At 44.5% G+C, this 60,948-nt stretch overlaps 2 protein-coding genes across 4 annotated transcripts; both read left to right on the top strand.

The window, feature by feature from the left end:
• The first annotated feature begins 347 nt into the window (after positions 1-347).
• On the top strand, positions 348-6,081 carry LOC110485279 (BTB/POZ domain-containing protein 17-like). Of its 2 annotated transcripts, none has more exons than XM_036939231.2 (3): positions 348-678; positions 3,351-3,636; positions 3,808-6,081. In XM_036939231.2, the coding sequence occupies exons 1-3, from the start codon at positions 591-593 to the stop codon at positions 4,874-4,876; spliced, it is 1,443 nt and encodes a 480-aa protein (XP_036795126.2). In that variant the 5' UTR covers positions 348-590; the 3' UTR covers positions 4,877-6,081. The 2 variants fall into 2 exon arrangements, with proteins under 2 accessions (XP_036795126.2, XP_036795125.2); XM_036939230.2 differs by having other exon boundaries at positions 423-678; positions 3,306-3,636.
• Positions 6,082-7,399: 1,318 nt separating this feature from the next.
• On the top strand, positions 7,400-35,301 carry LOC110487439 (dual specificity mitogen-activated protein kinase kinase 6). Of its 2 annotated transcripts, none has more exons than XM_090197431.1 (12): positions 7,400-7,512; positions 17,320-17,389; positions 18,631-18,679; positions 19,459-19,572; positions 20,705-20,824; positions 22,771-22,887; positions 23,361-23,412; positions 23,670-23,797; positions 27,897-27,974; positions 28,263-28,402; positions 30,740-30,785; positions 31,123-35,301. In XM_090197431.1, exons 1-12 carry the CDS (start codon positions 7,494-7,496, stop codon positions 31,198-31,200), a joined length of 1,011 nt encoding a protein of 336 aa, XP_090053557.1. In that variant the 5' UTR covers positions 7,400-7,493; the 3' UTR covers positions 31,201-35,301. The 2 variants fall into 2 exon arrangements, with proteins under 2 accessions (XP_090053557.1, XP_090053558.1); XM_090197432.1 differs by having other exon boundaries at positions 7,400-7,495; positions 17,295-17,389; positions 31,123-33,530.
• The last annotated feature ends 25,647 nt before the right edge of the window (positions 35,302-60,948 follow it).

Below are 60,948 nucleotides of genomic sequence, written 5' to 3'. Positions count from 1 at the left end.
CTATAGGACAGTAGCTCTCCAGGAAGATATCACCTCACTAATTAACTCTGTGGTTAATTACTTAATCGTGCCATTGTTACACATTTCATATATTGGTCTCATTACTTCTAATTAACATAAATAAAACCCTCACATACAATACCCTAATTATATTATAACAGTGTACTTTATCATAAAATAGTTTATTCATATTGACTCCATAATATAGTGTTTAATAACCCTTTCTCATCCACCTACACTCAGAAAATGAAGAGAGAGTCCCTATTGGGCCACAGATCGATGCCATGTTAACATGGAAAAGGGAGAAATTCAAAATCAAAGCCGTCGTCATGGCAACGGCCCCTGCCAGATTCCACCAATCAATGGAGTCCGCAAGGCGATGTGAGAGGCGCCAGGCGGGGAAAAAAGGCCAGGCGTCCTACATAAAGAGTCCGGGACGGGGAGTCAGGGCGCCACAACTGGGCAACCCACCTCTTGCACACACTCACACAAAGACATTAAGCACTAAGGGGAAGACGGAAAGAGTGAAACGAAGAAAAAGAAGGAACAGAGAAGAGAGAGAGAGAGAGAGGGAATATATATGACTAGATATGGCACACACCTATGAAGGAGGAATCCGGGTCTATCTGGGAACCCTGTTCGTGGCTCTTTGCTTCCACCCCATCTCCGTTGGAGGAGGTAAGGTGACTGTGTGACAGACTGCTCTGCATAGTGATCAACTGTTTAGCTTGTCTATTTGAGTCACTCTTTCCTCTCTCACTACAGTACATCAACAACATCCGTTTGATTTCCTATTCTATTTACATTTCTTATCCTACAGAAGGGTAGGAAAGAGATACAACTCTGTTTTAGAGGAATATCATGTCCAAACCATCTATTGAGCTACACAATCAATGTTAAATATTTTAGGATGATTTGGACTTGAAGCGTTGTCCCCAACACTCAGTGGGTTGAGGAAACGCTGGTGGGACACGTTGCATGTGGGTTGCTCTCTTTAAGCCCAGAGGCACTAGGTTGAGTATTGGAATAGCAGCATTGTCCCCCCCCCCAGTTCACTTTCCCACATCCTATCTCTGTTTGTCTGTGATGTTTTGCAGGGAGAGCCTGAGATGTTTGTTTTTGTGTGGCCTTTGTGAGTCACAATCGATGAGGATGCTATTTTAGAGACTGAAGAAAATGCTCTTTCCTATATTGAAGGACTTGACCGGGGAAGCATCAATTGAATTACACTTTATTTCAGGCTATAACACCTTCCTCTTGCATGGCAGTTTTTTCCTCATGCGTTTTGTGTGCTCTTCTTGTGTACTCATACACATGCATTTCTATGTTTAATTTAGGGGATTCAACCCACCAGCTTCTAAAAATCACTGTGCTTGACTAGAGGAGAAAATCCGTAATCTTTTATTAATAACATCCTCCTCAGCTGTATCAATTCCCCTGAAGTTCTCACTTCAATCTATTGCAATGAATTCACCCCGGCATTTTAAAGGAAACAAATGGAATGCTTGATTGCAGCACATTTAAACTAGGAAGTAATTAGCCGGAACAAATCAATCACAATTCACGTCACAATTAAATGGCATGTTTACCTATCACAATTAATATGCTTGCAAAAGACAAATTGAACTTCAGAAGTCCAATTTTGTTTGAGCTGGGTGAATGACACAAATTACACAAATGCAAAATGCGAATGTCAAAGTTATTTGTCAATGGCCCACAAGCATCAGCTGCCGTCAGGGAGATGTAGGGTATAGGCTAGTTGTGTCTAATGAACTGAACAAAGGTTGCTTTGAAGTGGAGGTGCATGATTAGCCGACAGTGGTGACATGAAGACTGGGGGGTGAGGCAGCTAAGGGAGTGGAGGGGGGGCATGAGTCTTTCTCCCCCTGTGTCTCATTAAACCTACAGTAACAGGAGGAAGCAGCTGGTGTCAATGGAGGCAGAGGAAGGAGAGCGTTAAAGAGAGTGAGCGTGCAGCTTGTCGTGCTGAGACCTTCTTTCATGTGACTCTACAGTGTGCATGTGCCACTTGTGTTCATCCTCAAGAAGACCCTGTAGTGAAGAAGGAGACATCTTGTGTTCAACCTCACAGGGACCCTGTAGTGAAGAAGGAGAGATCTTGTGCTCAACCTCACAGGGACCCTGTAGTGAAGAAGGAGACATCTTGTGTTCAACCTCACAGGGACCCTGTAGTGAAGAAGGAGACATCTTGTGCTCAACCTCACAGGGACCCTGTAGTGAAGAAGGAGACATCTTGTGTTCAACCTCACAGGAACCCTGTAGCGTTAGTAATACATCTAATTAATACTACTTTTACCAGCAGTGTAGGTGTGTGCAGTAGTTAACCATTTAACCATTTACGTCCTGAATGGCTGGGTGCTCACCCCCAGTGATGCACTGGGCCGTCCGTACCACCCTCTGTAGGGCCTTCCGGATGAGGGGGTTGCAGTTGCCATACCAGACGGTGATACAACCAGTCAGGATGCTCTCGATGATGCAGCTGTAAAAGTTCCTAAGGATCTGAGGCGCCATGCCAAATCGTATCAGCCTCCTGAGGGAGAAGAGGCACGACTGTGCTGGTGTGAGAGGATCATGTTAAGTCCTCAGTGATGTAGACACCGAGCAATTTAATTCAGTCTATTCATGTAATAATCTGCAAATATGGATTTAAAAACTTTAAAAAGTAGTTTAGTCAGGGGATAAAAAAATGTTTTCGACATGTCTGGTGCTTATACAGCATAGCCTAGGCATAATTATACTTAAAGACAAGTAGCCCATTGGTTTCATAGCCTACACTATTACCATCCATTATTATCTGTCTATTAACAATGTGTTTTACACTCCAAGATGCTGACCCTAAACCCAAACCACGGGTAGGATTTCCCCATTAGCGACTAGGTCAGTCACTTTTCTACTGCAGACGAACTCAGCAACTCTTCAAGTTAAGGGCTGTTTATCTCATCACTGCACTGTTAATTAAGCTTTTGAAGGAGAGAGTGTAGAGTGTTAAGGCTGGTAGACAGCTTGTCATAATTAATGATTGGTTAGCGGTTGTAATTCAACCGGTGTTGATTGGCAGAAGGCTCAACTGTCAACTCAACATTCAGTGTCGAAGTGAGTGATGACTGGAGAAGAAGGGCTCTATCTCAATTTGTCTTTCCGCAATTCCTCACATCCTTCACAACAGTAATGGAGGAGAAGGTCCAAGGGGAGGATACCATATAGAATAGAGAGAACGGTGAATAGAATGAGGTTGTGAGGAATCGAGGACAGATGAATTGAGAAAGAGGTGTTTTCACTTGCAGTTGACCCGGTGTTGAATGGGATCCCTTCATCTTCTCTTCCTGCAGCCGCGCTGAAGCAGGAGGTGGCGCTGGAGAATGGCGCCACAACGCTGAATCACTCCATGGCAATGGTGCAGCGCATGGAAGGTCTTCTGGCCCAAGGCAACGGCAGTGATGTGGCCCTCCGCGTGCAGACGGTCAACACGGATGAGGTGAAGGTGATCCAGGCGCACACGCTGGTGCTCTCGCTGCAGAGCGAGGTGTTTGAGGAGCTGCTGCTCAGCCACAACACCAGCACCTTGGTCCTGAGAGAGCCTGCCGACTGTGCTGCTGTCTTTGACAAGTTCATCAGGTGAGGGGACTGGGGGGGGTAGAATCAGTGTACACCTCAAGAGGATAGGGGAGGAACAGAAATGGGCTAGTGGTGTTTCATGTTTTTATTTTAAAAAGTGACCTCCTTTCAAGTTCAGTAATGACTGCCAATGTTTCTGCAGAACGATCTAGCCTTGTTTTATCTCTGCAGGTACCTCTACTGCGGTGACATCTCTGTGCGCTTGGACCAGGCAATCCCTCTGCACAAGCTGGCTAGCAAGTACCGTGTGTGGAGCCTCCAGCAGGGCCTGAGCCAGTACATGACAGGGCACCTGTCCAGCGACTCCCCGACCGGCCACGTGGTTGGCTGGTACCAGTATGCCATGCAGATCGGCGACGCCAACCTGAGGGACAGCTGCCTCCAGTACCTCTCCTGGAACCTGTCGTCGGTGTTGCAGAGCGGCGAGTGGGGCTCCATCAGCGACGACCTGCTGCTGTCCCTGATGCAGCGCTCCGACCTCATCCTGCAGAGCGAGCTGGAGCTCTACGAGGCCCTGGAAGCCTGGATCGGCCAGAACCAGCCGGCAGGCCTAACGGTGGAGAATGCCCTGAGGCAGGTGCGCTACGGCATGATCCCCCCACAGCACCTGTTCCGTCTGCAGAAGCAGTCACCAGTCATGCTGAAATACTACGAGTCCATCCGTGACCTGCTCTTCCTGGCCTTCCAGTTCCACTCGGCCTCGCCTGTCCAGCTGGCCAAATACTTTGACGTCAACTGCAGCATATTCACGCCACGCAACTACCTGTCACCGTCCTGGGGCTCTCCGTGGGTCATCAATAACCCCACGCGCGACGACCGCAGCTTCAGCTTCCAGACCCAGCTGGGCCCCAGCGGCAGCGACGCCAGCAAGCGGGTGACCTGGAACGGCCTGTTCTCTCCGCGCTGGCTCCCGCTCAGCGTGCGCTCCGCCTATACAAACGAGATGCAGGCCACACGCACTGACGCCGGTCGTCCTCGCATCATCGTCACCCCAGCCACTTCCAGCCCCGACTTCGCGGGTGTGAGCTTCCAGAAGACGGTGATCGTGACGGCGAGGCAGGGGGGTAAAATGGTGGTTCGTCACGTCTACAACTTCCACCAGAGCACTGAGGAGGCCGGGGATTTCCTGGTGGAAGCCGACCTTCACCGCCGGGCGTCTGAATACCTCATCGACAGCTCCCTCTACCTGCACGTCGTGGTAAAGCCCCTTTACCACAGCCTCATCGTTGCCAGGAAATAGGCCAAGAGGTTGTTGTTGCCTTAGTAACCAACGGTTCCCATTAGATGGTCAAGTTGCAGAAGTAAAAATTGGCTATATCATAAAAAAATGATGAAAACAAAACATTTGCTTTTTGGTCTTAATTTAAGGTACACGGCATAAGGTTTGCAGTGTGGTTGAGGTTATATTTCAAGAACAGAAATTGTAGAAATAGTCTGGGTGTATGACTTTGGAACTTGCCCAGACAGTGATGACCGTAGCCAACCGCCCTCCCTGCAGAGTCCCCCCCCTAGCCTGCAGACAAAGTCACACATGCACACACTCATATCACAACTCCTGTTTATTGGCCTGGTACTGGGCACCTCTGTTCTACATAAGGTAATGGTACTTTTTACAGTAGTGGTTAAGTTTGTCTCCAAACTGTTTTAGCTCTGAAAAGAGGTGTATGGAGCCAACTGTAACTGTACTGCATCTATTAAAGAAGTCAATGAAAGAGTTACAGATAATAACAGTTCCTCCACATTGTCCCTCCCCACAAATCGTACACACATGGTAGGGGCAAACACGACTGCACTGTATTTGTTTGAGATATGATTATGTCAATAGTTGGATATTTCCTTGATTGCCCCTGATTAGAGGAAAGGCACATTCTTTATGACATATTTAACTGTATGATGTTAACTGCATCGCTATAGGATACTACTAGTAAATCAAAGTGTCAGTTATTGGTATTGTTTCCATGAGCTGAACTCTCACTTTGTTGGTGCTAACCAAACCTCACAGGATCAAGTGAAGCTTCTTTCGTCGCTTTGCACACTGCCAACACCATAAGTACAGGCCATTTTAAAAGCATGCATTCATACCACCATTAGTCACAATCACACACATACGTTTACAGGCCTAAATGTTATAGCCATGCTGATACTCAGTGACTGGACAATTCCTATACCAGAGTTTCTCTAGAAGCCATTTTGCTGTTGCCCTACTCTTTTGCAATTGAGGAGCATTTCTATTGAATCTTTAAGCCAACCTGCAGTATTAGTGCTATTAGAAGGATTGTGTAGTTGTGAGTAGTACTTATATAATGAATTATGCACAGACCTATGGACGACATTGTTGGTCTAAATTATACTTCCGGGTCTTTAGAATGTTACTGGTTCATGTAGCTACCATATCTCTCTATGTCCTCTTCCTATATCCTGAATAAAATGTTATTTTACCCCGTCTGTAATTGGTCTGTTTACTTGATTCACCCTAATATGCAGAACACAATGTGATACAGAGCACAATTGTGACTTAAGCCTAATTTCTATCGTACATATGCAACAAAGTAATGCAAACACAAAATGGCAACCCTGCAAACTGGCATCACATTTATAATCGTGGGGCTGCAGACGTGTGTGTGTTTTTGCTACTCAACAAAACAGCATTTCAATTTTTCATAGCTATTTGTAGCTCTTGTATTTTATAGTACTGTAGGTATGGTATAAATTAAACTTTAATCAAAAACAAACAAGGTAGGCCTATCAAAATGAATTTCACATGCCTTGTATTTATTTTATTTATTTCACCTTTATTTAACCAGGTAGGCAAGTTGAGAACAAGTTCTCATTTACAATTGCGACCTGGCCAAGACAAAGCAAAGCAGTTCGACACATACAACGACACAGAGTTACACATGGAGTAAAACAAACATACAGTCAATAATACAGTAGAAACAAGTCTATATACGAGGCAAAAAAAGGCCATGGTGGCAAAGTAAATACAATATAGCAAGTCAAACACTGGAATGGTAGATTTGCAGTGGAAGAATGTGCAAAGTAGAAATAATGGGGTGCAAAGGAGCAAAATAAATAAATAAATAAAATAAATACAGTAGGGAAAGAGGTAGTTGTTTGGGCAAAATTATAGGTGGGCTATGTACAGGTGCAGTAATCTGTGAGCTGCTCTGACAGCTGGTGCTTCAAGCTAGTGAGGGAGATAAGTGTTTCCAGTTTCAGAGATGTGTGTATGGGGATATCTCCCTGAAATCAAAATGCTTTGAAGCCATTGAAAACCACAAATTGTACAATGGCATTCTTAGAATTTATATATATATTTTTCAATTATGATTGTTGTGACCATGGACGGGTCTTGGACATGTCCACGCTTGTTGGCAATGACTACATATCCCACAACTATGTACAACACAGGGAGGAAAAACGTCATAACGCATTTGACGCTCGAGCTTTCAGATGTCAGATTGATCGAGTTCGTTTTGCATAGCCCGGTGCCCCGGATAAACAGGGTTGACTCATTTTAGACCATTCCATTGGTCCTGAATAAAAATCTCCACACATCCGGAGCACCGGGCTATGAAAAACTAATCCGACCACTTCTTCGCTGTCTAAAAAGTGTACAGTTTGGTAATGTAACGTTATCGAGTTAAATTCATATGTGCTTTCGGTTTATAACTTCTTTTTTTTAACTAGAAGCCCTGCGACACGGAGACAAACTAACGCAACATGCATGAAGATTGAAACAGACTTGCATCGTAGTTGCAGGACAAGCCGCAGCTTCTGAGCGGGGTAGATGCAGGGAGGGAGGGAGTAAAAAAGTCTTTGTGCTTCCCCTCCCCCTCATCAAAGCAAAGGGGGAAATGTCTCTTTCGAAAGGAGGTAAGAATTTTAACAATAATGTTAATCGTGCAACAAGACTGAATTTCCGATAAAGATGCATTGCTGGAAGTCAGGGTTATGTATTGCGTCATTGCATTAGACGTGTTTTAAAATATCAGTTCGTTTCCGGCTTAACGTTAGGGTCTGTCCTTGTACAAAGTTGCTAGCTAACTCCAGCTAGCTACGGTACAAGTTGTAATGTGGTGCCTAATTGCATTTCTCTGTAACCTGGCTAGAAACCATAAAATGTATGCGGATTCCCCGTGGTTGGTTGTTTCCTGTCAATTCCTGGAAATTTAAACAATTTGTGAACACGCGATAACGTTACTAACGTTAGTTAGGCTACTTGGGGCTGTAAGTTGCAACTGTTGCTTGTTCGTTAGCTACCTTCCTACCGAGCTAACGTTACCTATAGCATTGTCTATTCGACCAAACGAAAAGTGCGTAGCTTGCCACACCGGTATCGATGTAACGTTAACTATATCGCGTGCGTTATTTTATTGGGAGCACGCATGCCATGCCTCGCGACTTGTCGTTTTGATGGGAAACCATGAGTCATGTATTTTTCCGACAGCGTTACTTGGTCTAATATTACCGTGTGCGTCGTCTCTCACGCATTCTTGCAATAGTTGTTCACTTATATTTGTCTCGCACATTTTCTACAAATGCCTGATCTATCATACAGTTGGTCTCCCTCTGACACTAAGTGATGTGTAGTTAGCTAGCAACAAGCAATGCTGAATAAAAACACCTGATGGAAAATAAATCAAGGCCCACCTACGTCACACATGGGGACATTATGTTGTTGATGATGTGATATTATGCTACACCATCGTTTCCAAAACTCTTGTCCTGGGGATCCCAAGGGGTACACATTTTGGTTTTTGCCTTAACACTAACCGTTACACAGCTGATTCAAAATATCAACTGATTATCAAGCATTCATTATTTGAATCAGCTGTGTAGTGCTAGGGCAAACAACAAAACATGCACCCCTTGAAGTCCCCAGCACCAATTTGGGAAGTGCTGATCTACACAATCCTACTGGCATTACCACCAGGATTGTGAGAGGCCTGCTCACTGACTATTATGCTATCACAGGCAGCCCCTCTATAGCCTAGCTACCTGAATGCATGTGTTGACTTGTACTTCAGGCGACTTCTGCAACCTGTGGTTGTACAGCTGCTTCACTGTTGTGCTATGCTGACGTTATTGGTGCTCACCTTTCTTTCGGGAGCAGCAACAGCCTGTTTGCTTATAGTAAAAGTGTAGGATGAGCCCTGGGTTTTCCGTTGTGTCTGGACTTTTCTTGACCGCTGTAGCCAGTTTCACTTTGTTTAAGGTATTGGGTGGAGTTGGCTTAAGTGCTTTGCAATGCTTGTTTGTTCATTTCAAGTTGCTGTTGCTTAAGGAGGTTTTACAACAAATAATGCACTCTTCTACAATGGTGTTTGCCCTGCCCATACAAGAAATGTCAGCTGCAATGTGACACATTTTCAAGCACCCCGTTTTTGTTTTGTTTTACATTGACCTTTTAGTAATTTAGCAGACGCTCTTATCCAGACTGATTTACAGACAGTGCTAGGCTTTTAGCACAGTGGGTTAACACGGTCTGACCGGTGTGCATTCTGACAGGCAGCCAGTCCCATCCTGGGATGGTTTATCTCCATGGAAAGTGCGTTGTAGTCCAGGACTAGGTTTAGAGGTAAACTCATTTGTATTTTATTCGTATCCCCCATTAGCTGTTGCTAAAGCAGCAGCTACTCTTCCTGGGGATCCACAAAAAATACCATGACATAATCCCAGAACGTCAATAGACAAGAACAGCTCAACGACTGAACTACACATCTTAAATAACAATTAGAACCCTAAAAAGGTCCTACTGACAGTTACACACATTACTGAGTTACCCACACATCAGTACATGTACTTATGCCCCAGAGTTATTTGGGTCAGACAGGGGACAGGCATTGTGATGTGTTGTTTTATTCATGTTTTTTCTCTTTTTAAGATAACTTTGCTGTTTGCTTGAGTCATTTGAGATGGAAATGAGTTTCATGCAGCAATATCGGGCCGATTTCGACAACAACTAAGAACGGTGAAGCACAAGGCTAAACGTCTCTGCTGTTTTGGTCCCGTACCTACCACGTTCTAGGAGTGTGACGTGAACCCGTGCACATGCACAGAAACTCTTGACAGTGATTGAGCACTGCTGCTTGTCCAGGGTGAAAAAATAACCTGTTACTTGGTAGCTTCATCGTTGCCGGTTTAAGCGGGTTGATGGTGGCTCGTGACCCAGCTATTCACGCCGTCATCCAATGGGCTGCCCAAGAATTCTGAGTATTCATCTTTACACAGAAGACATAGCATACCTTGTGCAGGAGTCTTCAAACCAGTGCACCTGTCTGTGACTAAAGCCTGGGTGGGGTTATTTTCCTCTAGAAGGTAGTGAATCACCTGTAACATGAGACACACACCACAGCTACGGCTGTAGCTAGATTAGTCAGCATCAATTATTTCAGTTTACCGCCTATAGGCTGTTGTTGTGCATGGTTCAGGCCGTTGAGGGGAGGCTTCCTTGGAAATCTGCTCTATTGCTCGACTTGTGTCATGTCTGATGGCGGCGTCCAAACTCAAGAATCGATGGCTGACGCGCACATTCATTCCATCTTGTGAATTGAATGGAAAAATGAAGTTGATTTTGGATGGAAAAATCAAGTTGATTTTGGTTACATATGGCCTTGACTATACACACACCACTGGTTATTTTACAACGCTTTACAAAACTATCTGTGTAGCAGGTAGAATGTCACATTGACACGATGCTGATGGCAAAGCAACTCGTATAGTGGAGTGTAAGCCCACTGTCTATAACCAAAGGGTTGTCGTGCAGTAAGCTTATTTGGCTGGGTTTAGGGTTTAGGTGGATGTACCAGGGGTTCAGAAAGCTGGAGGAGAGCTATGCCCAATGACATCATGCTTCCCGAAGGATCACGTGACAGCTATTCAGAAAGGATGTCTTGTTTGGTTGGGAGTCATCCTCTCTTGCCTGGATACAGGCACTAGAGGGGAGTGCACACCTGCCCGCCCCCCCCCACCCCGAGGAAGTTAACACAGTAAGCATCGTCCATATGGGCTACCATTTGTAACATGAGAACTTCCAACTTGGTTTCGTCGACGTCAGACATTCCCACAAAGAAAGTGTTGGATACTGCATAGTCCCATGCCTGAAATGCTTAGAGTTGTAGGATTTTTAATAGCTCCTTCATTGAAATGAGGCCTGATGTGGGCCTAGCTGTCTACTAGTCAAATATGTGACCTCAGACACTCAAGGTATACTGTATGTCAGGGAGTTCAGCTGAAATAGAGTGCCACGTAAGATCCGTTTCTGCCATGCATTTTAGCTATGCATTACGAGCTAAGGGCAGTATTTAGCCAAACGAAATAGTTTCTTGCCATGCTTAAAACAATGTTGCGCTGTGGATCAGCTTTAATATTGCAGATTGTGGCTTCTAACAATGTAATTGTTAGAAATTGCATCATTTCCAATCCCCCATATATATTTTTTTTATAAAAAACAATATATATTAACAACAATTTCATTGAGTTTACTAAATTACAGTGAGGAAATCAGTCAATTGAATTGCATTTGGATTTCACATGACTGGGAATACAGATAAGCATCTGTTGGTTACAGATACATTTTAAAAATGGGCCTCACAATGGGACTCAGGATCTCACCACGGTATTGTACATTCAAATTGCCATCGATAAAATGCAATTGTGTGTCGTTGACTGTAGCTTATGCCTGCCCATACCATAACCCCACCGGCTTCATGGGGCACTCTGTTCACACCCTTGACATCAGCAAACCACTATCACAGTGCCATCCGTTTTGTCACCAACGCCCCATATATACCCACCACTGGGACCTGTATACTCTCGTTGGCTGGCCCTCATTTCATATACGTCGCCAAACCCACTGGCTCCAGGTAATTTATAAGTTGTTGCTAGGTAAAGATCCGCCTTATCTCGGCTCACTGGTCACCACCCACCCGCAGCACGCGCTCCAACAGGTATATTTCACTGGTCACCCCCAAAGCCAATTCATCCTTTGGCCGTCTTTCTTTCCAGTTCTCTGCTGCACCCCAGTACCGCTACTTGCACACACATCTTCTGCACATCTATCACCCCAGTGTTTAATTTGCCATACTGGAATAATATCGCCACTATGGCCTATTTATTGCGTCACCCCCCTTATCCTACCTCATTTTCACACACTGCATTTAGACTTTCTCTATTGTATTATTGACTGTATGTTTGTTTTTTCCATGTGTAACTCTGTGTTGTTGTTTGTGTCGAACTGCTTTGCTTTATCTTGGCCAGGTCGCAGTTGTAAATGAGAACGTGTTCTCAACTAGCCTACCTGGTTAAATAAAGGTGAAATAAAAATAAATACAAAAACAGCCTGGAGGTGTGTTGGGTCATTGTCCTGTTGTGGTAGCCATGCTGGTTAAGTGTGCCTTGAATTCTAAATAAATCACAGACAGTGCTTTGCTGGTGACACTATCATACCTCCTCCATGCTTCACGGTGGGAACCACACATGCGGAGATCATCTCACAAGGACATGGCGGTTGGAACCAAATTTGAGATTTTTGGTTTCCACCGGTCTAATGTCCATTGCTCGTGTTTCTTGGCCCAAGCAAGTCTCTTCTTGTTGGTGTCCTTTAGTAGTGGTTTCTTTGCAGCAATTCGACCATGAAGGCCTGATTCATGCAGTCTCTGAACAGTTGATGTTGAGATGTGTCTGTTACTTGATCTCTGTGAAGCATTTATTTGGGCTACAATCTGAGGTACAGTTTAACTCTAAGGAACTTATCCTCTGCAGCAGAGGTAACGCTGGGTCTGTCTTTCCTGTCCTCATGAGAGCCAGCTTCATCATAGCGCTTGGTTTTTGCGACTGCACTTGAAGAAACTTTAGAAGTTCTTGAAATGTTCTGGATTGACTGACCTTCATGTCTTAAAGTAATGATCGACTGTTGTTTCTCTGTGCTTATTTGACCTGTTCTTGTCATAGTATGGACTTAGCCCTAGTTGGTAAAATACCATCTTCTGTGTACCACCCCTACCTTGTCGCAGCACATCTGATTGGCTTAAACGCATAAAGAAGGAAAGCAATTCCACATTCACTTTTATCAAGGCACACCTGTGTGTTGAAATTAATTCCAGGTGACTACCTCATGAAGCTGGTTGACAGAATGCCAAGTGTGCGCAAAGGGTGACTACTTTGAAGAATCTCAAACAAATCAAAATATATTTGATATTTAACACATTTTTTGTTGTTACTATATGATTCCATGTGTGTTATTTCATAGTTTTGATGTTTTCATTATTATTCTACAATGTAGAAAATAGTACAAATAAAGTGTGGAATGTGTAGGTGTCAACTTTTGACTGGTTGTGTGTGTGTGTGTGTGTGTGTGTGTGTGTGTGTATATGTGTATGTGTGTATATATATATATATATATATATATATAACATTTGAATTGTAAAATCTCAGTTTTGAATCCGGCGTGGTTTTGTGAATCCTTACCTCCTCCCGTTTCCACTTGCCGCCTCCATTTTTGCAGTGATGCTGCAGTCAGTTGGTTGTAATTTTGAATACAGCAGACATTTCCATATTTTTGTTAACAATTCCACCCGTCCTATTTATATCATTTACAAATATTAAACCATTTTTAAACATATTTTTCAAAAACGTTATTTTTTGTTATTGTTGAGTTTAACAATATTTGTTTAATCCACCAGAAAAGACTGAACACATATTAAACCAAATTTGCAACCAGCTTTCTATGGCTGGTTTTAAAAATAGCGATATTTTGGAGAAAGTGAATGAAGGCGAAAAAGGCCATGCTACTTCAGTTGGGACAAAGGCTGTTTTTATACTGTTGTTCTAGGTCATTTTAAGAAGGTTTTGAATGCTCTTTTTTTAGCTCGACGGAGGAAATGAACATCTATTTTTACTCTGCTGGGTGCATGTGAGCATAGCACAAGTCAATGAATCTCCCCTCACTGTGTTTCACTGGGAAGTCAATGAATCTCCCCTCACTGTGTTTCACTGGGAAGTCAATGAATCTCCCCTCACTGTATTTCACTGGGAAGTCAATGAATCTCGTCTTATTGGGAAGCTGGATGTCTGCAGTGGCTCATCTGAGGAGAGCACGAGATGCTACCAGTCCAGTCTATACGAACTTGCTTTCCTCCAGATATGTAGGTTATTTGCTAACATTTAGCCTCCTGTGTATGTACTGTGTATGTACTGCATGTACTGTGTATGTACTGCATGTACTGTGTATGTACTGCATGTACTGTGTATGTACTGTGTATGTACTGTGTATGTACTGTGTATGTACTGCATGTACTGTGTATGTACTGCAGAGAATCCACCCACGATTAGGCTGCACTGTATTACCCAGCCAACACAGCACACCCAACCTAAATGCTTCACTTGAAACATTGCATAACGCTGCACTGCCTTGCGTTTATGAAGGGTGTCTCTGATGCTCTCTGCAGCCCTTTTTCCAGTTGTTAGTGGTACAGGGAGCCATTGGAAGCTTTAAACAGCAAGTGGTGTTTAAGTGTCTGGTTACTTCTGAGCCAATGTACACTATATACGAAGGTATGTGGAAACACTTCAAATGAGTGGATCTGTCTCTTTCAGCCACACCCCATGCTGACAGGTGTATAAGATCGAGCACACAGCCATGCAATCTCCATAGACAAACGTTGGCAGTAAAATGGCCTTACACGGAACCCAAACCGGCTGCGCGCCTGCTATCGTGCATACATTTATTTTGTCCCCCTACACCAAACGCCATCACAACACACAGATTAAAATATTAAAACAAACTCTGAACCAATGACATTAATTTGGGGACAGGTCAAAAAGCTAGCTAATTTGTCCTATTTAGCTAGCTTGCTGTTGCTAGATAATTTGGCCAGGGATATAAACATTGAGTTGTTATTTTACCTGAAATGCACAAGGTCCTCTACATAAAACGGCCATCCGAATCGTTTCTAGTCATCTCTCCTCCTTCCAGGCTTTTTCATCTTTGAATTTATATGGTGATTGGCATATACACTTTCATAGTATTACCACGACAACCGGCAAAACATTTAGTCTTTCAATCACCCACAATGAGGAGATGGCACGTGGGTACCTGCTTCTATAAACCAATGGGAGAGGCAGGACTTGCAGTGCAATCTGCGTCAGAAATAGGAATTACTTCTGTTTTAGCCCTTGGCAATGCAGACGCTCCTTGGCGCAATAATTGAATAACATGGATTTCTAAATGTATTTTGCGACACTCGCGCACGCGACATCTGATGTGGTCAGCAAGTTGCCACTGTCATAGGATGCCAGTCAGTTTGTCAGATTTCTGCCCTGTTAGAGCTGCCTCGGTCAACTGTAAGTACTGTTATTGTGAAGTGGAAAATGTCCAACCTCACTAATGAACTTTTGGCTGAATGGAGGCAAGTCCCTGCAACAATGTTCCAACATCTCTATATAACCTTTATTTAACTAGGCAAGTCGGTTAAGAACAAATTCTTATTTTCAATGACGGCCTAGGAACAGTGGGTTAACGGCCTGTTCAGGCAACCTTCCGGTTACTAGTCCAACGCTCTAACCACTAGGCTACCCTGCCGCCCCACATTTAATTAGGTAGGCTAGTTGAGAACAAGTTCTCATTTACAACTGTGTGACCTGGCCAAGATAAAGCAAAGCAGTGCGACACAAACAACAGAGTTACACATGGAATAAACAAGCATACAGTCAAATAACTCAAGAGAGTCTATATACAGTGTGCAAAGGAATTACAATTTAGCAAATGTAACACTGGAGTGATAGATGAGCAGATGGTGATGTGCAAGTAGAAATACTGATGTGCAAAAGAGCAGAAAAGTGAATAAAAACAGTATGTGGATGAGGGAGGTAGATTAGGGTGGGCTATTTACAGATGGACTATGTACGGCTGCAGCGATCGGTTAGCTGCTCAGATAGCTGATGTTTAACGTTAGTGAGGGAAATATGTCTCCCGCTTCAGATATTTTTGTTTTATTTTTTTGCAATTAGTTCCAGTCATTGGCAGCAGAGAACTGGAAGGAAAGGCGGCCAAAGTAGGTGTTGGCTTTGGGGATGACCAGTGAGATGTACTTGCTGGAGTGCGTGCTACGGGTGGATGTTGTTATCGCGACCAGTGAGCTGAGATAAGGCGGAGCTTTACCTAGCATCGACTTATAGATGACCTGGAGCCAGTGGGTCTGGCGACGAATATGTAGCGAGGGCCAGCCGACTAGAGCATACAGGACGCAGTGGTGGGTGGTATAAGGGGCTTTGGAAACAATATAAAGCTGCATTTTCAAAACGCAGACTATCAAATCTGGCTTTTTTAAACCATTTCACCTGCATTTTATTTTGAAAGTCATATATATATTATTATTTTGCTTCAGTAGTGATCAGGGGCATAAAATATAGTTTACCTTCACAGAAAATACATTAGTGCAACACATTCGGCAGAAAACAGCTTCATTCATCAGATGACAATAGAAGTGCAACTCTATTTGGCAATCAGCCACACAAGTAAATGAGCTTACAATGAAAAAGCTAGCTATATATATTTTTGTGTTATTATAATTTTTTTAGCAAAAACGATACATGGCCATCAAATTTCTAGTGTTTATCATAGAAAGAATGTCGCTAGCTACATTTCCGGATGTTTTGCTGGAAGCTAATCGTGCATTTTACCAGAGAAAAGTAAAACAGAGAGTCAGTTCAGAGTGCTGTCTGCTGATAGAATGCCTGTTTCATGTATTCATCTGCGTGAAGTGCAACTGAAGCACAAAATTAGTCTAGGCACCAAAAAAAAGCATTTAAACCAGCATTTTACAAAACGTAGCAAGATTTTTCTTTTGCGTTTTCCTTTTTTGTCTGTGTGAAAACACAGAATTCTGCATTTAACAGGACCTCTGCAAATGTACCTGCCAATAGCTGGCAGAAATCAACCTGCCTCAGGCCCCGGATGAGAGCAGATCCTAAATATCTTTCTGCTGCATCACTCCCACTCATCCAATGTCGTGCCCATCAGGAGAGGAGGAAAGGGTCCATGTTTAGACTATAGAGGCACAGTCCTCGTCTGAATCCCACGTTCCTTCAGTTGGGGTTGTTGTTTTACACCAGCATGGCCCCATTGCCCTAGCCTGGATGAGAAGTCCCCACTTGTTGCTTGTGAACAGTGTTTATGAATGCACTGTAGTGTGCATTTCACACAGGGAGAGGTCTCTGGTCTCCATTGTGTAGGCAGAAGCAGCCCTACTGCAGGAGCTAACATGAGTCACTGTTCAGTGAGTATTCCTCTGATTATGGTTGAGACTTTGGTTGGGACAAACCAAGGTGGTTAAATTGCTGCTTGTATGACAGTAGGTTTAGACAAAACTGAGGGTAAATGAGTGAGGTAATCTGTTTCTGCTTTCTCGCTCTCTGTGTCATCGTTCCGTTTTATGAGCGAGTTCACCTGTTTTCTATTGTTGAGTAATCTCTGGGTAGATAACAAATGGAGCTGTACAGTCACTAACACCTTACGGTACAAGTCGGAAGTCCACACCAAAAACAGAACCAAGCATTCTCACAACACATGGTTCAATTAGGGGTTTCTCTGATCTGCTTTATTGAAAGTAAGAATTGACAGGTCATTGTATAGATAAGTTTTCTTAAAGAACTAGGCTGATCTTTCCTCTCCTCTCATAGGAAAGAAGAAGAACCCAGGCCTCAAGCTCTCCAAAGAGGTCTTTGATCAGCCCCCACCTGCAGCCGCAGCGTAAGGCTTCTTCTCTGTCAATGGTTGGCCGGATTCCAGGGTGTCTTTTTCGTGGTCGCGCTGTGCATCTCAGAAGATCGCTACATCATATTAACGTGGTTTCTGAGATGGTGGGCTAAACACTTCTCCGGATATTGTGAGAGCTCATCATCTGTGCAGCACGACTCCAAAAAAGATGCCCTGGAAATTAGCCCCTGCTGTGTGTTTGTCACAAACGTGATGAGGACCTCAGTGCAGATGATGTGTTTGTTTTAATTTCTTAATAATGGTGAAGAGGACCTCAGTGCAGGTGATGTGTGTTTTAATTTCTTAATAATGGTGACGAGGACCTCAGTGCAGATGATGTGTTTGTTTTAATTTCTTAATAATGGTGACAAGGACCTCAGTGCAGGTGATGTGTGTTTTAATTTCTTAATAATGGTGACGAGGACCTCAGTGCAGATGATGTGTTTGTTTTAATTTCTTAATAATGGTGACGAGGACCTCAGTGCAGATGATGTGTGTTTTAATTTCTTAATAATGGTGACGAGGACCTCAGTGCAGGTGATGTGTGTGTTTTAATTTCTTAATAATGGTGACGAGGACCTCAGTGCAGGTGATGTGTTTGTTTTAATTTCTTAATAATGGTGAAGAGGACCTCAGTGCAGGTGATGTGTGTTTTAATTTCTTAATAATGGTGACGAGGACCTCAGTGCAGATGATGTGTGTTTTAATTTCTTAATAATGGTGACGAGGACCTCAGTGCAGGTGATGTGTGTTTTAATTTCTTAATAATGGTGACGAGGACCTCAGTGCAGATGATGTGTGTTTTAATTTCTTAATAATGGTGACGAGGACCTCAGTGCAGGTGATGTGTGTGTTTTAATTTCTTAATAATGGTGACGAGGACCTCAGTGCAGATGATGTGTGTGTTTTAATTTCTTAATAATGGTGACGAGGAAAACCCCTGATGCCAGAGAGAAGCTAACAAAAGAAACAAGGAGAGTGCGCTGAAGAGGTAGCTGTACAGTAATAGATGATGAGGTTATGGTTTCATATGCAGATGTCATTACCTGAACCTCCTCTTTCACACCCTAAATTCTACCAGCCAGGTTTCACATAGCATCTTGCCAAAGTACAGTCATACAGTGGGATGTTCAATAAGAAAGAGCATTAGTTGTTTTGTGTTAAGTTTGATATCGATGTCACATCTTTAAACGAATGCATGGTATTAATCCCACTAACCTATCCTCTCTCCTCAGCCCCCCTCGAGATCTGGATTCCAAAGCCTGTGTTACCATTGGAGAAAAGGTAGGGAAGGGAGGGACGTTGTGCTCAGACTGTAGTACTTCACTTTCTATCACCTTTTGTGGTTTTACTTGGGTCATGTTCATTAGACACCAAACGGACGAAAACGGACTGAAACAGGGAGGGGCTGCTTGGGGTGTATTCATTACGCCGATTCTGTGGGAAAACGTTTCTTAACCGGAATGGGGCCGGACCTGAATTTGTCCAATAGAAACTCCATGTTTTGTAACTTTGGACTAATGTTTACACCTCTGGACTGGTCCTATAAGAAGCACTTACTTTTGTTTTTCGTTGCTCAGCTTTTTGAAAATGTCTTCTGTTGCATGTCCTAATGAACACGACCGTAGCGTCTTCTCTAATGCCTTTACTGGTTGACTTTGATGTGACTGATAGACTTTTCTCACGCTGTGCATCTCAGACAAACGTGACGATCACCTCTGTGCAGATGATGTATTTTGTTTTAATTTCTGAATAATCCTGATGAAAGAAACCACTGATGCCAGAGAGAAACTAAACAGAAAGACAGGGAGAGTGTTGAAGAGAGTTGTACTGTAGTCAACGATAAGTATAGGGTTTTGGTGTCAAAATGGTGATGTCATTACCTGACTCAGAAATCCCAAACTAAACCACCTGGGTCCAGTAAGAAAAATGTATTTTTGTTTTCCGATGGGGCCTAATGAACACGACTCTGGGGTTTTCTCTTTTACATGTATTGGTTGAACGTGATGTGATTGGCTGATAGACCTCTTGTCTCTCTCCACTGTGTTTCTCCCTCTGGCCAGAACTTTGTTATGAAGGCAGATGACTTGGAGCAGATTGGGGAGCTGGGTAGAGGAGCGTACGGCGTGGTGGACAAGATGAGACATGTGCCCAGTGGGCTTATCATGGCCGTCAAGGTGGGTGGAGTGCTCCAGGGTGCATGTTTAATGAGCCAATGTTATGGAACGTTGCAGATAGAAATGCCATGAATAGAGACAACACGATTCCTTATGTCAGAGGTGTGTTTGTTCTACATAGCATATGTGTATCTGAATGTTTCAAAATGTTGCCTTCTACTGAAACAGACATTTTAGATTTCTGTACATTGCATTCGGAAAGTATTCAGACCCCTTGATGTGAATAAGGTATTTCATTCATTCATTATTTCTGAATTACTGAATCCATTTTAGAATAAGGCTGTAACGTAACAAAATGTATAAAGAGTCTACGGATCTGAGATCTTTCCAACGGCACTTTATCAGAGATGTTTATTAGATGTTTTCAAAAGTCAAAACAGACATTTTCTATTTACATATCTGAGATGTTGATTAGATAAGTGTGCGTGTCACTTTTTAAAGACGAGCCACACAGCTCTATCTCAACATCAACACTCCTGACCAACACAGACCTGTGCTGTTTTGACAACTCCTATGGTCATTTTGGGCTCCCGAGTGGCACAGCGGTCTAAGGCACTGCATTTGCAGTGCTAGAGGCGTCACTACAGACCCTGGTTCGATTCCAGGCTTTATCACAACCGGCCGTGATTGGGACTCCCATAGGGCGGCGCACAATTGGCCCAGCTTTATCCAGGTTAGGGTTTGGCTGGGGTAGGCCATCATTGTAAATAAGAATTTGTTCTTAACTGACTTGCCTAGGTAAATAAAGGTTAAATATGTTTTTATTGTCAAGCCAAACGGGACAATGAATGACCTCTGTGCAGATGATGTATTTTGTTTTAATTTCTGAATAATCCTGATGAAAGAAACCACTGATGCCAGAGAGAGAAAAACAGGTCGTTTAACAGTAATAGATGAGGTTATGGTGTCGTATGCAGATGTCATACCAAATGTAAAGTTTATTTTCACCGGGAAGTCATCATCTTTAACAAGAATGCCCCTGAACTATATGTAATTTACACACAAAAATAAAATAGATACATTATGGAAGAGATAGTTAGTGTTCCTGTGAGTCTTCCATTCAAATTGCCTTGGTCTGAGCCAAAGGGCTTTGTTCCTTCTAGTGATTGTATTTCTGTGACTGCCCCCCCAGAGGATCCGGGCCACAGTGAACACCCTGGAGCAGAAGAGACTGCTGATGGACCTGGACATCTCCATGAGGACCGTGGACTGCTTCTTCACGGTCACCTTCTACGGCGCTCTCTTCAGAGAGGTCAGCTCTCAGCACCACATCTGTAGCACAGCCTGGGTTTGCCTGGACACTGTCACTCAGCACCACATCTGTAGCACAGCCTGGGTTTGCCTGGACACTGTCACTCAGCACCACATCTGTAGCACAGCCTGGGTTTGCCTGGACACTGTCACTCAGCACCACATCTGTAGCACAAACTGGGTTTACACAGGCAGCCCAATTATTGTATTTTGCCCATTTATTGGCTAAATTTCTGAATTGGGTTACTTGTGTAAACAGCCACACCGTCAAATTAAGATGGAGTTATCTGGACTTCATTTGAATTGGTAATAAGGAAAACCTGTCCTTTTATCATTCCCTTCATCAACTGGTTGGAAAAGACTTAACAGGTTGTTACTTTCCCCAGCAAGGAAACCAACAATTGTCACTCAAACCGAAAGGGAAACTAAGAGTCACTGAGAACAACCAAAAGGAAACGGGTGGGTTTTAGGAGGGGTTCTGAAGGTGTCGAGATGGGAACCGGCACAGGTGTAACACTTGCTGACTAACGAGATGGGGGGGGGACCAGCACAGGTATAACACGTGCTGACTAACGAGATGGGGGGAGACCAGCACAGGTGTAACACGTGCTGACTAACGAGATGGGAACCAGCACAGGTGTAACACGTGCTGACTAACGAGATGGGGGGAGACCAGCACAGGTGTAACACATGCTGACTAACGAGATGGGGGGGAAACCAGCCCAGGTGTAACACGTGCTGACTAACGAGATGGGGGGAGACCAGCACAGGTGTAACACGTGCTGACTAACGAGATGGGGGGGGAACCAGCACAGGTGTAACACGTGCTGACTAACGAGATGGGGGGAACCAGCACAGGTGTAACACGTGCTGACTAACGAGATGGGGGGGACCAGCACAGGTGTAACACGTGCTGACTAACGAGATGGGGGGAACCAGCACAGGTGTAACACGTGCTGACTAATGAGATGGGGGGGAACCAACACAGGTATAACACGTGCTGACTAACGAGATGGGGGGGAACCAACACAGGTATAACACGTGCTGACTAACGAGATGGGGGGGGGACCAGCACAGGTGTAACACGTGCTGACTAACGAGATGGGGGGGGACCAGCACAGTTGTAACATGTGCTGACTAACGAGATGGGGGGAGACCAGCACAGGTGTAACACGTGCTGACTAACGAGATGGGGGGGGAACCAGCACAGGTGTAACACGTGCTGACTAACGAGAGGGGGGGGGAAACCAGCCCAGGTGTAACACGTGCTGACTAACGAGATGGGGGGGAAACCAGCCCAGGTGTAACACGTGCTGACTAACGAGATGGGGGGGGGAAACCAGCCCAGGTGTAACACGTGCTGACTAACGAGGTGGGGGGGAACCAGCACAGGTGTAACACGTGCTAACTAACGAGATGGGGGGGGGGGACCAGCACAGGTGTAACACGTGTTGACTAACGAGATGGGGGGGGACCAGCACAGTTGTAACATGTGCTGACTAACGAGATGGGGGGGGACCAGCACAGGTGTAACACGTGCTGACTAACGAGATGACACCAGTCAGTGCGCCCTACGTGCTAAAAGTGCAACCTCAACATAAATGTAAAAAACTAACCTGTGAAAACGACATCATGGTGGAAGCCTGTGGCTAGGCTGGCTTTCACTTGGCCACTTCTTTCTTCCCTCAAATACATTTTCAATTCAGTTGGGTTTTCAAACTAGGATTAAAAGTAGTCTCCTCTGTATTAGTCATGGAAGGACCTATTTGTTTTTCTTTGTGTGTTGTTGTGTGTGTCACACTCACCTCTGTGCAGATGATGTATTTTGTTGTAATTTCTGAATAATCCCGATGAAAGAAACCACTGATGCCAGAGAGAGAAAACAAACAGGCTGAGTATTTTAAAGAGGTAGTTGTACAGTAATAGGTGTTGTCTCTGCGTTGCCAGGGAGACGTGTGGATCTGCATGGAGCTGATGGACACGTCTCTGGATAAGTTCTACAAGCAGGTGATCGATAAAGGCATGACCATCCCTGAAGACATCCTGGGGAAGATCACTGTAGCGGTGAGTGGACACCTTGGTCGTGTTCATCAATGGAGATCATTTAAAAATGATTTGCAATGGAAAACAAATGAGTTTCTTATTGGTCCAGATAGTCCCTCCCTGTTTTAGTTTTTCATTCTGTTTTTCATTCTGTTTGGTGCCTGTTTGGTGCCTAATGAGCACCACCCTGCAGGGTAACTGAATAATGCTTATAGCTACAGTATAACGTAGCTATGATGTATTTTGTTTTAATTTCTGAATAATCCTGATGAAAGAAACCACTGATGCCAGAGAGAGAGAGAACAGAACAGAAAGACATGCATAATGCTGAAGTCCACTCTCCTATTGATATGATTTATATGGTCATCTTTAAGAAGTGTCCACAGCAGCTTGTTGTGATGCTGTATAAGGAACAGGCACACAGTTCCCTCGGGTTATCCGGAGTGATGTCATTAAAATGCAGTGTGTGTGTGTAACTGCTTCTCTCTCTCCAGATCGTCAAGGCTTTGGAGCATCTGCATAACAAACTGTCAGTGATACACCGAGGTAAATGAAGGATACGCTTTCGTTAGCCTGCCGAGCTAAAGCCAAGGCAAACACAGCTCCCCAAGCTAACACAAGTCTTCATGTCTTGGGCACGGTTACTCATCACTCGATCACCTCCTTTACTCATGTTGATCTGAAATGGCCCTTTATTTGATTTGTATTATTATTATTATTATTACTTATTATTTGCTCTCCGCCACGCTTGGAGGGACTAAACTATTCCTGATGATTTAAATGTGTTTTATAACTTTGTGCAGATGTGAAGCCGTCCAACGTGCTGATCAACACACAGGGCCAGGTGAAGATGTGTGACTTCGGCATCAGCGGCCACCTGGTGGACTCTGTGGCCAAGACCATGGACGCCGGCTGCAAGCCCTACATGGCGGTGAGTAGGAATGGGTGCGCTCTGACACCTTCTCGGCCATGTTCAGTAGGCAACAGGGTTTCTGTCAGCCGGTAATAGACGGCTTTTGTAAAAAAAAAAAATGAAAAGCCAAAAAAATGTAGCTGCCGAGGGACAAAATAAAAACTCCTATTGCAGAATAATGTGTTTTAGCCCGTTGATTGATGGAAATACCAGTCGACGGAAAAGCATTTGACCGGTCATGCTTACAGTGCATTCAGTACAGTATTCAGACCTGATTTAAAAATGGATTCCATTCATTTATTTTTATAATGACAAATCGAAAACAAGTTTTTGCAGAAATATTTGCAAATGTATTACAAATAGAAATACCTTACTTGCATAAGCTTCCAGACCCTTTGCTATGAGACTCGAAATTGAGCTCAGGTGCATCCTGTTTCCATTGATCATCCTTGAGAGGTTTCTACAACTTGATTGGAGTCCACTTGTGGTAAATTGTGTTTCCCATTTTTTATATATATATATGCAACGGTATGTGTAGGCAACAGTGCGTCACACACCACTTTGTTAATGAGCTGGAGGCAGTAACATTTTGAAAACAACATACTTACATGTAATTGTTTGAAACCTGAATGTTTTACTTCATGTTAGGAGACATGTCTTACCTTCCTTCAAAGTAAAATCTCACCATAGAAACGTGGTGGCAATTATTTTACTTCCATATGCCATTGAAACCAGTAGCATATTCAACTTTTCTTTCATTGTCCAGCAGCCAAAGGCACAATCCTAGTCATGTTAGCAACCCGTGCTAGTTGTTGCATCGTTAGTTCTCCCCTCTGTCTAAATTGTGTGTGATTTTTGACAACCGTGTTTTCATGCTAATTGCATTATGGAATAAACATCCGCGTATAACCTACTGCCTTGTGCTCATTGTTGTGCTGATAATGTGAAGAAATTATGGTTTATTGACATTTTAAGTTAACGTTCTGCTCTGTTGCATCAGCCTCGTTATTTTATTTTAATGTAGCCAAGGCCTACTGGTTGTATGAATTTGGAATCCTTCGCCCCACAACTGTCCCAGAAGCCTACCAATAGAAGAGGTCAACTTTTCTGCTATGGGGGGGTACTAGATTGATATAGGCGAGTGATGTTGCTGAAGTTGGCTGAGGAGAAGGACATGTGACAGTCATTCTAACATCTTCAAATTGTTTATCAGAATTTGGTTATAAGGACGCACACCGTTGCATCCTGGACTGGCATGTTCTGTTAAAATGAATAACCATCATCTGAACGTGATTTCAGTGGGTGGACTCCCTAATCAGATTACACACCCAATGTCTACATTTCTCAAATGTTCTGTTTAAATGAATAACCATCATCTGAACGTGATTTCAGTGGGTGGACTCCCTAATCAGATTACACACCCAATGTCTACATTTCTCAAATGTTCTGTTTAAATGAATAACCATCATCTGAACGTGATTTCAGTGGGTGGACTCCCTAATCAGATTACACACCCAATGTCTACATTTCTCAAATGTTCTGTTTAAATGAATAACCATCATCTGAACGTGATTTCAGTGGGTGGACTCCCTAATCAGATTACACACCCAATGTCTACATTTCTCAAATGTTCTGTTTAAATGAATAACCATCATCTGAACGTGATTTCAGTGGGTGGACTCCCTAATCAGATTACACACCCAATGTCTACATTTCTCAAATGTTCTGTTTAAATGAATAACCATCATCTGAACGTGATTTCAGTGGGTGGACTCCCTAATCAGATTACACACCCAATGTCTACATTTCGTGAATGAGCACATTTCTCAAATGTCTGTTTAAATGAAAATGCTGCCGGTCAAATGTACCGCTCCACATTTTCCTAAAGGAAACCCTGTTTTAGAGAAGTTTGACACGTAAAGAAATCAAATGAAACTTCCATATCGGACAAGTTAACGTGGTACCTCCTACGTTTCCATTTTGTGCCGACTGAACACGACCCTGGTTGCAGCCAGGCTTCTTCAGGCATTGGTTGGCCAGATTGCAGGTTATTTTTCGTGGTCAAGCTGTGCCTCTCAGGAGATTGCTACATCATATTGATGTGGTTCCTGAGATACTAAACGTGACCATCACCTCTGTGTAGATGATGTATTTTGTTTTAATTTCTGAATAATCCTGATGAAAGAAACCACTGATGCCAGAGAGAAACTAAACAGAAAGACAAGGAGAGTGTTGAAGAGGCAGTTGAACAGCGATAGTGAGGAGGACTGGGGAGGAGAGGAGAGGTGGCTCTGACACCGTCTGGGCCACGTTCAGTAGGCATCGCATGGAAAACGTATAACACAACACATACTTAACACGACCCTGGTCTAGTTGTGGTTGGGAGCGCACTGCCTGAATGAAATAGGACTGGTGCTTGTTGTGTTGATGTCGTTGTTATATGTTACAGTGGTATTCTTATCCTATATGATGTCCTTGTTATATGTTACAGTGGTATTCTTATCCTTGTTATATGTTACAGTGGTATTCTTATCCTTGTTATATGTTACAATGGTATTCTTATCCTATATGATGTCGTTGTTATATGTTACAGTGGTATTCTTATCCTATATGATGTTCTTGTTATATGTTACAGTGGTATTCTTATCCTTGTTATATGTTACAGTGGTATTCTTATCCTTGTTATATGTTACAATGGTATTCTTATCCTATATGATGTCGTTGTTATATGTTACAGTGGTATTCTTATCCTATATGATGTCGTTGTTATATGTTACAGTGGTATTCTTATCCTTGTTATATGTTACAGTGGTATTCTTATCCTTGTTATATGTTACAATGGTATTCTTATCCTATATGATGTCGTTGTTATATGTTACAATGGTATTCTTATCCTTGTTATATGTTACAATGGTATTCTTATCCTATATGATGTCGTTGTTATATGTTACAATGGTATTCTTATCCTATATGATGTCGTTGTTATATGTTACAGTGGTATTCTTATCCTATATGATGTCGTTGTTATATGTTACAGTGGTATTCTTATCCTTGTTATATGTTACAGTGGTATTCTTATCCTATATGATGTCGTTGTTATATGTTACAGTGGTATTCTTATCCTTGTTATATGTTACAGTGGTATTCTTATCCTTGTTATATGTTACAATGGTATTCTTATCCTATATGATGTCGTTGTTATATGTTACAGTGGTATTCTTATCCTTGTTATATGTTACAGTGGTATTCTTATCCTTGTTATATGTTACAGTGGTATTCTTATCCTTGTTATATGTTACAATGGTATTCTTATCCTATATGATGTCGTTGTTATATGTTACAGTGGTATTCTTATCCTATATGATGTCGTTGTTATATGTTACAATGGTATTCTTATCCTATATGATGTCGTTGTTATATGTTACAGTGGTATTCTTATCCTATATGATGTTCTTGTTATATGTTACAGTGGTATTCTTATCCTTGTTATATGTTACAGTGGTATTCTTATCCTATATGATGTCGTTGTTATATGTTACAATGGTATTCTTATCCTATATGATGTCGTTGTTATATGTTACAGTGGTATTCTTATCCTATATGATGTCGTTGTTATATGTTACAGTGGTATTCTTATCCTTGTTATATGTTACAGTGGTATTCTTATCCTATATGATGTCGTTGTTATATGTTACAATGGTATTCTTATCCTATATGATGTCGTTGTTATATGTTACAATGGTATTCTTATCCTATATGATGTCGTTGTTATATGTTACAGTGGTATTCTTATCCTTGTTATATGTTACAGTGGTATTCTTATCCTATATGATGTCATTGTTATATGTTACAGTGGTATTCTTATCCTATATGATGTCGTTGTTATATGTTACAATGGTATTCTTATCCTATATGATGTCGTTGTTATATGTTACAGTGGTATTCTTATCCTTGTTATATGTTACAGTGGTATTCTTATCCTATATGATGTCGTTGTTATATGTTACAGTGGTATTCTTATCCTTGTTATATGTTACAGTGGTATTCCTATTCTATGTGATGGCGTTGGTGTCATTGTGTAATGGTGTTGATAGTGTTTTCATTCCCTCGGTTTCAGCCGGAACGGATAAACCCCGACCTCAACCAGAAAGGCTACAGCGTTAAGTCAGACATCTGGAGTCTAGGAATCACAATGGTGAGTCACAGCACAATGGTGAGTCAGGGTCATGTTCATTAGGCACCAAACAAGAAAATGGGACTGAAACGGAGAGGGGCTACCTGAATTTATGTGATTTGTTTTCTGTTGCACCATTAGTTTGTAACGGTGTGTCCTAATGAATACAACCCTGGTCTGAGTGATGATTCTACTGTATTGTCCCATGTTTCTTTGTGACGGTAAATACCAGTCTCCATAGTTGACAGATGAGCTCCTGACTGCCTCCCTCTGTGGGATAACAAACCTCTGTCTGGTCCTCTGCCCCAGATTGAGCTGGCCATTCTGAAGTTCCCCTATGACTCGTGGGGTACACCCTTCCAGCAGCTGAAGCAGGTAGTGGATGAGCCCTCTCCACAGCTGCCCTCGGACCGCTTCTCCCCTGAGTTTGTGGACTTCAGCTCCCAGTGGTGAGCCCATCTCTCTCTCTCCCTGTCTGCATTCCAAATGGTACCATCTTCTGTTTAGTAAGGAAGGAAATCAGAACTCATTTTTTTAACCAGGGGTCACCTTTTTTCTCCCCAAATACTGTAAAACTATTTGGTGGAATGTTTCCACGCTGAAAATATACAGAAACATTAGTTTGAAAAAGACTAGTGTATTTTCATAAGAATGATTAAGCCTAATCATACTAAACCAAACTGATGTTGTGGCTGTAATTCATCAGTGTGAGCAGTGTTCAAACCGAGCCCCGTTCCAAACTGAGCCCCGTTCCAAACCGAGCCCCGTTCCAAACCGAGCCCCGTTCCAAACCGAGCCCCGTTTCAAACCGAGCCCCGTTCCAAACCGAGCCCCGTTCCAAACCGAGCCCCGTTCCAAACCGAGCCCCGTTCCACACCCAGCCCCGTTCCACACCGAGCCCCGTTCCACACCGAGCCCCGTTCCAAACCGAGCCCCGTTCCAAACCGAGCCCCGTTCCAAACCGAGCCCCGTTCCAAACCGAGCCCTGTTTGAGAATAACAGTTCCTGATGCACATCACTTCACACTGGCAACCCTTTTTTTCATTTGGAAAAAGAATCGGTTGTGTTTTCTTGTTATATTAGATCATGTTTTTTGCTCTAAAATAGGTGTCTTGACTGTGAGTGCTCAGGAAATGAACAGAACCAGGCTATGCCATTGCAAAGCCACAGAGTTCTACATGCAAGCGCCCCTGCTGAGGTTACTGCCTTTTACAAGATTCTGTTTCACCATATAATATAACCAGTTGATATTATGCTTTCAAAAAATGAATCTTAAATGGCAATTGTTTTATTGACTGAATAGATATACGCACACATATTTGTCTGTGTGTTCTAAAAGTAACAAAAAATAGATATATTCTCCATTCTGAGTTCTCTGAAAAAAATCCTGCGAGTAACTCGAACAGTTAAAAAAAAAAAAAATGTAAAATGTAAACCACCCATCCCTACTATTTAGTGCACTACCTTTGACCAGGACCTATAGGAGTAGGGTTTAAAGTCCTGGTCAAAAGTAGGGCACTGTATAGGGAATAGGGTGTTATTTGGGATGCTGCCTATCTGGCCTTACTGATGAGGCAGTTGAACCAAACACCACCAGGTGGCACTGTCCTGCTGTCCCCTCCCTGTGGGTCCAGGCCTGGGCACTGTCCTGCTGTCCCCTCCCTGTGGGTCCAGGCCTGGGCACTGTCCTGCTGTCCCCTCCCTGTGGGTCCAGGCCTGGGCACTGTCCTGCTGTCCCCTCCCTGTGGGTCCAGGCCTGGGCACTGCCCTGCTGTCCCCTCCCTGTGGGTCCAGGCCTGGGCACTGCCCTGCTGTCCCCTCCCTGTGGGTCCAGGCCTGGGCACTGCCCTGCTGTCCCCTCCCTGTGGGTCCAGGCCTGGGCACTGTCCTGCTGTCCCCTCCCTGTGGGTCCAGGCCTGGGCACTGTCCTGCTGTCCCCTCCCTGTGGGTCCAGGCCTGGGCACTGTCCTGCTGTCCCCTCCCTGTGGGTCCAGGCCTGGGCACTGTCCTGCTGTCCCCTCCCTGTGGGTCCAGGCCTGGGCACTGTCCTGCTGTCCCCTCCCTGTGGGTCCAGGCCTGGGCACTGCCCTGCTGTCCCCTCCCTGTGGGTCCAGGCCTGGGCACTGTCCTGCTGTCCCCTCCTTGTGGGTCCAGGCCTGGGCACTGTCCTGCTGTCCCCTCCCTGTGGGTCCAGGCCTGGGCACTGTCCTGCTGTCCCCTCCCTGTGGGTCCAGGCCTGGGCACTGTCCTGCTGTCCCCTCCCTGTGGGTCCAGGCCTGGGTCCCCTTCAGCCTGTGCATCTCTGACTGCTACAACATATGTGGTTGGTGAGACTGATTGTGGGACTTCCTGGTTAAATGAAAGCATTTAAACCTTCTCCAGACATGATCAGATCTGTTTATCTGCCCAGTGTGAATGCAACCTGGGGGAAAAAGACAACCTGGAAATGAATCCACCTCCATTTTTGTGGACGACCCAGTTGTCCTGACCTAGTCCCGCCTTGGCCCACTCTATAAATGTCATGCTGTAGCTTATCTGGTGGAAATGAGTTTTGGTGTACTTAGAGTTGCACAATTACGGCAACTTTCCCAGGTTGGAGGATTCTGGATTTCCTGCTGATTCCTTTCTGATAACCTGGGATTTTTAGAAATGTTTTCCCAGATATCAGAATGTTGTCCTCCAAACAGGCTTCGATGTGTTGGGGACTCTTACTAAAGGTATGTTTTAAGAAGTGTCCAGTATTGAGGTATGTTTCTCAGTTGTTTGTTTTGGTTTTCTCTCTGCAGCTTAAGAAAGAAACCCAACGAGAGACCCGCCTACACAGAACTAATGGTTGGTTTTAGATCCTCATCAGCATTTGTTTAAATCGGTGACCGGTGAATATGTGTAATGTGGTTGGATTGTAGCTGTTGTTTTTCTCTCTTCATTCACAGTATCTTTGTAGACGCTCACTTCCTGTCTCTGTTTCCTCTTTGTTATGTGTCCACAAGAGGACAGGCTTACCCAAGTGTTTAGTCCAACCATGATGATGATGTATTCTTGTATTTAAATCTTGTGTGCACCACATATGTTTAAGTCTTGTGTGTAAATGTGTACTTTCTGTTGGACTCCTGTTTATTTTTAGGAATTGTTGACTCATGGTGTTTTCTCATATATATTTTTTTTACAGCAACACCCCTTTTTCACCCTGCATGACTCCAAAGAGACGGACGTAGCCAGCTTTGTCAAGATCATCCTGGCAGACTGACAGGCCCCTCCACCCACCAGGGTAGGAGGTAGGCGGGACTTCTCCACCCACCCACCAATCCAAGGCCTTTCAGAAAGCTGACTGGAATTGATCTGCCACACAACTCCAACTTTCTTTCCCCAAAGACTGACGACAGCTCACAGAGGCCACGTGGGAAAGCGCTTGTAATATGAACTCAAGATGTTGATGGTGTCCACCCAAACTGGAGATGGTCAACTCGCCCACGGTCCAACAAACCTTTTCCCTCCCTCTACTCCTACAAACTGAACTGATTCAAACTCCTCACTGTACCAGTTTTCTGATTGGACAGTGTCTGTCAGCAGGAAGAAAATCTCTCTTTACACATACTGTATGTCCATCACTCTGAATTACACAGAAAGCCAAAAAGAATTGGGTGAAATGTGTACATCTCTGTATAATGAATTGAAAAGATATATATTTTTCATTTATGCATTTTTATTTTTCCTGATACAGTTTGTAATACTGTATATTTTCATCAAATATGAATTTAAGGGTGTGTCTTTACTCTTTCTGAATGGTATCATGAGGGGAAGAGGTGACCTACATTTCTCGTCTCGCCTTCTGGTGATTGGTCAGTAATGGGACGGCAGCTGCTGTCGTCGGGCAGGGTTTTGGGAGGCTCTGGAGGGGTCAGACTCACTAAGTTTCTTTGTAGAGGGAAGTTCAAAGGTGAAAGCGTGACTGGGGGGCCCTGTACAAAAGGAATTGCAAGTCCTACCTAGGTCTCTTTGGTGGCATGGGAATGCAATGCTGACCCTATTATACAACCCCCTCACCCATCTGTATATGCCCCTCTGCCCCGCCCCTTCCTAACCATCTGTATACGCCCCTCTGCCCCGCCTCTTCCTAACCATCTGTATATGCCCCTCTGCCCCGCCCCTTCCTAACCATCTGTATACGCCCCTCTGCCCCGCCCCTTTCCTAACCATCGGCTCTGTCACCAAGAGTGCTGTAAAGAGTATATAAACAGTGTATTCTCATATAGTACATGGACTTGTAATTGGGGGAATGATAATGTAACTCCAGACTGCTGTATTTATCTTCCAGTCCCTCCGAGCCGTTTTAAAAGCTGTCTTTTCATTATTAATTGTGACTATTATCACTTGGTTTCCTAGATGTGGTTGGGGGCTGCTGTTTGACCCATTTTAACTTTTTAAATTTAAAATTTTTCTCAATTTCCTTTTCCCGAGTGGCGGACAGGAGCATGTCAGTATGGTGTTTCGTCCCTGAAGCACAGAGAGGTCTACGGAGCCTCATGCCTTACACGGACAGTATGTCAGGGAACATCATTTATGTGTGTTGAAGATGTAAATACTATTTTGGACAACTTTTTTTCTCTTTTTAAATGTAACGTTGGCAACGTGGCGGCAGAGAGGACGTGTAGTCGTGTGCTACGCGGCTGATTTGATGTGTTCTCGTTGGTTTTAACGCAGTCGGTGTGTGAGAGAGACAAACGCAGCCTGCTGACTCCTCCTGTAATCATCTGTTTGATTGATCTGCTGCAGCCACCTCTCAGGTTTCAATGCCCTGCTTTAAGTCAGCGGAGGCGGCCATGTTTATTTCCCCACCATGTTGTACCTCTCTCCAGCGCTGGGTTGTGTTCATTAGGCACCAAACGGAAGAAAACAAACCGTGAGGAACTACCTGGACTTGGTCCGAATAAGAAACGCTAATGTTCGGTTCCACGTTGCAAAATGTTAAAAGCTTCCCGCTGCATGCCCCAATGAACGCAACCCATTATGGTGGAAGACTACTTATGTGTGAGATCATGCTAGGCTGTGAATGGGTACCTGCCATCTAGGCTTGAATCCCAAATCGACCCCACCCAATCCCTAGACAATCATCTAGGTCTGAGACCGATTTGGAGGTATGAGCACTATAACAAGGTGAAGTAATCACCATATTGGTTACAGTTACCACTCCGTACTTTCTAGAAGTGCCCTGGGGAGTAGGGAGGCTCTGGGTTGATCTGGAACTCAACCCTCTGGACTCTGCTATGCAGTGGCCCTCAGGTCTTCCATCAGGACTATGAGAATCCTGCCATGTGACCGCCAGTGGTGGTGGTGGCACTTGCCCTTAGTGTTTTTAGGGTGCGCCCAAAAGGATGCCCTATTTCCTGTCTCTTCTTTCTAGGGAACCGGGTGCCATTTCAGACGCAGCCCTGGTCTGTAACTGGTAAGCCTACCCGGTCTTCTCTCAGCCTCTCTGACCTACATTGTAGTGGGCTTCTTATCAAAGTTGGTGGATGAGGAGTATTTATAATATGTGAGTAAAGAAGGGAAAGCAAATAAAGAGCTGCTGTGATTTGACCTTTTTTTTCTTCTTGTCGGCCATCTTAGAAGTGGACCACTGTCGTCCTCGGAATAGTTCCGTTCCACTTTTTAGTTCCGTAAAGCAGACTAGAGCAGTGAACAACACATTAGAACCTAGCTTGATGGGCCTTTTGATGGGCCCATTCACAATGTGTTCATGGCTATCCGACTGATGGTTAGTTCTTTATGGGTCACTTTGTAGTTTGTGAAGCTTAAGGATCTAGAAGTGGAGTGGGACTATTCCACATAGTACAGAGGCTCCTCACAACACACTGATTCCTTATGTGTTGAGAAGATGGAGTAATACAGTGTGGATGGAACTGTACAGGCTGACTGGGTGGATGGAACTGTACAGGCTGACTGGGTGGATGGAACTGTACAGGCTGACTGGGTGGATGGAACTGTACAGGCTGACTGGGTGGATGGAACTGTACAGGCTGACTGGGTGGATGGAACTGTACAGGGTGATGACTGGGTGGATGGAACTGTACAGGCTGACTGGGTGGATGGAACTGTACAGGCTGACTGGGTGGATGGAACTGTACAGGGTGATGACTGGGTGGATGGAACTGTACAGGCTGACTGGGTGGATGGAACTGTACAGGGTGATGACTGGGTGGATGGAACTGTACAGGCTGACTGGGTGGATGGAACTGTACAGGCTGACTGGGTGGATGGAACTGTACAGGCAGACTGGGTGGATGGATCTGTACAGGCTGATGACAGTGGATGGAACTGTACAGGCTGACTGGGTGGATGGATCTGTACAGGCTGATGATAGTGGATGGAACTGTACAGGCTGATGACAGTGGATGGAACTGTACAGGCTGATGACAGTGGATGGAACTGTACAGGCTGACTGGGTGGATGGAACTGTACAGGGTGATGACTGGGTGGATGGATCTGTACAGGGTGACTGGGTGGATGGAACTGTACAGGCTGACTGGGTGGATGGATCTGTACAGGCTGACTGGGTGGATGGAACTGTACAGGCTGACTGGGTGGATGGATCTGTACAGGCTGACTGGGTGGATGGAACTGTACAGGGTGATGACTGGGTGGATGGAACTGTACAGGCTGACTGGGTGGATGGAACTGTACAGGGTGATGACTGGGTGGATGGAACTGTACAGGCTGACTGGGTGGATGGAACTGTACAGGCTGACTGGGTGGATGGAACTGTACAGGCTGACTGGGTGGATGGATCTGTACAGGCTGATGACAGTGGATGGAACTGTACAGGCTGACTGGGTGGATGGATCTGTACAGGCTGATGACAGTGGATGGAACTGTACAGGCTGATGACAGTGGATGGAACTGTACAGGCTGATGACAGTGGATGGAACTGTACAGGCTGACTGGGTGGATGGAACTGTACAGGGTGATGACTGGGTGGATGGATCTGTACAGGGTGACTGGGTGGATGGAACTGTACAGGCTGACTGGGTGGATGGATCTGTACAGGGTGATGACTGGGTGGATGGATCTGTACAGGCTGACTGGGTGGATGGAACTGTACAGGGTGATGACTGGGTGGATGGATCTGTACAGGCTGACTGGGTGGATGGATCTGTACAGGCTGATGACTGGGTGGATGGATCTGTACAGGGTGATGACTGGGTGGATGGAACTGTACAGGCTGATGACTGGGTGGATGGAACTGATGGTCTACCTCTTTCATTCACTCTACATGCCACCAAGTCATTGGGTGGTTCTGACAAACTTGAACTGTGGGAAGACAAAATAAAGGCTTTATTCTTAAATAAAATGTGTCCTTGTCAATTACTGTTATCGCACCAAACTTCTTGAGTATCCCGTTTTATCATTCGTTGACCATGATTGTAGAATCGTGATTAAATCACAGTTTAGCAGATGCTATAGCCAGGGCAGCAGAAATGCTTGTTACTAGCTCTGTACAGGGCAGCAGAAATGCTTGTTACTAGCTCTGAACAGGGCAGCAGAAATGCTTGTTACTAGCTCTGAACAGGGCAGCAGAAATGCTTGTTACTAGCTCTGAACAGGGCTGCAGAAATGCTTGTTACTAGTTAATTGAGACGTTTGGGAAACCCCTTTCCATCTACCTGACAAAAATTAGCCTGTCATTAGCATTGCTAACGGCCACACAAGGTGGTAGACACACACACACAGACGGGCATTCCTGTGTCATTGCCTCTTCAGATAATGATAAACTTGAGCACATTTTCTAATAAGTTCAATAGATTTAGTTGATTTCCAAACGTGAGACACATCTGACAGAACTGAAAGTACAATCAGTCCTGGACTGTTGTTCAGGTTTTGGTGTACAAATATATACTAAGAGTATGTACAGCAGTAGATATTACAGTGAGCTATGTTGAGAATCCAGTGTATAAATAATGTGTAAAAACATTGCAATGTACAGTAGTAGATATGTTACTATGAGCTAAGGGAAGAATACACTACATGAATACACAGGGTAGTCAATTATGTTTTTTGTATATATTTATACACTATGAGGTTGTAATAATGTTGTGAAATGTATAATGCCCCTGTTTAAAATATATATAATCCAATAAACTGACATTTCAGCCTGTTTTGGTGGGAGGGAGTTGTGGCCTTCCTGGTGACATCACCATGTGGTAAATTAGTCAATCGACCAATAAAAAAAGTGTTCCAAACCTCTCTGCCAATAACAGCACGTTCACTTTTCCCCTCCCTACAACCACTCCCAGACAGTCCTAGCAAAATTCTTGCCTGAGAAATTACTCTTTGCTAATTTTTTTACCAATTTAATTGAAGGTAGGTACTTAATTGCTAACCAGAAATTATTTGATATTGAGATAAAAATGTCTGCATTGGATTTTTTTTTTAAAGTGCAGGCATAGTGTTACCAGAAGTTCATGGTAGGACTGGCAGGCATAGTGTTACCAGAAGTTCATGGTAGGACTGGCAGGCATAGTGTTACCAGAAGTTCATGCTAGGACTGGCAGGAAACTGCCAGGAAGTGTCGACATGTCGTCCAATAAATACTAGAGTCGTGTTGTGACTGTTCCAATGCATGATAGATACTTCAGTCTCTAACATTTATTGTGTAATTGCTGTAATTACTTTGGATAATTGCTGGTGGTCTTGTCATGCAGTGCACTCTTGAAAAAGAGACCTTGGTCTCAATGGGACTCCCTGCCTAAATAAAGGTCCAATAAAACTTGCATCTTGGCCGTCACAGTTAGATCTGCCATTGAGACTGGTCCTCCATCAATCAAGCTCAAGCCTCCTGACCCTGAGTTGTGCGTCACTAACGGGTTCCACTTAAGTTCATCCTTCCTGAAACCACGCACCTTGATTGAGATGGGAGAGATATAAGATGTCTGATCCTTCAGATAAAGTAGAGAAACAGTCTCTCTCGCTCTCACCCCCTCTCTCACTTCTCTCCTCCCTTTCTCCCTCCTCTCTTCCTTTCTCTTCTCTCCCTCTTTACTGTTTCTCTCCCCCCTCTCTTCTCTTTCTCTCTCTCCCTCCTCTCCTCTCTTTCTCTCCCCCTCTCTCCCCCCTCTCTTCTCTTTCTCCCCCTCTCTCCCTCCTCACCTCCCTTTCTCTCTCTCCTCTTTCTCCCCTTTTTTTCTCTCCCTCCTCTCCTCTCTTTCTCTCCCCCTCTCTCTCCTCTTTCTCTCCCCCTCATCTCTTTATCCCCCCTCTCCTCTCTTTCTCTCTCTCCTCTTTCTCCCCCTCTCTCTCCTCTTTCTCTCCCCCTCTCTCCCTCCTCTCCTTCTCTCCCTCTCTTTCTCTCCCTCCTCTCCTCTTTCTCTCCCCCTCTCCCTCCTCTCCTCTCTTTCTCTCCCCCTCTCTCCCTCTTCTCTCTTTATCCCCCTCTCTCCCCCCTCTCCTCTCTTTCTCCCCCTCTCTCCCTCCTCTCCTCTCTTTCTCTCCCTCCTTTCCTCTCTTTCTCTCCCTCTCTCCCTCCTCCTCTTTCTCTCCCCCTCTCCCTCCTCTCCTCTCTTTCTCTCCCCCTCTCTCCCTCCTCTCTCTCTCTTCTCCCCCTCTCTCACTCTCTCCTCTTTCTCACCCTCTCTCTCTCCTCTTTCTCTCCCCCTCTCTCCCCCCTCTCCTCTCTTTCTCCCCTTCTTTCTCCCCCTCTCTCCCTCCTCTCCTCTCTTTCTCCTCTCTTTCTCTCCTCCTCTCGCTCTCCCTCCTCTCCTCTCTTTCTCTCCCCCTCTCTCCCTCCTCTCTTTCTCTCGTCCTCTCTCCCTCCTCCTCTCTTTCTCTCCTCTCTTTCTCTCCTCCTCTCTCCTCTCCTCTCTTTCTCTCCCCCTCTCCCTCCTCTCCTCCCCTCTCCCTCCTCTCCTCCCCTCTCCCTCCTCCTCTCTCCCTCCTCCTCTCTTTCTCTCCTCTCTTTCTCTCCTCCTCTCTCCTCTCCTCTCTTTCTCGCCTCCTCTCGCCCTCCTCCTCTTGCTCTCAGTCTTTGTGGTGCTTTTCCAGAGTACCTGTCCCGCCGGCTCCATTCTTCTTCTCCATTGTGTACCATTAATATTTTTAATAGTTAAGTCATTAGATATGTTAAAGAAGAACAGTGTTCCAGTACTTGCTAGAGGCTGTATAGGATGTTTGATCAGGAAGTAGGGTTCTGTTGTTGTCTACACATGCTCATATCTGTATTGTAGGAATGCATCCCGATGAAATTGAGTTTTTCAAAGATGGAGAGGAAAGATGGTAGCTGTGCCCCTTCTCTCTCTCTCTCTCACACACACACACAGGATTTGGGAACAACCTCATTGTTCTCTGCGGTATGACTTTTCAATCTGAGTTCACTTTACAGCCAATTTCCCCATTTAGTAATATTAATTCATTTAGTTCATTATGATAACACATGTCCATGTACCTGATGATATTGCAGTGGTGTCTGTCTTTATGTTGCATCTTAATGGAAACAAAAAGAGGACTGTGTTGCACGCCTATTCGTTTCAGAGGCTTCATAAGAAGAAACACAAAAGCGCATTTCCATGGCTCTTTTTGCGTTCTTTCACTATCAATGCAACAGCTAACAAATGATCACTTCCCTTGACCAGTCCAGTGCATACCACTCCACTCTGAATGTGTGTCTGTCAAAGATCCAATCTATTCACGGCACCATGGGGAAGCTCAATGCCAGGAGTCTGCAGCCGCCGGCTCAAGAGTTGAGAGGTCCAAGACATGGCCACCAGCCAAAGAGGAGGCACTCTTTTCAGGAAAATAAAAAGTCAGCCAAAGTGAACACTTATATAAGGGCAGTGAAATTCAAGAGGCTTGCTAGAGAAAAGGGCCAATAATATCCCAATGGAGAGGCAACCTTGGTGCCGAAGGGAACCGCTGTTTTATAACAGAGGTTGTTTAAGGCCTTGCCAGAGGATGCATTGAGTGTGTAGGCCTAAATGTAGGTGTGCCTGTGAGTGTGTGTTGGGTATCCCCATATATGATTGCTCCGTATTGACAAGATCTGTAGAGGGAAAAGTCAGCAGACAGGCAGGAAGCCTAGTGGTTAGAGCGTTGGACTAGTAACCGGAAGGTTGCGAGTTCAAACCCCCGAGCTGACAAGGTACAAATCTGTCGTTCTGCCCCTGAACAGGCAGTTAACCCACTGTTCCCAGGCCGTCATTGAAAATAAGAATTTGTTCTTAACTGACTTGCCTAGTTAAATAAAGGTAAAATAAAAAAAATAAAATAAAAGAAGCGGGCCCTAAATCATTTCCTCAATTTGCTAGGGGTTTCCTGTGTTTTTATTCAAGTACATTGAGGCGAAAAAAGCATCCACTTCCTCCACACCCTCTTCTCTCTCCCTTCAAACATATCTGTCCGGCTACGGGAGAAGGTTTTGGGCAGAACTAGTCTCATCCTGTCTAGTGCTGCTCAAAGCTAGTCTCATCCTGTCTAGTGCTGCTCAAAGCTAGTCTCATCCTGTCTAGTGCTGCTCAGAACCAGTCTCATCCTGTCTAGTGCTGCTCAGAACCAGTCTCATTCTGTCGAGTGCTGCTTAGAACCAGTCTCATCCTGCCTAGTCCTGCTCAAAGCCAGTCTCATCCTGTCTAGTCCTGCTCAGAGCCAGTCTCATCCTGTCTAGTGCTGCTCCAAGCTAGTCTCATCCTGCCTAGTCCTGCTTAGAACCAGTCTCATCCTGTCTAGTGCTGCTCAGAGCCAGTCTCATCCTGTCTAGTCCTGCTCAGAGCTTGGGTTTGAAAGTAACAGGGAACCTCCCTATAAGAGACTCAGCTGGATCGGACAGTGTATGACAAAGTTCAATATGTTACACTCCATGTTTAGAGCCTTAATCTGATGCCAGGTCTCACGATCTTTTGCCCCCTACTACAACAACAACAACAACATGGGACATTGGAAGGCTCTATTTTAGGTTGTGATCTAGCAACTCATTAGAGAGACAGAGACTAGATCCAGAGACAAAGGACAGTTTTCCCATCCCAGTGTTTGTCCCCGTGTTGGTTCCAGTGCTTCCCGTAATTATCTCTTGGGGACAGACAATGAGGGACATGAGAGAGGTCCCTAATTGGAATAATGTAGTTAGAGAGAGAGAGATTCTTCTACCCAAGGGGGATGGTCAGCATGTCTGTCTGTCTGTCAGCAGTTTGGGAGATCTCTGTTTCTCCCCATGCCTCCTCCCTCTCAGTCTGCCCTGCCAAGGAATGCAGCCCCTGTCCTTGTGTCATGGTGCCCTTAGATGGCAGAGCTAAAACAGCCCCTTCTAGAACACCTCATCTACCGAGCAAGCATCTCTGTTCACCAGCATTTCATCATTGGATGGCATAGACAGCCAAGTCTGACACAGGATGTACTTGGAACAGTGATTACAGGGGATCTATATCTACATCCCAAATGACACCCTATCCCCTATATAGTGCACTACTTCTGACCAGGGCCCATAAATGGGAGTATTGGAGTAGGAGGCTGGGGGTGGAAGAGGTAGTAGGAGGGTGGGGGTGGAAGAGGTAGTAGGAAGGTGGAAAAGGTTGTAGGAGGGTGGGGGTAGAAGAGGTAGTAGGAGGGTGGAAGAGGTAGTAGGAGGGTGGAAGAGGTAGTAGGAAGGTGGAAGAGGTAGTAGGAGGGTGGAAGAGGTAGTAGGAGGGTGGAAGAGGTAGCAGGAAGGTGGAAGAGGTAGTAGGAGGGTGGAAGAGGTAGTAGGAGGGTGGAAGAGGTAGTAGGAGGGTGGAAGAGGAAGTAGGAAGGTGGAAGAGGTAGTGGAGGGTGGAAGAGGAAATAGGAAGGTGGAAGAGGTAGTAGGAGGGTGGGGGTGGAAGAGGTAGTAGGAGGGTGGGGGTGGAAGAGGTAGTAGGAGGGTGGAAGAGGTAGTAGGAGGGTGGGGGTGGAAGAGGTAGTAGGAGGGTGGAAGAGGTAGTAGGAGGGTGGAAGAGGTAGTAGGAAGGTGGAAGAGGTAGTAGGAGGGTGGAAGAGGTAGTAGGAGGGTGGAAGAGGTAGTAGGAGGGTGGGGGTGGAAGAGGTAGTAGGAGGGTGGAAGAGGTAGTAGGAGGGTGGAAGAGGTAGTAGGAAGGTGGAAGAGGTAGTAGGAAGGTGGAAGAGGTAGTAGGAAGGTGGAAGAGGTAGTAGGAGGGTGGAAGGGGTAGTAGGAGAGTGGGGGTGGAAGAGGTAGTAGGAAGGTGGAAGAGGTAGTAGGAGAGTGGGGGTGGAAGAGGTAGTAGGAAGGTGGAAGAGGTAGTAGGAGAGTGGGGGTGGAAGAGGTAGTAGGAAGGTGGAAGAGGTAGTAGGAGAGTGGGGGTGGAAGAGGTAGTAGGAAGGTGGAAGAGGTAGTAGGAGAGTGGGGGTAGAAGAGGAAGTAGGAAGGTGGAAGAGGTAGTGGAGGGTGGAAGAGGAAATAGGAAGGTGGAAGAGGTAGTAGGAGGGTGGGGGTGGAAGAGGTAGTAGCAGGGTGGGGGTGGAAGAGGTAGTAGGAAGGTGGAAGAGGTAGTAGGAGGGTGGAAGAGGTAGTAGGAAGGTGGAAGAGGTAGTAGGAGGGTGGAAGAGGTAGTAGGAAGGTGGAAGAGGTAGTAGGAGGGTGGAAGAGGTAGTAGGAGAGTGGGGGTGGAAGAGGTAGTAGGAAGGTGGAAGAGGTAGTAGGAGAGTGGGGGTAGAAGAGGAAGTAGGAAGGTGGAAGAGGTAGTGGAGGGTGGAAGAGGAAATAGGAAGGTGGAAGAGGTAGTAGGAGGGTGGGGGTGTGGAAGAGGAAATAGGAAGGTGGAAGAGGTAGTAGGAGGGTGGGGGTGGAAGAGGTAGTAGGAGGGTGGGGGTAGAAGAGGAAGTAGGAGGGTGGGGGTAGAAGAGGTAGTAGGAGGGTGGGGGTAGAAGAGGAAGTAGGAAGGTGGAAGAGGTAGTGGAGGGTGGAAGAGGAAATAGGAAGGTGGAAGAGGTAGTAGGAGGGTGGGGGTGGAAGAGGTAGTAGGAAGGTGGAAGAGGTAGTGGAGGGTGGAAGAGGTAGTAGGAAGCTGGGGGTGGAAGAGGTAGTAGGAGGGTGGAAGAGGTAGTAGGAGGCTGGGGGTGGAAGAGGTAGTAGGAGGGTGGGGGTGGAAGAGGTAGTAGGAGGGTGGAAGAGGTAGTAGGAGGCTGGGGGTGGAAGAGGAAGTAGGAAGGTGGAAGAGGTAGTAGGAGGCTGGGGGTGGAAGAGGTAGTAGGAAGGTGGAAGAGGTAGTAGGAGGCTGGGGGTGGAAGAGGTAGTAGGAAGGTGGAAGACGGAGTCGGAGGGTGTGGGTGGAAGAGGTAGTAGGAGGGTGGAATAGGGAGTCGGAGGGTTGAAGAGGGAGTAGTGGAGTAGGAGAGTGGAAGAGGAAGTAGTGCTGGGTGTCAGCAACCGTCTTCCCAGACCTGACAGGTGGATTGTAGTCATCAGGGAGCAGAGATACATTAGATTGATGATGTCTGTGGCTGCATGCCAGGGTTGGGGTCAAATCCATTTACATTCCAGTCAATCCAGTCAATTTCAGTGTTCATTATGAATTGACTGAAGCATGCAGATTCACACATGCAGGTGATATAGACACACATGCAGGTGATATAGACACACATGCAGGTGATACAGACTCACATGCAGGTGATACAGACACACATGCAGGTGATACAGACTCACATGCAGGTGATACAGACTCACATGCAGGTGATACAGACAGGTGATACAGACTCACATGCAGGTGATACAGACACACATGCAGGTGATACAGACTCACATGCAGGTGATACAGACAGGTGATACAGACTCACATGCAGGTGATACAGACACACATGCAGGTGATACAGACACACATGCAGGTGATACAGACACACATACAGGTGATACAGACTCACATGCAGGTGATACAGACAAGGTGATACAGACTCACATGCAGGTAATACAGACTCACATGCAGGTGATACAGACAGGTGATACAGACACACATGCAGGTGATACAGACTCACATGCAGGTGATACAGACACACATGCAGGTGATACAGACAGGTGATACAGACAGGTGATACATACAGGTGATACATACAGTTGAGACATACAGGTGATACAGACAGGTGATACATACAGGTGATACAGACAAGTGATACAGACAGGTGAGACAGACAGGTGATACAGACAGGTGATACAGACAGGTGATACAAGCAGGTGATACAGACAGGTGATACAGACACACATGCAGTTGATACAGACAGGTGATACAGACTCACATGCAGGTGATACAGACAGGTGATACAGACAGGTGATACAGACAGGTGATACAGACACACATGCAGGTGATACAGACAGGAGATACAGACAGGAGATACAGACACATGCAGGTGATACAGACAGGTGATACAGACACACATGCAGGTGATACAGACAGGTGATACAGACTCACATGCAGGTGATAGAGACACACATGCAGGTGATACAGACAGGTGATACAGACTCACATGCAGGTGATACAGACAGGTGATGCAGACACACATGCAGGTGATACAGACACACATGCTGGTGATACAGACAGGTGATACAGACTCACATGCAGGTGATACAGACAGGTGATACAGACTCACATGCAGGTGATACAGACTCACATGCTGGTGATACAGACACACATGCAGGTGATACAGACTCACATGCAGGTGATACAGACTCAAATGCAGGTGATACAGACTCACATGCAGGTGATACAGACAGGTGATACAGACAGGTAATACAGACAGGTGATACAGACAGGTAATACAGACAGGTTGATACAGACAGGTAATACAGACACGTTGATACAGACACGTTGAAACAGACAGGTTGAAACAGACAGGTGATACAGACACGTTGTGATACAGACAGGTGATACAGACACGTTGATACAGACAGGTAATACAGACAGGTTGATACAGACAGGTAATACAGACAGGTGATACAGACACGATGATACAGACAGGTGATACAGACAGGTAATACAGACAGGTAATACAGACAGGTGATACAGACACGTTGATACAGACAGGTAATACCGACAGGTTGATACAGACAGGTAATACAGACAGGTGATACAGACACGTTGAGACAGACAGGTGATACAGACAGGTGATACAGACAGGTAATACAGACAGGTGATACAGACTCACATGCAGGTGATACAGACACACATGCAGCTGATACAGACAGGTGATACAGACTCACATGCAGGTGATACAGACTCACATGCAGGTGATACAGACAGGTGATACAGACAGGTAATACAGACAGGTGATACAGACAGGTGATACAGACAGGTGATACAGACAGGTAATACAGACAGGTTGATACAGACAGGTAATACAGACAGGTGATACAGACACGTTGATACAGACAGGTAATACAGACAGGTTGATACAGACAGGTAATACAGACAGGTGATACAGACACGTTGATACAGACAGGTAATACAGACAGGTTGATACAGACAGGTAATACAGACAGGTGATACAGACACGTTGATACAGACAGGTAATACAGACAGGTTGATACAGACAGGTAATACAGACAGGTGATACAGACACGTTGATACAGACAGGTAATACAGACAGGTTGATACAGACAGGTAATACAGACAGGTGATACAGACACGTTGATACAGACAGGTAATACAGACAGGTTAATACAGACAGGTAATACAGACAGGTTGATACAGACAGGTAATACAGACAGGTGATACAGACACGTTGATACAGACAGGTAATACAGACAGGTTGATACAGACAGGTAATACAGACAGGTGATACAGACACGTTGATACAGACAGGTAATACAGACAGGTTGATACAGACAGGTAATACAGACAGGTGATACAGACACGTTGATACAGACAGGTAATACAGACAGGTTAATACAGACAGGTGATACAGACAGGTGATACAGACAGGTGATACAGACACGTTGATACAGACAGGTAATACAGACAGGTTGATACAGACAGGTAATACAGACAGGTGATACAGACACGTTGATACAGACAGGTAATACAGACAGGTTGATACAGACAGGTAATACAGACAGGTGATACAGACACGTTGATACAGACAGGTAATACAGACAGGTTGATACAGACAGGTAATACAGACAGGTGATACAGACACGTTGATACAGACAGGTAATACAGACAGGTTAATACAGACAGGTAATACAGACAGGTGATACAGACAGGTGATACAGACAGGTGATACAGACACGTTGATACAGACAGGTAATACAGACAGGTTGATACAGACAGGTAATACAGACAGGTGATACAGACAGGTGATACAGACACGTTGATACAGACAGGTAATACCGACAGGTTGATACAGACAGGTAATACAGACAGGTGATACAGACACTTTGATACAGACAGGTGATACAGACAGGTGATACAGACAGGTGATACAGACAGGTGATACAGACAGGTAATACAGACAGGTGATACAGACAGTTGATACAGACAGGTGATACAGACAGGTTGATACAGACAGGTAATACAGACAGGTGATACAGACAGGTGATACAGACATGTGATACAGACACGTTGATACAGACAGGTAATACAGACAGGTGATACAGACAGTTGATACAGACAGGTGATACAGACAGGTTGATACAGACAGGTAATACAGACAGGTTGATACAGACAGGTAATACAGACAGGTGATACAGACACGTTGATACAGACAGGTAATACAGACAGGTTGATACAGACAGGTAATACAGACAGGTGATACAGACACGTTGATACAGACAGGTAATACAGACAGGTAATACAGACAGGTGATACAGACACGTTGATACAGACAGGTAATACAGACAGGTTGATACAGACAGGTAATACAGACAGGTGATACAGACACGTTGATACAGACAGGTGATACAGACAGGTAATACAGACAGGTAATACAGACACGTTGATACAGACACGGTAATACAGACAGGTAATACAGACAGGTTGATACAGACAGGTAATACAGACAGGTAATACAGACACGTTGATACAGACAGGTAATACAGACACGTTGATACAGACAGGTGATACAGACAGGTTGATACAGACAGGTAATACAGACAGGTAATACAGACAGGTGATACAGACAGGTAATACAGACAGGTAATACAGACACGTTGATACAGACATGTTGATACAGACAGGTAATACAGACAGGTTGATACAGACAGGTGATACAGACAGGTTGATACAGACACGTTGATACAGACACGTTGATACAGACAGGTGATACTGACACGTTGATACAGACACGTTGATACAGACATGTTGATACAGACAGGTGATACAGACAGGTTGATTTTGGTACAAAGCTTTTCCAGTGGGAAAGGTTCCTATGTGCAAACAATGTTTCACAGTCATAAGCTTAGATTGAGGGTTTTTCCACTGTCCTTGAGGGGACTGGTCTTTGCTTTGCTTTCCCACAGAAGCCCATGGTAATGTCATTGAAATATGTTGGAATAAGGTCAGGGGTCACCATAGGCTTTGTATAATGTACTTACCAACTGTTATCCCTTATTTCCAAAGCCTCCAGGGGGGTACCGTCCCCTCTGAAATCAAAGGGTTAGGACACAAAGCCAACCCTGTGTATAAATGATCCTCCTCTACCAAAAGGATGTCTCAGGGAGACTGTATCAGGCCATTACATAAACAACATGTGGGAGAGATTCTCTGAGATATTACCTGGCTGTCAAAGGGTTGAATGTCTCAGTAGATGCATCAAGCCTGGCCATGGTGTAACCCATATGTTTCAGAGGAGGCTGGTGGGGGGAGTTATAGGAGGACTGGCTCATTGTAATGGCTGGAATGGAATTCATGGAACAGAGTCAAACATGTGGTTAATTTGTTTGACATCATTCTATTAATTCCATTCCAGCCATTACAATGAGCCAGTCCTCCTATAACTCCCCCCACCAGCCTCCTCTGATATGTGTACATGTAAGTATAAGTCCAGGATACAGTCCAGGCCGTGGAACATCCTTGTTGCAGCGCGGTTGACATTTAAAGGTAATTTCCAATTGAGCTGACATCTGCAGCTTTTACTTTAAATGCGATCTCCGGGACCGCGGTAACATTGCATAGCCGAAAAGGGCAGATGGGATTATACTGGTACACTGTCCTACTGCACTGGAGCCTCTGGGTTTGGGGCCCAACGATGAGCACGTAGATATAGTGAAAGACAGATCCAGAGAGGTGTAGTCTGACTGGACTACTTCGCTGTTTAACATTGATAGCTTGATATCTAAGTTGTAAATAAATACCTGTGTGTAACTGGGTCTCAAGTGGTCTGCCTGATTAAACTTCTGGAAATACTCTAGTCTTACAGGCTGTTTCATTCATTACAGAGGCTCTGGGCTTCATTTGCAAAGGTTCAAAGAAACAATCCCTGCTTTAATGTGGATGTGAAAGAAAGTGATAGCCTGGATAGATTAGTGGATTTGACAGCTGAGCCTGGAGAGAAGACGTAGTCAGTAATTATGCCTTGGTGGCAGCCACCCACCACAAATCACCATGCCAAGGTCGGACATCTGTCCCTGTCTGTATACTGCAGGCCATAACGAGAGGGAGGTGGGTGTGTGTGCTTGTGGGTGTGTATGTGTGTGCCCATGTGTGTGTAGGTGCGAGCATGCTTGCTTGCGTAAGTGTGTGTGTGTGTGTGTGTGTGTGTGTGTGTGTGTGTGTGTGTGTGTGTGTGTGTGTGTGTGTGTGTGTGTTTCAGGTACTGTGTTTGTAAACAAACAGATCGATGAGAGCCATCTGAGTAGGCAGGATCACCTCTCCAGCAGATCATTGCCATTGGACTATTGGAATAGAAGCCTCCTCCCAGAGATGTGATGACAGTATATTTCAGCACACTGACAGAATTAAATATCTAGATAGCTTGGCACAGTAAAAGCTAACCACAATGTTGTTAAAAGGGTATGGAGACATCTTAAGAGGCTTGCCAAATTCTGCCTCAGAAATATCTGACTTGCTGTAGAGGGTGTAATGTCAATCAATCAATCAATCAAATGTATTTTATAAAGCCCTTTTCCATCAGCAGTTGTCACATATTGCTGTACAGATAACCAGCCTGAATCCCCAAAGAGCAAGCGATGCAGAGACAGAACACAGTGTCTAGGAAAAACTCCTAAGAAGGCAGGAACCTAGGAAGAAACGTAGAGAGGGGAAAAAATAAAATGCTATATATAGTGTCTCTACCATTTTAGGTCATGTTCATTATGCACCATAATGAAGAAAACTGACTGAAACAGGAAACGAAACTTGGACTTGGAAAATAAACACATTTTTATCGTTTCAGTTGTAAAACTTTTAAAAACATATTCTGTTGCAAGCCCTAAAGAACACAACTGGTCTTTGGGCTCTTGCTGTCTTCTTAAAACTAGTCCAGTTGTGTTATATCAATTACATTGCTGCCTTCATTAGTCTTTACATGACATAAACACCAGCACACCAACCACAGTTGGGTGTGTGAACGGCAGCGCTGTGCACTGTTTAGCATGGTGAACTGTGCACGGCAATGGTAGATACACAAAACCCTCCCGGGGAATTAGGAGTGATTTCTTTGACATGTGACAACAACCAGTGGCAACCAGCCTAAGAGGAGGGAAGGTGGGGGAGAGAGAGCTGGAGTGTCAGAGCCAAGAATAATATAATTGGTCCAATTAGAGATGTGTACTGGTCACCAGAGATTGATAAGGGAGGGATGGAAGAGAGGAGTAGCTGGTAGAAACGTGACACAAGCATCAGGGTAAATACAGGATGTTCCAAACGTGTGTTGTTTACGAGGCCGTTTGGAACATTTTCCGGATTATTTTAGAATCGAGACGGTCCAAGAAGGTGAAATGTAATATCGTCTCATTGAGCATTATGTTGAGAAGGAGTAATGGAGGAGGATGGTTAACGAGCAGAACAGCTGCACCTCCTCACCACTGCTGAGTGAATTATGGGAAAGGGCTATACCAAATTTTCTGACATGCAAGCCAAGATTTTATTTCAGAATTGGTTAAAGTTGGGTTACGATTAGGGTTAGGGTTAAGGGTTAAATTGGGGTCAGTTTCAGATTTTGGCAAATCGGTTTGCACATCAGAAAAATCTGTAAAGCCCTTCCCAAAACAGTGCCCTCATGATGCCTCTAGGTTTTACCAGGGGCTGGTCTAGTGCACATTACCCTGGAGACAGCGGTTCGATCCCCGGTCCCCCTGTTCACCTTCTGTGCTGTCTATCCTCCTGAGACCAAGCAATTAATTTGTTGTCCTCTGTAATGGACATTAGTTATTGGTCTGTATCTCTAAGACAATATATGTCACTGCGTTAGGTCCTGTTGTCCCTTTGAGAGGACATTATGGACTCTTCAATGACATCACACATGTGGGCGTGCCACCTTGATCATCTTCTCTTCCTTGTTCTTCAAAATGGCTACCATCACAATTAGCACATTTTATGGTAAATTGGTATCATTTTGTAAATATCATTTTTCTGAGTTTAAAATTCGAATAGTTTCTAGTAGGTAAATCTCAAGAATAGTTTGGTGAGTTCAGAGCAGTGGGATCATTTCTTCACATGAAATAAGAGCTAAATAAGAGCATGTCATTCCAAACTTTTTTCACCTCAGTGACTCCTTTTAGCCTGGGAATCCAGGTGTGGGCACTGCAATCTTGGCAATGAAAACCAGCATGAATGTGGTTTTGCGACTCTCTTTTAGTGCAAATGGTTAACAGGGTGTGGTCATCCTAGTTTATGACCTCTGTAGTGGACATCAGGATGTGCTAACTATATTTCTGACGTACTGTACACATCTGCTCTAATGTCCACCACAGTGTTCGTACATTAAAATCAAATAAGCTTCAACGTTTGTCTCTGTGACATCTTTTTGTCAACCTGAACACTTCTGTGATGTAACAAATAAATACATTCCAAAACGTTTTGTTAGTTTGATGTCACAAATAAAATCTATACAAATAACAAATACCTTCCAATACAATCTACATAATTAGAGCACATCATTTGCTTCACAGTTGCTATCAATGGAGGTATTGAATGATGCTGTATGGCATAATGTCATCAAACATAACACGCTCTCCTTCAGTTGTGGATGTAAACGTGGACATTCTGGATATGACTTATTCATTTGCGATTTTTGTTGCGTCAAGCTTTGTTTCACTGACGTAGTAGTAGAAAAGGATTTTGGCCTGATTGCATAAATTAGTTTCCATTCGTGTCCTGCAGCCACACTGTCCCGATCCTATTGATCTAACAGTCATGTTGTGGTGCAAGGCTGCAGGCCCTGGGTTGTGCAAGTAGAGTACCAGCCTACTCACTGAAACAACCAGGATGTTTAAGGCCTGGCTGGCAGCACGAACCAGACATACTAGGATTAAACAAGGCATCTCTATGACATGCCAGGGAGAAACACACCATGTGGTGGTGTCACTGGCGTTGGTTGTCACACGTGGCGTGTTGTGGGTCGATGGGGCGCAGCGAGTTGTGGTGGTCACAGCGGTGGTGCCGCGGTGAGAACACCCCGACCTGATTCTCTTAAATAACCACATCACTGATACATAAGGCATCAACGGTGAAAGATTTCAGTTTGGCTCGGTTCAAAAAGGGTACAATAGTGACTGGCTTAGCTTGGGTTTCTGCCGTTTCTCCCCCTCCCCCCACATGGATTTATTTATTTCTCTACATTTAAAAAAAGATTTTCAACTAAATACAGCATGTATCCTCCACAGTTTTCTAATCCGTCATCGTCCACCTCCTGCTGAATGCTGCTGCTGACGTTACAGTGAGGTCACTACATGACTGTATTCTAATCCGTCATCGTCCACCTCCTGCTGCTGACGTTACAGTGAGGTCACTACATGACCGTATTCTAATCCGTCATCGTCCACCTCCTGCTGAATGCTGCTGCTGACGTTACAGTGAGGTCACTACATGACCGTATTCTTTTCAATCATTGAGCTGCACTTGATTGACCTTGGAAAGGAATGAATCCGGGCCGAGTTGACTTTGAATGCCATCTCAGAGACTGTGGTAATGTTGTTTAAATTGCCTTTAAATGGTGTGAAGCCGAAAAGTGGCGATCAGATTGAATCCCGGCCCTTTTTATAGTACAATGGAAACAGCTCAACGTTTTTGAAAGTAAACCAAATACTATTTGAATCCAGGTCTGCCTATGTCACCTGCTCCCAGATCTGTGACCATAAGACGAGTTGGCTATACAGCACAAACAGGTCTGGGACCAGGATACGGTCTGCCATCCCATATCCCACGTGTTTCCCATGGTGGAGTATACAGAGAGAGCTGGCTGATAGCAGCAGTGCAAGGTATCACTCTCTGTAATTCCTGACCCCGTCTGTCCCTGGGTGTTCTCCCCTCCTGGAGGAAAAAGACAGTTTACATTTAGAGCCCAGCTGTCCTAATGGAAACATCCATAGTCCCCAGCGACCCTGGGTGAATAGACACTGCACTGTACTCATCGAAACAGCCTCCATACAAGTCTGTGCCTGTTTGTGACCCAACAACAAGGAGCTGAAAAGGAGCCCCTTTGGAGATAGTGGTATAAATAAACGTCTTTAATGCTCAGTTTACCATCTCTCTCCCTTTCTCCTTTCTCTCTCTAGCCCCCCTCTTTCCCTCTAACTCACTTCCTTTCTCTTGTTCTGTTTGGGGTCTGGACACAAAGCTTTGCGTGCATATGGGTCACTCTTGACGTAGCAGCAGGAGAGGTTACCTAATATCAACAACCCTCCAGACACAACAGTCAAATGGTAGTGCTACTTTGTTCTCAGAGAGTCACAACTGTAATAGCTGCTACATCTTATGACCCAATATAAGACTCCATAGCTGCTACATCTTATGACTCGATATGAGACTCCATAGCTGCTACATCTTATGACCCAATATGAGACTCAATGGCTGCTAAATCTTATGACCCAATATGAGACTCCATAGCTGTGTTGGGGTTCGTTTCCTTGTTTCTTGTCAATCATTAGCTCATTGGTGAAATTAGCATTATGACAATATCTTTAAGTAAATCATTCAAAAACCTTTATTAATGCAATTGCAGACAGAAGTTGACAACAGGAACATAGCAGACATGTTTCCGAGTAAGTTCTGCAAAATAGTCAAGGGTCCAAGTTATTTTATTAAACCCAAAGTCCAGCCTTAGTGATGTCACTGCCTACATCATTACCTTCTACTCATGAGACCAAGCCCATGCATCCACAGCGACACAAACATAGAGTTTCAGTGTTATCTAGAAACTTAGCAGTAAATGTCCACTCCTCAATTTGATTTATAGTGGAATGTCTGACTAGTCTCTTATCTCTTACACTCTCTGGGGAGTTCTGTGTCTCTGCATCTCTTTTATCTTTTAGGCTCTTCTCACAGACACCCTGAACTCACACATTTCTCAGACAGTTTCTTTATAAGAGGCAGAAACTAGAAAAGTACTGTGGAACAATATTACACCTCATAATATATATATATTGTTAATCTGTAGTCTAGGACCCTATAAATGTAAGAAGGGAGGGGTCTTATAACCCCTCCCCTTCTATTAATACAACATAAGCATAATCAATTACTATAATACACCAATCATTTAGTACAGCCCCTATCATGACCCCTAGGTGAGCCCCTGACAGCTGCTACATCTTATGACCCAATATGAGACTCAATAGCTGCTACATCTTATGACCCAATATGAGACTCCATAGCTGCTACATCTTATGACCCAATATGAGACTCAATAGCTGCTACATCTTATGACCCAATATGAGACTCCATAGCTGCTACATCTTATGATCCAATATGAGACTCAATAGCTGCTACATCTTATGACCCAATATGAGACTCAATAGCTGCTACATCTTATGACCCAATATGAGACTCCATAGCTGCTACATCTTATGACCCAATATGAGACTCAATAGCTGCTACATCTTATGACCCAATATGAGACTCCATAGCTGCTACATCTTATGACTCGATATGAGACTTAATAGTTGCTACATCTTATGACACGTTACATGACTCAATAGACAGAAGTGTTTACTTTCCTGTGGTGGACAGTGATGGCCAGAGTTTATGCTCAAGTGGTCCGAATGGATGGCAAAGATAAATCAAGGAATGCAGAGGGAGGAGGAAGAGGAGAATGAAAGCTGGTGTAAATAACTGTTGAGTTGAGGAGGGAAAGGAGAATGAAAGGCTGGTGTAAATAACTGTTGAGTTGAGGAGGGAAAGGAGAATGAAAGGCTGGTGTAAATAACTGTTGAGTTGAGGAGAATAAAGGCTGGTGTAAATAAGCGTTGAGTTGAGGAGGGAGAGGAGAATGAAAGGCAGGTATAAATAACTGTTGAGCTGAGGACTTCCGGCGCCGACAGAGATGGCCAGAGACAGAGATGGCCGCCTCGCTTCGCGTTCCTAGGAAACTATGCAGTTTTTTGTTTTTTTACGTGTTATTTCTTACATTAGTACCCCAGGTCATCTTAGGTTTCATCACATACAGTCGAGAAGAACTACTGAATATAAGATCAGCGTCAACTCACCATCAGTACGACCAAGAATACGCTTTTCGCGACGCGGATCCTGTGCTCTGCCTTACAAACAGGACAACGGAGTGGATCCCATGCAGCGACCCAAAAAAACGACTCCGAAAAAGAGGGAAACGAGGCGGTCTTCTGGTCAGACTCCGGAGACGGGCACATCGTGCACCATTCCCTAGCATTCTTCTTGACAATGTCCAGTCTCTTGACAACAAGGTTGATGAAATACGAGCAAGGGTAGCATTCCAGAGGGACATCAGAGACTGTAACGTTCTTTGCTTCACGGAAACGTGGCTTACTGGAGAGACGCTATCCGAAGCGGTGCAGCCAACAGGTTTCTCCACGCATCGCGCAGACAGGAAAAAACATCTTTCTGGTAAAAAGAGGGGCGGGGGCGTATGCCTTATGACTAACGTGACATGGTGTGATGAAAGAAACATACAGGAACTCAAATCCTTCTGTTCACCTGATTTAGAATTCCTCACAATCAAATGTAGACCGCATTATCTACCAAGAGAATTCTCTTCGATTATAATCACAGCCGTATATATCCCCCCCCAAGCAGACACATCGTTGGCTCTGAATGAACTTTATTTGACTCTTTGCAAACTGGAAACCATTTATCCGGAGGCTGCATTCATTGTAGCTGGGGATTTTAACAAGGCTAATCTGAAAACAAGACTCCCCAAATTTTATCAGCATATCGATTGCGCAACCAGGGGTGGAAAGACCTTGGATCATTGTTACTCTAACTTCCGCGACGCATATAAGGCCCTGCCCCGCCCCCCTTTCGGAAAAGCTGACCACGACTCCATTTTGTTGATCCCTGCCTACAGACAGAAACTAAAACAAGAGGCTCCCACGCTGAGGTCTGTCCAACGCTGGTCCGACCAAGCTGACTCCACACTCCAAGACTGCTTCCATCACGTGGACTGGGACATGTTTCGTATTGCGTCAGACAACAACATTGACGAATACGCTGATTCGGTGTGCGAGTTCATTAGAACGTGCGTTGAAGATGTCGTTCCCATAGCAACGATTAAAACATTCCCTAACCAGAAACCGTGGATTGATGGCAGCATTCGTGTGAAACTGAAAGCGTGAACCACTGCTTTTAATCAGGGCAAGGTGTCTGGTAACATGACCGAATACAAACAGTGCAGCTATTCCCTCCGCAAGGCTATCAAACAAGCTAAGCGTCAGTACAGAGACAAAGTAGAATCTCAATTCAACGGCTCAGACACAAGAGGCATGTGGCAGGGTCTACAGTCAATCACGGACTACAGGAAGAAATCCAGCCCAGTCACGGACCAGGATGTCCTGCTCCCAGGCAGACTAAATAACTTTTTTGCCCGCTTTGAGGACAATACAGTGCCACTGACACGGCCTGCAACGAAAACTTGCGGTCTCTCCTTCACTGCAGCCGAGGTGAGTAAGACATTTAAACGTGTTAACCCTCGCAAGGCTGCAGGCCCAGACGGCATCCCCAGCCGCGCCCTCAGAGCATGCGCAGACCAGCTGGCCGGTGTGTTTACGGACATATTCAATCAATCCCTATACCAGTCTGCTGTTCCCACATGCTTCAAGAGGGCCACCATTGTTCCTGTTCCCAAGAAAGCTAAGGTAACTGAGCTAAACGACTACCGCCCCGTAGCACTCACTTCCGTCATCATGAAGTGCTTTGAGAGACTAGTCAAGGACCATATCACCTTCACCCTACCTGACACCCTAGACCCACTCCAATTTGCTTACCGCCCAAATAGGTCCACAGACGATGCAATCTCAACCACACTGCACACTGCCCTAACCCATCTGGACAAGAGGAATACCTATGTGAGAATGCTGTTCATTGACTACAGCTCGGCATTCAACACCATAGTACCCTCCAAGCTCGTCATCAAGCTCGAGACCCTGGGTCTCGACCCCGCCCTGTGCAACTGGGTACTGGACTTCCTGACGGGCCGCCCCCAGGTGGTGAGGGTAGGCAACAACATCTCCTCCCCGCTGATCCTCAACACTGGGGCCCCACAAGGGTGCGTTCTGAGCCCTCTCCTGTACTCCCTGTTCACCCACGACTGCGTGGCCACGCACGCCTCCAACTCAATCATCAAGTTTGCGGACGACACAACAGTGGTAGGCTTGATTACCAACAACGACGAGACGGCCTACAGGGAGGAGGTGAGGGCCCTCGGAGTGTGGTGTCAGGAAAATAACCTCACACTCAACGTCAACAAAACTAAGGAGATGATTGTGGACTTCAGGAAACAGCAGAGGGAACACCCCCCTATCCACATCGATGGAACAGTAGTGGAGAGGGTAGCAAGTTTTAAGTTCCTCGGCATACACATCACAGACAAACTGAATTGGTCCACTCACACAGACAGCATTGTGAAGAAGGCGCAGCAGCGCCTCTTCAACCTCAGGAGGCTGAAGAAATTTGGCTTGTCACCAAAAGCACTCACAAACTTCTACAGATGCACAATCGAGAGCATCCTGGCGGGCTGTATCACCGCCTGGTACGGCAACTGCTCCGCCCTCAACCGTAAGGCTCTCCAGAGGGTAGTGAGGTCTGCACAACGCATCACCGGGGGCAAACTACCTGCCCTCCAGGACACCTACACCACCCGATGTCACAGGAAGGCCATAAAGATCATCAAGGACATCAACCACCCGAGCCACTGCCTGTTCACCCCGCTATCATCCAGAAGGCGAGGTCAGTACAGGTGCATCAAAGCTGGGACCGAGAGACTGAAAAACAGCTTCTATCTCAAGGCTATCAGACTGTTAAACAGCCACCACTAACATTGAGTGGCTGCTGCCAACACACTGACACTGACTCAACTCCAGCCACTTTAATAATGGGAATTGATGGGAAATGATGTAAATATATCACTAGCCACTTTAAACAATGCTACCTTATATAATGTTACTTACCCTACATTATTCATCTCATAGGCATACGTATATACTGTACTCTATATCATCGACTGTATCCTTATGTAATACATGTATCACTAGCCACTTTAACTATGCCACTTTGTTTACATACTCATCTCATATGTATATACTGTACTCGATACAATCTACTGTATCTGCCTATGCTGCTCTGTACCATCACTCATTCATATATCCTTATGTACATATTCTTTATCCCCTCACACTGTGTACAAGACAGTAGTTTTGGAATTGTTAGTTAGATTACTTGTTGGTTATTACTGCATTGTCGGAACTAGAAGCACAAGCATTTCGCTACACTCGCATTAACATCTGCTAACCATGTGTATGTGACAAATAAAATTTGATTTGATTTGATTTGATTTGAGGAGGGAGAGGAGAATGAAGGCAGGTGTAAATAACTGTTGAGTTGAGGAGGGAAAGGAGAATGAAAGGCTGGTGTAAATAACTGTTGAGTTGAGGAGGGAAAGGAGAATGAAAGGCTGGTGTAAATAACTGTTGAGTTGAGGAGAATAAAGGCTGGTGTAAATAAGCGTTGAGTTGAGGAGGGAGAGGAGAATGAAAGGCAGGTATAAATAACTGTTGAGTTGAGGAGGAAGAGAACAAAGGCAGGTGTAAATAACTGTTGAGTTGAGGAGGGAGAGGAGAATGAAAGGTTGGTGTAAATAACTGTTGAGTTGAGGAGGAAGAGGAGAATGAAAGGTTGGTGTAAATAACTGTTGAGTTGAGGAGGAAGAGAACGAAGGCAGGAATAAGTAATATAAGTAATATAACAGTCCTGGAAGACCGGGGTTGGGAACCACTGTCCCAGACCAATGCCTGAATGAGAGAGGGAGTACTTGATGTGTACTATACATGACGTACCTTCTCATCTGTATGTAGACTCAACATGTCTACCCCTGAGCATGTCAGGGGGAGGATGATCCAATCACTATATCACAATCAATACCACACTGATGTATTTGTTAATGTGCGTCATGTTAATGTGTTTATGTGTTTATGTGTGTCATGTTAATGTTTTAATGTGTTTATGTGTGTCATGTTAATGTTTTAATGTGTTTATGTGTGTCATGTTAATGTTTTAATGTGTTAATGTGCGTCATGTTGTGTTAATGTGTTAACCTCTCATGGATCGGCCCCTTTTTTTTCAGTTTTGTCCAAATTGTCATACCCAAATCTAACTGCTTGTAGCTCAGGCCCTGAAGCAAGGATATGCATACTCTTGGTACCATTTGAAAGGAAACACTTTGTGAAGTTTGTGGAAATGTGAAAGGAATGCAGGAGAATATAACATATTAGATCTGGTAAAAGATAATTCAAAGAAAAGAAAACAACTTTTTTGTATTTTTTTTGTACCATCATCTTTGAAATTCAAGAGAAAGGCCATAATGTATTATTCCAGCCCAGGTGCAATTTAGATTGCAATTTGGCCACTAGATGGCAGCAGTGTATATGCAAAGTTTTAGACTGATCCAATGAACCATTGTAACTGTTCAAAATGTTTTATCAAGATTTCCCAAATGTGCCTAATTTGTTTATTAATAATTTTTCAAGTTCAAAACTGTGCATTCTCAAACAATAGCATGGTATTCTTTCATTGTAATAGCTACTGTAAATTGGACAGTGCAGTTAGATTAACAAGAATTTAAGCTTTCTGCCAAAATCAGATATGTCTTTGTCCTGGGCAATGTTCTTGTTACCGTATGCTAATCGCATTAGACTACATTAGCTCAACCGTCCCCCAGGGGACCTGAAGAAATGTTAATGTGCGTTGTGTTAATGGGTTAATGTGTTAATGTTCGTCATGTTAATGTTTTAATGTGTGTCAAGTTAATGTGTTAATGTGTTAATGTGTTAATGTGTTAATGTGTTAATGTGTGTCATGTTAATGTGTTAATATTAATGTGTGAATGTGCGTCATGTTAATGTGTTAATGTGCGTCATGTTAATGTGTTAATGTGCGTCATGTTAATGTGTTAATGTGTTAATGTGTTCAGGTGTTAATGTTAATGTGTTAATGTGTGTCATGTTAATGTGTTAATGTGTGTCATGTTAATGTGTTAATATTAATGTGCTATTGTGCTTCATGTTAATGTGTTAATGTGTGAATGTGCGTCATGTTAATGTGTTAATGAGCGTCATGTTAATGTGTTAATGTGTTCATGTGTTCAGGTGTTAATGTTAATGTGTTAATGTGTGTCATGTGAACGTGTTAATGTTAATGTTTTAATGTGTGTCATGTTAATGTGTTAATGTGTTAATGTTAATGTTTTAATGTTAATGTGTTAATGTTAATGTGCGTTGTGTTAATGGGTTAATGTGTTAATGTTCGTCATGTTAATGTTTTAATGTGTGTCAAATTAATGTGTTAATGTGTTAATGTTAATGTTTTAATGTTAATGTGTTAATGTTAATGTGTTAATGTCGATGTGTTAATGTTAATGTTTTAATGTGTGTCATGTGTTAATGTGTTAATGTGTTCATGTGTTCATGTGCGTCATGTTAATGTGTTCATGTGTTCATGTGCGTCATGTTAACCTCTCTGGGATATATATACTAGCGTCCCACCTGGCCGAAAGCCAGGAAAATGCAGAGGACCACATTCAAATAAATTACTATAAAAATCAAACTGTCATTAAATCACACATGCAGGGTAGCAAACTAAAGCTACACTTGTTGTGAATCCAGCCAACATGTCAGATTTCAAAAAGGTTTTTCGGCGAAAGCAAACAATGCTATTATCTGAGGATAGCACCTCCGTAAACAAAGAGAGAAACCCTTTTTCAACCCTGCAGGCGCGACACAAAAAGCAGAAATAAAAATATAATTCATGCCTTACCTTTGACAAGCTTCTTTTGTTGGCACTCCAATATGTCCCATAAACATCACAAATGGTCATTTTGTTCGATTAATTCCGTCAATATATATCCAAAATGTCCATTTATTTGGTGCGTTTGATCCAGAAAAACACCGGTTCCAACTTGCTCAACATGACTACAAAATATCTCAAAAGTTACCTGTAAACTTTGCCAAAACATTTCAAACTACTTTTGTAATAGAACTTTAGGTAATTTTTAACGTAAATAATCTATCAAATTGAAGACCGGTTGATCTGTGTTCTCGTTAATCCAGCCACAGTGTCTGATTTCAAAAAGGCTTTACAGCGAAAGCACCTCAAACGATTATGTTAGGTCACCACCAAGTCACAGAAAAACACAGACATTTTTCCAGCCAAAGAGAGGAGTCACAAAAAGCACAAATATAGATAAATTTAATCACTGACCTTTGATGATCGTCATCAGATGACACTCATAGGACTTCAGTAACACACTACGCCGCCAGGGACTCAAATCCTGCAGTGCCAGACGTATTCCCCTGCTTAAGCCAGTACATGTCCAGGCCCATCTGAAGTTTGCTAGAGAGCATTTGGATGATCCAGAAGAAGATTGGGAGAATGTCATATGGTCAGATGAAACCAAAATATAACTTTTTGGTAAAAACTCAATTCGTCGTGTTTGGATGACAAAGAATGCTGAGTTGCATCCAAAGAACACCATACCTACTGTGAAGCGTGGGGGTGGAAACATCATGCTTTGGGGCTGTTTTTCTGCAAAGGGACAAGGACGACTGATCCGTGTAAAGGAAAGAATGAATGGGGCCATGTATCGTGAGATTTTGTGTCATGTACTGTCATGTTGTGTCTTGTCTCTGTCCTTTCCCTTCACCCTGTCTCCCTCTGCTGGTCGTTATTAGGTTACCTTTTCTCCCCCGCTTTCCCCCAGCTGTTCCTTGTCTCCTCCTAACTACCCATTCACCCCGTTTCCCACCTGTTCCCTTTTTCCCTCTGATTAGGTCCCTATATCTCTCTCTGTTTCTGCTCCTGTCTTTGTCGGATTCTTGTTTGTTGTGTTTCATGCCTGAACCAGACTGTCGTCATGTTTGCTGTAACCTTGTCTTGTCCTGTCGGAATCTGCCGGTCCGTCTGAGCCTACCTATGTTTGGTAATTAAAGAAGCTCTGTTTAAGTTAATTCGCTTTTGGGTCCTCATTCACGCACCGTAACAGAAGAATCCGACCAAGAATGGACCCAGCGACTTCGGATCCTCTCCACTCAGCCGTCGGGATCCAGGGAGCGATGCTAGGCAGACACGAGCAGGAAGTGTCTGCTGCTCGACATGCCGTTGAGACCCTGGCCACCCAAGTCTCCAACCTCACAGAACAGGTTCACCATCTCCGCCTCGATCCACCGGCCACTTCCAGGGCTTTCGAATCTCCGGAGCCCAGAATCAATAACCCGCCGTGTTACTCTGGGGAGCCCACTGAATGCCACTCGTTCCTCACCCAGTGTGATATTGTGTTTTCTCTCCAGCCCAACACTTACTCCAGGAGCACTGCTCGTGTCGCCTACGTCATATCTCTCCTTATTGGACGGGCTCGTGAGTGGGGCACGGCAATCTGGGAGGCA

Source organism: Oncorhynchus mykiss, chromosome 13, assembly GCF_057628025.1.
Source record: "Oncorhynchus mykiss isolate SJ-2025 chromosome 13, ASM5762802v1, whole genome shotgun sequence".
In the NCBI taxonomy this organism is placed as follows: domain Eukaryota; kingdom Metazoa; phylum Chordata; class Actinopteri; order Salmoniformes; family Salmonidae; genus Oncorhynchus; species Oncorhynchus mykiss.
The sequence above is the reverse complement of the archived record's forward strand: the minus strand, read 5'-3'. Positions and strand labels throughout refer to the sequence as shown.

Coding starts and splice junctions, on each gene's coding strand:
- LOC110487439 (XM_090197431.1), top strand. Junction 19,573..20,704: donor GGCTTATCATGGCCGTCAAG/GTGGGTGGAGTG, acceptor CTGCCCCCCCAG/AGGATCCGGGCCACAGTGAA. Junction 20,825..22,770: donor ACGGCGCTCTCTTCAGAGAG/GTCAGCTCTCAG, acceptor CTGCGTTGCCAG/GGAGACGTGTGGATCTGCAT.
- LOC110485279 (XM_036939230.2), top strand. CDS start 591: ATGGCACACACCTATGAAGGAGGAATCCGGGTCTATCTGGGAACCCTG. Junction 679..3,305: donor CCCCATCTCCGTTGGAGGAG/GTAAGGTGACTG, acceptor TTTCACTTGCAG/TTGACCCGGTGTTGAATGGG. Junction 3,637..3,807: donor GTCTTTGACAAGTTCATCAG/GTGAGGGGACTG, acceptor TTATCTCTGCAG/GTACCTCTACTGCGGTGACA.